Below are 51,437 nucleotides of genomic sequence, written 5' to 3'. Positions count from 1 at the left end.
GATAGATTTCTATAGATTGTTGCCACTAGCTGTGCTTACTTTCAGGGAGCGTGATGCTAGCCGGTAGAAGTTGGGTGAACTTGCAGACCACCTATGCATCTCACACATGTTGTTCCTTCCGCAAAGCCTGCTGACTGTGCAACTCTACTTACTTTTATGCTAAACCTCGGGTTATAACTCTTAATCCAAAGTTTACCTTCCATACTTTTACGCTTTCAACAATTTGTTACTTTATGATGTATAATTTGTGAATGTAATTTTTTTTCATAATTTTTCATCAACAAAAAGTTTTTCCAGGCTATAAGGAACCTTCTACTGATGGGAGGAATACAACTGCTAAAAAATTAGCAAGACCACAGTTTAAATTAAATACCACCACAATATTAAATTTTATAAAAATTATTTAATTTTTAGGTTTATAAAAAAATATATATATAAATATAAAAATACACACAGTGTACAAACTTATAATTAATTTTCAAAAATTAAATATGCCTTATAAATAAACAAGTTATATGAACTTACTGTGTAGTTCAAGAATGATCATGTAGAACAGTAATTTAAAATATCAATCCATTAGAAGACACTTCTATGACAATAAATTTTCATACATAAAAAACTGGATTTATTAAAAATCAAATTTAATTCACATGTTAATTATTTACTTTTACAAAGTCTAAACTACAATGATCATTATAATAGTTTAATGCATTAACATCCTTTTAATATTTCATAAACATTAAGGTGAATTTACTCCCATTTAATATTTACTTTGTTCCTTGTAAAAATGTACATAAATAAAAGATGTGATGCGGGATTATAACATAACATTAAAAGGATTTTCTCCTTTTTATCAAAACAAAGAAAACAATGACATATAAAATGAATACTACAAAGTACATACCATACCCTGAAGAGTAAAAAGTAGATTTAACAAAATGTTCTACTTATTGATAATACCAGTCTGATAAAATATATACATTCTTCAAATGAAAACACAGAATTAGCAAAACCTGCTGGTTGATAAGATAGTTATTAATCAGCATACAGATTGTTGTACTTTTGTAAAAAATAAAATTCAATATTACTTCTTTTTTCTAATACAAATGTGTTTGTTCTTCCCTTCATAAATGTATAGTGTTCACTTTTAAAAATATTTCATTTTTTTACCTCGCTGACTGTTTTAAAAACTATTTATATAGCAATATGATTTATTTTACTGAACAAATAAGATTTACTTTAATTACAACTTTTTTTCAATTTACTTTAAGAAGAATCAACTTATAAACTTATCTTTAAGTTGTAGGCATCTTGTCTTATCTTTTACTATATTATAATTATTGTAACGGTAGAAACTATATACCTTAAGTTTTGTATTTTTTCCAAATAAACTAATAAAATCCAGTCAGTACAACAGTGGCTTTTAACATCCCTATGACCAAAGAAGTTTAAACAAGAATGTTCTCCAAAAAAACTTTATAGCAATCAGTTCCTGGGAATGAAAGTTTTCTTATCAAATCTTTTTATTGTGGAATCAATCACCATCATCAATTAAAACTTTGAAACACACAGCAGATAAAAACACATGGAATTATATTTAATCACAGTAATGCTAAACACTTCACCTAGCAAATCAAAAGTTGAAGAATTTTAGTAAAATGAAAATTGAACATTTTCAACAATCCTAGCCACGCACCAAATGATTATCACATTTTCTGCAACTTAATCAATGACTCACTTTGAACTGTTATAATTTTAGAATTGTTAAAGAATTGAAAAACAACATGAATATATCACTGAAATCACTGCATTTATGTTCTCAAAGGCATCTTAATATCTGGTAAAACAATATGAAATGAAATATGCGACTAATTATTATTAGTCAATGGTGAGTACATAGAAAATTGAAATTATATATGTAAGTACAAAGAGCACTAGGAAAGTTCTACAATATGACAGAAAGGATGGATTACCACAGGTAGTTACAAGTTAGCGAATGTTTACACCAGTCACAACCTGCACTGCAGCCGCTCTAGTTACTGTCTCAGTGTCATTTGCTTTTTAGTTGTAAGTGAAAAGTAGTAGTGGTCATCTTGGTCAAAAACTGAATACCGGATAACTTTGCACTCAGGTTAAGTGTTGATCAGTATTTAGAGGAAAAGACTTTTGTTTGAAGTTTGTCCTCACTGTACAACAATATTTCAGTGGTACCAAGAGTTTGAAAGAGGAAATTTTTGCCTTGAGGATGCTCCAAGATCAGGTTGACCATCTTCATTTATAACTAAGGGAAACCTTGCTGCAGTAGGAAAAATGCTTGAGATAGACAGACATGTGACCTACCACTAAATAGAGGTGTCCTTGGGCATTAATGGACTAGCAGTTCATGCTATTCTGCGAGATTACTTTCTAGTTAGAAAGCTTTGTACCCTTTCGGAACTGCACATCATGACTGATGATCAGATGGCACAATGCGTTTCATGGTACCTTGAAATACTGAAAATAAGTAATTTCCATATGTGAACAGTAGTCCAACAGGTGATGAAACTTGGTTGTACTATTATGATGTTCCAACCAAGGCTCAGAACAAAGTGTGGGCATTCAAAAATGAAGAGATCTCCATGGCTGTTCAAAAATCCAGATGAGTTAAGAAGAGAATTACAAGGAAATGGTATACCAAGGAAATTCTATCTAAAATTATTAAAAGTCTAAGAAGTTGCGCCTAGACTTAGGGATGGACACATGTTTTCTTCACCACAATAACACTCCAGCACACCATCCCACAGTTTGCTATGAGTATTTGGACAACACTGGGATAAAACTGTTACAGCATCCTGACCTTGCTCCATGTGACTTCATGCAGTTCCCTCAGATGAATAACAAACTGAAAGGGAGCCATTTTACAAGTGATGATGATTTCCTAAGGGCTTGGGATGATGAATATGCCCTAATCTCTGATGAAACATGGCAGGGTTTCTTTAAAGACTGGTTTTAGAGGATGAAGTGTTTGAAGATGGAAATTATTTTGAAAAATTATAATAAATGAAGTCATGTTGCAAAACTTTCCTAGCAACCTTTATATGTATATGCATATATATATATATATATACACTATGTGTATGTAAATATATACACAATATACATATAAACCAAACTGAAAAACAATAAAAATGAAACTATGTTAAAAATGAAGTAAATTAAAAAAATATATAAATATACAAAAAAATAACAAGTGTGTATGTGTGTGAATGTTACTGCTTATATCTTGAGAAAAATTAATTTTTCCAAAAAATTATAATGCAAAAAGTGTTTTTTAATAGTTTTATGAAGAACCATCTTTAAAATAAAAACCAAGAGCCATGTATAAAAAAAAAATATTTTTTTAATTTTGACCCAGCAGAGTAGCACCCCCCTTTTTGTTTGACAATTTAAGATAGCCTATGTTACCTCCAGACCAAATACCTGTACCGAAAATTGGTTGAAATCGGTTGGATCTGTGAAGCTACAGAGGGAACAAACACACAGCAGTTAAACACATTACTATTCCTCCTATGAATGTAGTCGAGTAAAAATGACCTTACATACGGTTTCATTTTTATAAGCTTTCAGCTTATGAGTTTGTGGTATTCCAATAACTTGAGTGTACAATATCTGTTAGACTTTTATAAATACTATTTTATTAATAAAAATTAAATTATTAAGATCATAACCCATCATCAACTGTTATATAACATAAATCCAACCTAAATACTTAAATTTTAATTACTGATTTAATTACATCATTGGTATTGATTAACAGTATTGCTCATCTCTGCCCAGCCTAAATCATTGCATAAAGCCATAGTGATGTAGTATAATGAAAGAAAAATTACACACCAATCTTTATTACAGATAATTTTGATAGGGGGGAAAAAAAGGAGAATTTCTTTAATTAAAACAAGAAATTTCCACAGAAATGTCATACTTTAAAATCGAATGGCACGTAATTATAAAAACTTGTTTAATTAAATTAAAACTAGTAACAATAAATAAACTATATATTTATATATACAACAAATAATTTTAAAATAAAGTAATAATTTAAAAGGTTAAAAATATAATCACAACATATTTATTCATATATATATATATATATATATATATATATATATATATATATATATATATATACCTACCTGTAAGAAAATAGATAAGAACATGATATTTAATGATAAAGTGATTCCAATTTCACACTGTGAAAATGAGTTCATTGCTCCAAACTCAAAAGTTGAATTATTAACCAGTGAGAATGTGAATGAACTTGAATGCTCTATAAACGATAAAGTGAAAAAATTGTCAATAAAAAAAAAGCTGCTTTGTCTAATCTTCAACAGAAAGCTAAAAAATAGGATGCGGCTTTCAAATGCAAATTTTCACCTGCTACTGTAAATGACACCATCAGAATATGCAAACCAGATGTTGATAGAACACGGAGTATGAAAACAATGTTTGATTTAGGAAAAAACAAGGGTCTATCTACACAAATTAGGTAACCGATGTGGTGTGCTGAATTAAATGAACTCCAGAAACCAAATTACAGTTTTTAAAGAAAATTTTCTAAAACCTATAAAGTGATCATCATTGTGAATTTATAACTAGATAATAATAATTACATTTTCTAGATAGTAACAGTGACAATATAATCTAAGGATAAACTTTTCAGAGCATATTTAATCATTTACTGACTGCAAATAATGAAATTGAAACAATAATTTGTAACATTAACTTATAAATAAGCAAAAATATTATAAATAATTCTTATAAATAATATTTATAGTTATAAATATTATAAATAAGCATATTTACAAATAGTAGGGTCCCCCTTCTATTACACATATAAGCACTACGCAATAATTACATCATCCAGGCAAAGTTATTAAAGCTTTGCGCTTATTAATCATATTGTCCAAATACTGTTGAGCATTATGTATATTGCCTGGGCAAAGTAAAATTAATTTTAATTTGTTGATCTCATTATCCAAACGTGCTTGGCCATTAATCACATTGATTTATCATTTAAAGTACATAAATGAAAAATTAACTTAGAAAAAACAATTCTTTTGTTATCGTATTTGTCTATTATTCCCCTCTGTACTAATATCTCAAAGAGAAAAGTATAAAAATCATTTACCACCAAGAATACAGAATTCAATAAGCTTCTTACCTTATGCTTATTATTTTTTTCTAGTAGCATTTTCCTTCATCATCAGTTATAATTTTTCTTCCAGATCACACATGAAATTCAAACCATTAAAATTATAACGTATAAAAATATGTAGTTATAAATATAAAAAAATATAAAATAAAATATTTTTTTATTATGTGGTTAGCCATACATACAGTACTGAATTCAAGTACAGTAGTACTGTATGTATGGCTAGCCACACAAAAAAAAATTTATTTTTTAATATTTATGACTACATATTTTTAATGTTATAAATTTAATAGTTTGAATTTCATGAGTGATTTGGAAGAAAAAGTTTAACTGATGAGGAGAAACCTCAAAATTGCTATTAGAAAAAAATAGTAAGCTTAAGGTAAGAAGCATTATTAAATTCTGTACTCTTGATGGTAAACAGTTTTTATACTTTTCTTTTTGAGATATTAGTACAGAGGGGAATATAGGCAAATACAATAACAAAAGTATTGTTTTTGCTAAGTTAATTATAAATGCCGACCAGGCAAAAATGTCCTATTATTTTTACAAAATGCACATTAGGTTACAAAATGTTATACATTTAATAAATTTCAATAAAACATGTTTAAAAATAAATATAATACCTACTATGCTAAAATAAATATAAAAAAATCCCAATATAAAACCTTAAAAAAAAACAAAAATGTCACAGAGAGATATAGAATAAAACAAACGAAACTGGGATATTATAAAAGAAACAATATAAATATTAAATTGTACAATACACAACTTTATTTATTAAAAATTCTAGGTAATGTCATGTTTAATTATATAATGGATATAATTAGGGTTAATATTAATATATATAAATAAGAGTTAAAATCCTCTCATAAAAAGAAAATAGGTAATTTGATTAAAATAAAAAATGATAATAATAGAAAAAGAGTTTCATAATAATAATAATCTATATAACAATAATTTTAACAAAAAGTATAATATTGAAGATATAGGAAAACAGGATAATTTGAATTTAATGTGTGATTCGGAAGAAAAAGTTTAACTGATGATGAGGGAAAACCTCGAAAGCGCTATTAGAAAAAAATAATAAGCATAAGGTAAGAAGCATTATCGAATTCTGTACTCTTGGTAGTAAACGGTTTTTACACTTTTGTCTTTAAATGAAAAATTATATTTCAATAATAAATTATATTATTATTAATAATTATAATATTGAAACCACCAAATTCAGTCAATTAATAATAACAATCTACTGGAATAATAACATCTCTACTGGAATGCTTAAGCTTTCACTTCATCATCAGCAGTTTAAAATTACAAATTACACATCTACTATACCAGCTTATCATGCTTTAACATTTAAAATTAAAACCTCCTTTGTATACTATGGTATGACAGTGAGTTACCGTCATACCACACCTATGATGTGGAAGCTTCAAAAGCATTCCCGTAGGTAAGTGTTCTTACTATTTAATTGATTTATCTGGGGGTTTCAATATTAAAATTAATTATTAATTTAATAATTAATATTAATTTATAAATATAATATATATATTAATATTATAACATATATATTATTAAATTATATATATATATAAATTAATAATATACTTCAATATATTTGGCAGTGCATTTAAATAAAGTGACCTCCAAGCACAGTAGTCAGCACATTTGCTTTTCATCCAGAAGAAAAGGTTTTTCTCCTAAAGGGCATTTGAAAAACATTTTAAAGTAGAAACAATATTTTTCTTCTGCAGTCATGTGTTTTTCTTCATTTTATAATCAAATTCTTCTTATGATTGACATTTTTCATAACCTATAAATATCCCCACACCATAATTGGTAAATTTGTCATCTAATTAAAAAAAAAGAATAACCACCAACAATATTTAAATAAATAAATAAAATTTCTTTATTGAAATGAGTTTTTCTCTAGATTTCTATTGAAGAGATCAGAGAACAATGGGAGTACTCGGTAGTGTAGAAGAAAAGAAGAAAGTAGTGGTAAAGATGAAATGAAGTAATGTTATTGTACTGTTATGTAACACTGATATTTAATATATGCATCAGATTAAAAAAAAATCATCATCCAAATCCATCTATGGGTCATCCACTACTTCTTTCTAAAAAAAATGTGTTTGTAGAATCAGCCATGAAGTAAAATAAAATTATATCTTATGTATACATAAAGGTCACATATTTTTAACAGTCTTAGCTGTTAATTGTACGAAATTTTTGCAATATAATAAAGAATTTTTAGAGTAGGGAATAAAACATTCTTCTTATTCATGTACATGTCTTCTTCTCATATATATCACTTATTTCCAATGTTTAAGTGTTTTCATCTTGAAAAACCACGCCTCTTTAAACACTGATCTATGGTGGGATATTATAAGAAGTATAATATCCTGTATTGAGAGGGATATTATAAGAAGCTAGCTGACAAGATACATAATATGTATACCATCAACCACAATGAGAATGGATTTCTTGTTTTTCCAAAGAGATAAGAATCAACATTACACAGAAATTTATAGATATAGATCTATACATCTTATACATCTTCAAAAACATTGAACTTCTAAAAACCAACACATTAACGATTGCATATATAAATATATTGGTTTTTTTATCAATTTCACTACATCCATTTTTTACTATAAATGGACCAAATCTGAAAGAGGCAGAATTCAAAATTAAAAGTTATCATATTTATTCGCATAAACCCCATAGCATGTCATGATTTCCTATTTAAAATTTTGGCTCTTATTCGAATCATTATAATGATTGAGTTTATTACTACATAAATAATTTATTATATTTATTACTTTACAAACCAGTGTAGTATATGACTGTAGCTATGAAAGGTTATACAATAATACATACAACAGATAAACAAACATGAATTTTATTATAATACCCACCTCAGACATTAAAGGAAGAGAAGAAGGGTTAATACTATTATGTTTCTATTATTAGTTCTCTCTTCTGTTAACAAAAAACGAACAATGAAACAAGTTTTTGGAAATAACACACTCCAGTTTTTAGTTTTATTCATTTCAAGTGAACTTCCTTCATACTTTTCATTTACCTTTCAGTAAACAGTTAATTTCAAATGTGTAAATGTGTCTCATGTTGGTCACATTCCTGTTCTTTTTTCAAAAAATATCTTTTGATTTTAAGTTATGTGTTCAAACAAAAAAAGATTTGTTCATTTACTGTGGCCGAAAAATCAGAAGTTGTCAGATAAAAATATGACATTGATGAGTCGTCTATTTGAGACTGGCGAAAGAAAAAGGATTTATTGCTTGGCGCTTCTTCAAAAAAATAATTTTGTGGACCAAAATCCGGAAAATTCTTCAGATTAGAGCAAGAACCATCTTTGTTTATTAAAGAAAAAAGGAAAAAGTACTTTGCAGTTTCTATAGATGTGGTATTATAAAGGCGAAATAAATAGCTTTAGCAACTATTGTTGAGAATTTTACAGCTAGAGGAAACTAGTTTCAAAAATTTATATTTAGGTTTGACTATTTATCTGGTTTGACTATAAGATGGGCAACTGTTTGGCAGATTGCCAGATGCATACGAAGAAAAACTTATAAAATCGCAGCGATACCTTTTGGCATATGCAAAATAATTTATAGTGTACATTAAACAGGCAAACACACAGTATAAATGGTTTTGTCAATCAGAAGAATATTTCAGAAAACAAAATGTAGAAAAACTACAATCTCCTAAGCATGCACCAAACATTTGAAAACTGGTACGATATTTTAAGAAGAAGGATATATGGGTGATGCAGATACCCCAATGACTGGAGAATCTGTTCAACTTAAAGAATATAAAGTAAAATATGTGTAAAGGCCAAAAGGTATTTGCTTTTTTATCAACTTTTCAGCAGCTTTTGATGCAATAGATTGGCATTCATTCTTCTATAAACTGACAGAAAAATATGTCTTTCAAAAATGATAACTATTTAAAAAATTTTTTATACTAATGCTTGTGAATCAGTTTTCAGCAATAAAGGTTTTTATAAGAATTTCAAAACTTTCTCTGGTGTTAAGCAAGGATGCGTATTAGGTCCACTCCTTTTAGCCATATTTCTTAATGATTTGGATGATGATAATGTTGATAGTGAGATCAGTTTGAATGGCATACACTGATGATGCGATACTATTAGTATCAGATCACCTTAAACTTTAAAAGATGATTGTATAACTTAAAAATACTGCTATTAATAATTAGAACTTAGATGTTAATCTGTCTTAATAAATGTGGCTTTCAGAAATGATGGTGGGCCAGCTAAACATTGTAAAACATTGATATGGTCCTATAGTTTTTCATTAAGATGGTTTTTTGTTTTTGGTCTATGCTGAACAAATACATAAACTTTTTCTGAAAGAATTAATCAAATGGCTCTTTGTCATGAAAAACTGGGAAGTTTTATAATCACATGACACATAACTTGATAATTCTGGGTTAATAGTCTTTATAATACTAACATAATTCAACAAGTCACTACTAAACTACATTAATATTTTATGGATGCTTCACTAGTTTTAAATTCATGGAAAGAGTACATTGTTAATGGGACAAACAATACATGGATAAAATGGTTTTTAAGGCTACAACAGAGACAAAACAATCAAATAATATTTTTTTTTACATCTGGTAGTAAAATTTGTTTGTTATGTAACATGAAGGAAGAGGAAACTGTAATTCACAATTTTATTTCTGTTTGTTCACTGAGAAATAAAGTGAAGTACTTCAAGAAAAATAAATTATCTCTTCGTGAAGTTATACAATGCAAAAGACTGGAGAAGTTAAACATCTATTGAAGACATTTAAGCCAGTACAAGTATACAATTTAATTATTGCTAGGTATTAGTTTTAGAGTTCATTATGATTTAAGAATATTACATATTTAATAAGTATACTGTTCTTTCCTTCTTTTCATAAAATAATTAAAAATAAATTACATAAATTCAAACAAATAAAAAACTTATTATTATTATTGGGATATTACTTAGATAAAGCTACTGGATTACAGCTAGCATTATAGTAATGTGGTGTTGGTGGACATTGGTCAGTAACAAACTAGTTTGTCAATAATTAACTATAGTTATACTCTTGGTATTGTTGTCATTCTTTTATATTTGTATCTTTTTTTATGGATTAATAATAGTTTTTTATTATTATTAAACAAAGAACAACCCTAGATATGAAAGTAATAAAGCATTGTAAAAAAAAAATGTAATATAAACAAACTAAAATCTGGAACAACAAATGTCAAACATTTTGAATTCCAAGAATAATAATTCTGAGAGAACTTCATGAATATAATAGGGCAGCTGCTTTATAAAAAATTAATTACAAAAATACATTAAGATAAACACTACATCATCTTTCACTAAGGAACAGGGATAAAAAAAAGAGACAGCTAAAACTTATAAAAGTCAAGAATGTGCGAATACATGATATTTTTAAACACGAAACAGTTAGAGTAACAGAAAGTTTTACAACATTAGGTCACATGATTATTTAATAATCAATTCATGTTCCTACAACAGAAAAGGTTGATGATACAGAAAAAACCTTCTGTGAAATGACTGATGGAGCAAATGACAGTATTTTTGTTGCTACGTTTTTGAGAAATTTTGTCAGTTTTGTTTTTTATTAACGAATAAATAAAATATACAAATGCAAAAAAAAAACTGCTTATCTTATTATTCATAATGGTTAAAGGACAATACACCTCTCATGATAAAATTTGCAAGCAGAGGCACTTATTATAACAAGGATATGAGATGATTAAACACAATAAGCAAAAAAATACCAGACCCATCAGGAATCAAACCAACTTATCTAAAAACCACCGAGCTAAAACCAGTACACCAACTTGCCACTCCTTTCAGTTATAAAATAAGTTAAGTTTAAAAATACTAGTAGTACCTAATTCATTTTTGAAAACTACTGCACACATATGGCAATTTTTATCAGATTAACTAAACTTGTTATGACACCCCTAAAAATTATGTTAAATAAATCTGGGTAGTTAAAAGGAATTTTTTTTTAACATTTAAATAAAATAAATAATTTTATTATTAATTTATATAAAAAATAATAACAAATCAGACAGTGTAATGCAAGCTGACTGTAGAATTGGATGGATGCACATATAATACTTTTAGATAAGACATTTTTATCTGGGATGAATTGCCTCTATTTCCACCCAACCTATTGCTGTAGAAAATGTTTAAGAAGAGTTGTATTTAAAAGTAAACTGAACAAAATATCATAATATTCACTTGAAGTTTTCTAACAATTAACCACTTTAAAAATTATTTAGATGAGCACTAAAATATCTGTTTTATACAGTCTTAACCAGAACATTAAGTTTTCAAAGCACTGATTTTTAATTTGAAGACTTACTTAACTTTAAAAGTAACTCATACTATTACAATTAGTTAAATGTGATGTTTGTTTACAAACACTGGACTTGAATACACAAAACAAAAATTATGAGAACAGCTGTTTTAAAATATATATTAGCAATCTGACATTCTATTGGAAAGGTTTTGCTCTAAAAATATAATAAGAATAAAACAAACAAAAAATACTTGTAAATTAATAACTAACCAATCTCAAAATTATATTTTGTAACAGGCCAAAATTTTAAATCTCAATAATCAGCCACTAACTGATAATTTAAATATGTACTTAGTAGAATATATTAATTCACTGAAATGATAAGTTACCGATTACGATGAATTTTGTGTTTACACAAAAATCATAAGAGCAGTTTTGTCAGAATCCTTTAGAAATATACTTTCAAAGTACAAACATTTTATGAGCTAAATTCTAACTCGTGCATTAAATATTCATTTACATCTAAAACTTTATTATTTGTTATACAATTGAATAACCATAACTCTTTAACACGTGGTGCTTTATCCATTATTGAAGGCTTTCCACCGATTAAAATACTAGCTGCCCTAGCTACTCCCACAGTCCTACCACCACACAGTGAAATAAGTTCTTTCAAGTCATCAGCTTTTGGTTTACAAGAAGAATAAACAAATATTGGACCACAGTCTTTTAATAATTCATATGAGTATTCAGGACCAAATGAAGAGCGATCACGTCTATTTAACTGCAAAAAAAAAAATACAAAAAAATCATAAAACGCACTGTAGAAATAAAATATTAAAAATGAAAATTTAATGTCACTCCATACAAACCAAACTTGAAAAAAGTATCTGAATGGAATGACATAATACAACTATATTATAAAAACTATGTATGGAATTTTTAAACAATTAACAACCACCCACAAAATACTATTTTTATTTTATATTTCATGATAACTTGAATGAAGTTATATTTAATTTTCATGATCATTTTACTGACAAAAGATTAAAAATATTCAAGAACAACTGTATATTAAATGTTTTAATTTGGGAAAAACTTTCAAATAACTTTAAAAAACATTACAACAAAATTACGGGAAGGAATCTCATAGATGGTTTAAGTATTTCAAATCATGTTTCTGTTTACAAATTACTGATCATTTAATTTACATTTTTATAAACAAAAACTGTAGTTTTATTATTCCCTTCTACCCACAACATTCAATGTTCATACTGATTTAACACATTCCCTGTAGTAAATATAAAACGGCATTTCATAAAACTATGAAGAACTAAGGAATGGGTTTTGAGAGATTAATAAGTCATTCTGTTTTAATTTATATGAAATCCATGTTATAGGAAAGTACACTGTTTTATTTATTTATAAGAACATACGATGCCTTAATTATCATAATCCAGTTTTTTCACTGTGCTTTTTATTCAGTAGGTTTTTGATACTACTACCATAGACAGATATCAATTTACAATTATTAATATAATACACAAAAACTGTCTTCCTACAGGTAAAAAAAAAACAATAGGCTAAAAATTAAGGTAAATATTATAAGTTTCATTCATGAGAACCTGATTCCTAATCTAAATGCTGATTCTCAAATCAAATTTCAGCATGTAGTGTACATGCCCTGGCAAAAATCAAGCTACTAAGACTGATGTTCATACACCTATTTCGGTGGAAGTTAAATCTACGACAACCCAGTTATAAGACCAAATATGTAATTATAATCAAATATATGATTGCATTCAGACACTATATTATTGATTATAACCTTCTCTCTGATACTAAACATTTCCTAACATGTTGTCTAATGTGTCATAATTAGTAGGCAATAAAAGCCATCTGTGTACACACTAATGTAGAATCTTACAATTTATACAAGCTTTTCGAATCCACAAATTCATCATCAGTTGTAAAATATAGTATCAGATTGAAAATTATAGTATCAAGAAGCATTATTAGATATAAAACAATTAAAATTTAAATAGTATTAAAATGAGTGGTGCAACATAAATAGTTCACCTTGCATTTATTAATAACTACTGAATAACTTTCTTATGAAATAAATGGTGCATATCATGAGAAATAGGTATATATATATTTGATAAACTATTTATTATAGACCACTCATTTTAATACAATTTACAAAAATTTAAAAAGTCTTTAAAAAAATATGAAATTTATCAAAAATTTCATATAATTTAACAAATTTATGAGAAATTTATCAGTATGTGTGATATGTGAGGATTTCCAAATTAAGACCTGTCTGTCTGTATCTGTATTTTATTACACATGATGACATAGCAAAGTCATACAGGCTGATTAAACAACCAATGCACAGGCAATTTCTTTTGATTTAAAATCAGTCAAAAATTATGAGTCACATGCACTATTAATACCACAATTGCCTGTTCAGTCTGCCATCCTGTGAGAAACTCTAGATCATTACCTACAGTTATCTACTTTGTCAAAAATTCATCCTTTTCCTTTATTTATTTAGTCAAGTGAAACAGTATTTTTTTTTCATTTTAGTGAAGTAAAGATTTGAATGCATGTTCAGTTTATACTTTTAGTTTTTTTTGTTTTGGTTTTTCTGTGTGAAAAACACTTTCGCATTATCATCGCCCGGACATGGTATATTTGTATCTAAACAAAGATATATCAAAATTAAAGTAATAAAATAACCATCTGCTTTACGGCAATTGGCATGAACAGCTGAAATCACTTCAGTAATTCAAATACTGGAATATAAATGGATGGCCCTAAAAAACTGTAAAACAGGATAACAACATTTCATTATCACCCTATAATAGTTCGCATGTTAGCTCCTGGGTTAAACTTGCAAAATAATGCTGCATAACAGTTACAATCCACCAGGATGTGGTGCACATCCACCAGGATGTGGATGTTGTTAGATGGCAGCCACAGAGAGCACAAAGTTATGAAAAAAATCTATTTGCATCATCAGATATCCATGAGTGAGACTAGAGTGCTCTATTTGTAAATGGCAAAAAATAACCTCCTCTTGATGGTTATTTTTGCATCAGGAGCTCCACAGTGACATAAGAGTGCTTAACTGGATGAAGTTCATTGTTAATAGTAGTGGCATCTCATTCACTTTGCCACTCATCATGAACTACCCTCTTCAAGAAACATACAAGATCATTAGAAGTACAAGATCAATTGGTAAAAGTGTACTGAAAACAAGCTTCTTTTATCGCAATATCTGCAGGCTCATTGCATGAAATTTCTATATGACTGGGGATCCAGCAGAAGCTTGTTGTATTACATCTAGCCATTTGCGAAATAAAACACTGAATCTCACAAACAACAAGATATTTGGAGTACATCCTGCTGTCATCACTAATCTCCTGTAAAGCAGTCATGGAATCTGAGCAAACAAATAAATATTGAAATGTTGGGGTAATTATACTTAAGGCCTTATTAACAGAAAAAGCTCCACAACAAAAACACTGGAAATACTGTAGAGGCCGAACATGTATGATGTTCTGTTGCCTATACCAAAAGCACGGCCAACAGAATTAATGTTTTTAGGGCCATCCATATAAACTGTAACATCAGGATTCATGCTATTTATATTATAAAATTTGTTTTGCAAAATAACTGAAATTGTGTTCTTTTCATTATACTGTCAAAGATCAAAACAGTAGTTAATGAGAGAAGGCCGCCAAGGGGGATAACATGGAGCAACAGTAAGGACTGGAAGTAATTGTATATTTAGAGCTGAGAAAAGGCACTGAGCTCTGATATCTAGCTGAGCAGTAGATCTCAGCTTTTCCTGGTATCAATTAACATGCTGGTTGGAGAATACTGCATCAAAGGTTAGACAAGTTGGTTGCACTTTAATCCAAGCCACACAGGAGCATATTAATTGCTTCCACCTATTCCAAAAAGATGGCTCATCACTGTCCACCAACAGACTTACCACCTGTGGCTAGGTAGATAAATGAATGATGGACTGCATTGAGCATCTTTAGAGTGGTGGCCTGCGCTGACAAATAAGCTATGCAGCCATAGTCTGAACAGGAACGGACCAGAGCTCGGTAGAAGCACAACATGCATATACAATTGGCTCCCCAACAGGTATTAAGACAGAACTCTCAACACGTCTAACATTTTACCTTCAGTTCCTTCAAATGTGTTAGTCATTGATCAAAACACATACCTAGAAATCTAACCTGCTTGCATGTCTCAACTGGTTCACCATGTAAATATAGTTGAGGGTCAAGCAAATGCACTTCGTTTTTTCCAGGGAAAATGTGAATCCAGTATTTACACCACGACTCTAAACGGGTTAATATTGTGTTTTGAAGCAGCCTCTCACCGATAGCTAACATTCTACATGCAACATAAACAGAAAAATAATCTACAAATAAAGAACACAAAACAGGTTTTCGCAAATAGTTTGTTATACTATTTAAAATGGCTACGGCAAACAAAGTAACACTAAGGACACTTCACTGGGGTATTCCGTTTTCCAGTGAGAAACTTTCAGACACAGTCGTTCTGCTTGACCTCAGAAGGACCGACTACTGAGAAAACCCGTGATAAATGTGAGGAGGTTAACTTGTATACCACAATCATTAAGTGTATTTAGGATACATCTACTCCATGCCGTGTTGTATGCCTTTTTTACGAGTCAAAAAATACAGTAACCAGGTGTTGGCAAAGTAAAAATGCATTTTGAATTGCAGCTTCCAGAACAGCTACATGATTAATAAACAATCTGCCCTGACGGAAACCACATTATTCTGGAGTGATTACAGCATTTCTCTCATGGTACCACATTAGACAATGGTTTACCATTCGTTCCATCACCTTGCACCAGGTACTGTTCAAGGAGATAGGAGGATAACTTGTGGAGCATGATTTAACTTTACCAGGTTTCAGTATGGGGATCACCAGTGCCTCTGAACAAGAATCTGAAAACACCTGGTCAGAGAATATCCCATTACAAATACACAAAAGATGTCATAGTGCAGTATCTGGGTGGTGTGATAACATTTTGAGCCTAATATTATCATTTCCAGGGGAAATGTACCGTGAATTATTCAAGGCATCTTAGCTCATTATAAGAGTAAGGTATATTAATTCATTTTGTGAATTTCTAATCACCAAAGGAATATTTTCTACCAGCAACTCAGGTCAGTATGATGTTAGTGAAACTACCCTGAATGATCTTCCGAATGTTTTCACCACATCAACTGTCGTGGTAACAAGGTCTTTCCACCTCTTTGCAGTCCAACTGGTTGCTGTGAATATACCAATCAACACATGGTTCAAACTTTTCTCCATACAACAGATGATGGTGTTGTCTGAGAAAAGGATTCGACATAATTCAACCAAGATTTTTATTTAGCACATCAAAACACTCGAAGACAAACTGCCTTGCGTTGCGGAAGGTGCAGAGCAATTTATTCGTCAGTCTTTGATTAAAATTATGTAAAGCCCTGTGCCAATCTCTTGGTGCATGCCTGCATTCTTCATCCCATCAAGGAACAGCAGGCTGCCACGGCTTTCTCGATGTTAAAGGGATGAATTCATTCATTCTATCAAAAACCTGGTATGTAAACTTGGCAAGACGGTAGATCGTGTTACCACTCTTGTCATATTGGCCAAAGGAATCCTTGAACCCGATCTTGTCCGCTTTCTGAACCACCCAACTGCATGGCTGACTCTGAGACAAATTAATAATACCGTCTGAGATTATAACTAGTCTATGATCGCTTCCAAATAAGTTTTAGAAAACACATCAAGTAAGACGGGAGAATAAGGTTGCTGAACATAAGAAGAGATCTATGTACAAAAATGTACCTGAAGATGACATAAATGTACATGATCCATCATTCAATAAACAGCTGATCAACTTTATTGCCTCTGGAAGAACATAACGATGAGCTCCAAGAATGGTGATTGGGACTGAAATCCTCAGTAGTTACGCAGGGCATAGAAATATGGGAAAACAGACTGGATAGATCATCCTTACTGATATCAGAATTTGGAGGAAGGTATAAGTTGCAGATATTCATTCTGAATGGCTCCAATATCTCCATTGAGACTGCAGGGATGTTTGTCACTTCCTTTACTCCTTTAAGATTTCCATATCTTCACGGCAAGAATGGAGACAGAAAACATCCACTGAATAAATATAGCAACAAAAAAAAAACTTTTTCCTGTTACATAAAAACTCTGTAGGCAGTTTACTTATCATATGCTATCTAGTTTTTCTTTTTACTAATAATAACTTTTAAAAAATGCTTCACTGCTTTGGGTACTTCATCTGTCTCCATATCCTTGAAGTGTCCCCGAGATGGTGGTGGGAACTTGGAAACCTGGAAGGTCGGAGGCACTGAACCAGGCAACGAGGTTTTAGTAGATCCCTTCAAAGGGATCTTGGTAGTTTGCTGCATTGTTGGTGCAGTGGGAATTTTCTCTGGTGGTGGATTGTTTGAAGTGGTTTTCAGTAAACCACTTTCAGACTTTCTAGCAGAAGTTACCTTCTTGGCAGTATTTAATGCAATAATAGCAACCATGAGGGACTTTACTTGGTCTGATAATGTTTTTACCAATTTAGTCAGTTGTTTGCAAGATCTGCATTCTTTCTCTTTTTGTATAGTTTGATGAGAGCGCCTGAACAAAACTTAATCCAGGTTGTACAGGATTCCTCATGCTGAGGGATTTTCTATATTCCTGTCGAGCCACAGGAAAGGGAATTTTTGGTTCAGTACAGATCTTCAAAATAGCTTTCTCTACTTTGTAAATGGGGTATTCTTAAGATCTTTGTTTGTTAATTACAACTCAAGAAAGAACTAGGAGAATATCAGGGAGGTTTCAGACCCTGGAGAGCTGTCTAGACCAGATCATGAGTCTCAAGCTAATAACAGTTTACAACAGGAAAAAAACAGAGACATGGTGATAACATTTGTAGATTTCAAGAAAACTTATGACTGCATCCACAGAGAATCCCTACTAAAAATTCCAAGACATCTTAAACTACATACCAAATTAATAAACATGATAAAACTGACCCTCACAAATACTAAATCAAAGGTAAAATTCAGAGGTGAACTCTCGAAACCATTTGAGATCAAAACAGGACTGCGCCAAAGCATTGGGCTCCCACTGCTATAATTATATAACTACCGCTGTAGAAATGGTAATAAGGGAATGACTCAAAAAATGCTCCCCAAAAATAAAAAATGCTAGGCCAACAAAATCAGATATTAGAACTTCAAAACATTGTAAATAACATTGACCTTAAAAAAAAAGCTTGAAAAAGCAAAAATAAGCCACAAACACCAACACGATTAAAAATAGTAAACATAAACGGTAATAAAATCAGAATAGTAATCCAATTTAAATACCTCAGAGAAATAATAACGAACAACCTAAACAAAAATACCTTGATCCAGATAAGAAGAAACAAACTAGCCAAAGCTCAAAAACTAACTTGGTACAACAAAAAATGTCTATCAATAAATGTAAAAAAAAAAGACATAACACAGTTATAACCAAAAGTCACTTATGCAACAGAAACACTCTTCCACCTGAACAAACAATCGAAGGCCAACAGCCTCCAGAAAATTGAAAAAAGGATTGGAAAAACTGGTACAATAAAAAGTACCAGAAAGACAGGCAGTGGTGGATTATGCAGAATGTACCTAGTGTATGGTGAAAACCTTATGAATGATGGTAGTGTATGGGAATGGTGTAAGAAATTTAGACAAGGGCAAAAGGATGTCCATGATGAAGGTGGCCAAGGTTGCAGGTCAGTCACTACTGTACGCCTGGTTGAGCATGTTAATGACTTTGTCCACGATAAACAGAGCTTTACAGTAAGTGGACTTTCTGCAGAAATCCCAGAAATTTTAAGGTCTTCTCTATACACAATTGTGACTAAAGACCTAGGACACCAGAAACTGTATGCACTTGGGTCCCAAAAATGTTAAGTGACGATCACAAAATGCAGCAAATGGCATCAGCCTTATGTATCTCACACATTATGACAATAAGGAGGAAGAGTTTTTAAAGTCTAATGTTATTGGCGATAAGACTTGGATCAGTATAACAATCCAGAAACCAAACAGTCTAAGCAGTGGATGCACACTTCTCTAAGCAAGCCAAAAATGTTCAAACAGACACTGAGCAACAGGAATACAATGGTTAGTTTTTTGGGACCATAAAGGTATCTTGTTGATAGACTTTATGCAGAGAGCAACAATAACAAAGGAAGTTTATTGTGAATCTTTACAACGCCTCCGCACAGCGATCCAGAACAAAAAAAGAGGTATACTCTTGTCCAGCACGTGATTTTGATCCACGACAATGCAAGACTGCACTGTGCCCCAACTTGACACAAGATCTTCTCAAACAATTCAAGTGAAAAGTTTTCAACCATCCAACATACAGTCCAGACCTAGCACCAAGCAAGATTTTCACCTCTTTTGAGAATTGAAGACATGGTTGGGCAAACGACACTTCGCCACCAATGAAAAACTTCAGGAGGCTGTCAAGACGTACCCAAACTTCTTTGAAGAGGGCATCAGAAAACTGGTGTCATGATACAACAAATGCCTCAACTGTTTTGGTGATTATGTAAAAAAATAAGTTACATATCACTCAACTTTTAGTAATAAAATCATTTTGTTATGTCAATATATCTTTTTTTTATAGCCCATCAGAAGTTGAAAAAAAACAGCCCTCATATAATCTACTTCTGGTTGTATCAAATGATATTCATAAATCAGAGGTGTTTAAATGCAAATTATATATTTCCAAATTAATTCTTTTTTTGTACATCCCTAATTTCCAATCTTATGCTGTATTTTTCGGCATCTTATTTGTTAATAAAGTGATAATTTCTGTTATTATTCCTACATCTAAGCTTGCAATAATTTTGTATAATCTTACATATTAACAAGTTAAATTTAATTTTGATATAAACTTTATTAGTTTTCCCTTGAATTATAGTATGTATATAAAACTTTGTTTTCTGACACAAGTATAATTTTGTTGAAGGTCCTATCTAATGTCTGTAAATAATAGTTAATAAAATCTATTAGTGAAAACTGATACAAATAGCAAGCTTAAAGTTAAACTCAATTTTATATACGTTTTCTGATATTGAATTCATGGATTCATCATCAGTTATAAAATTTTAAATTGGTACACCTACTTTAATAGCTAAACTGTTACTAATAGTAAACCACTATTTGAACCATTTGGTCAACATACAACTATCAGATTTTACATGTAATGACAGTAATGCATTACCTGACATAGTATTTTATAACTGATATGATGAATTCGTATTTGAAAAACTTTTATATAAAGTGGTAAGTTTATTAAGCTTGCTGCTTTATATGTTCAGAGGTGGTTTTTATTAACTCTACACACATACATACATATATATATATATATATATAAAGATAGATAGAGATAGATAAAAATCTTAAAAAGAAGAACATGATCAGTTTAACTCACTTCTACTGCAGGTGAAAAACTTGTAACTTCAAATTTTCCCTCATGAACCCATTTATTAGCTTCATACGATGAATGAATCTGCAACAATAAAAGCTATTTATTTTTAACATACGTCCAATCAACATCACCCACTTATAATAATGAGATGTGACCTGTAATATATATCAGAACCACCAAAAAAACAAATCTATTGTAAAAGTGTTGGTGACTATCCTTACCACCCCCTCAAAAAAAATTAGTTGAAAAGAGGTCCAAAAAACAATTGTTTGTCCTGAATACCAACAAAAAAACAGAATGATATAAAAAAATGGTTATAATACAAACCCCTGACAAACACGTACAATGTGAAGGTATCCCTCAAAAAACACTTGTTTGCCCTGAATCTGAAAAAATTTATATACAAAGAAATTGAATACTATTTGCTATTCTTAACAATTGAGTAGCTTGCTTGTTTTTTCTTTTTTTCTAAACCAGTTGTTTGTTATGCTTCTCTCTGTCTTAGAAAGTTTTTTTAATACAAAAGGCTCAAAAGTGTCCCACCCTCTTGAGTCAAACTGACATGCCTACTAACGTAATTTTTTCTTAGCTTCAGACAATATTATTTACACCCTTATATGAGTCTTCTTTCTTTATGCAACAGTAAATGAGAAAAAATCGAACACGTTTTTATTAATATTATAAATCTCTTTGACCTTTGTTGCACAGTTACTTACCTCCTTTAATTGAAAATGATTTACTTACAGTTCTATGTGATCTCCTAGTATCATTTATTTATAAAAACTTTATTTTCTATTTCAGTAAATTCATGATCTTCATTTATATGCAATAGAAATCTTATACTTTCACAAAAGAGAAACCTAATGAAGCACTTGTTTAATAAAAGTATTGGCATCCATATTTTACAGACCTAAAATTTATGAACAAACAGAATAACCTGTATTTGGGTTCTTACACCCAAAGAAGATGGATGGGTTATTCTAATGGTTAGAATATGCGTTATTCTAACGTATAGAACAAAAAGAAAAGGCATAGAAAAACAGCCCAGTGGTAAGTGATTTTTCTAATTTTTTAAAGTTTTTGCACAGCTTAATTTATTAAATATACTTTCTTTACGTTTGGCACAAAGAATTGTGTTTTGGAGAGTTTGAGAGTAATAAATAGTATTCGCTTTCTTTGCACATCAATTTTTTTTTGGATTTGGGGCAAACAATTGTTTTTTGAGGAATACTTTTTCACACTGTTAAGTGTTTGTTGGAGTTTGTATTAATCATCATTTTTTGATATCATGCTGTATTCGTTGGTAATAAAGACACACAATTATTTTTTGGGCCTCTTTTCAATTAAAGGTTTTTTTGGGTGGGGTAGTTTATTTTGGGGGAGTGATAAGGAGATTCACTAACAATTTTACAATGAAACTGTTTTTTTGGTGGGTGTGATATCAGTTAGTTTTGTTACATCTTGTTAAAGAAAAACAAAATAATTAAAATTAGTTTTAACAAATAAAAAAAATTCTTTTAATATGCAATGTTAATCAATGATAGTTCATAAATATAAACCATTTGCTCATGTAAGCTATCCGTGCATTTTCCAAAATTCAAGCACAAATAATTACAAACAATGAAAAATTAGATATGCGGTTTAGTTGAGTTGTAATAGCTTCTACTTGTTGAGTACAGCCAGTTCCGATAAGGAAGATATGTAATTATTGTGAAAATCAATAGGTATTACTTTCTTCATTTAAATTTAAATAGTAATCATTCACTACAAGGTGTGTGCAACATAAATATGTATAATTTAAATACAATGATTTTTAATTGCCGTTGAGATAGTTTTCTCAACAGATGAATGGCATTTAGTTTCAGCAGTAGCTTTAATAGGAAACTGATGTATATGATGAAAAAGTAAATAAAAAACAAGTTTTTAGATCAGTTTAGTAAAACAAGCAATACAATTATATAAAAATTATCTTTAGATTATTTTTAATAATTAAGATAATAGTGTCAATTTTCGTACACTCCCAACAATCACTGTTGTCCATTGATATCAACAAAAAAACCATTGCTTCAAAGCTGAAAACCATTTTCCCAGCAAAAACACTTCTTTCATTTTCCCCTATACTACACTCACTACTACCACACTGCGATACTTTCAATTCGTAAATACAAAATATGCACAATTCAAAAATGTGCTGAAATACATGTAATCATAGTGTGGTTTGTTTGAAAATTTACTTTGTTGTAAATTTAGAAAAATATACAAAAACTATAATCTTTTAATTTTAAATGTATCTCTATTTTGCTTAATCTGTCCACTTTTAATATAATTAATCAAAACAAAAATTATTTCAATGTAACCTAAACATATTATTTCCATTTAACATTAAATTACCTTATCATAGACCAGTTGATTTTGTTCAGTTGTAATTTTACTGTGAAATCATCAAAATAATAAACAAACAAAAATATAATTACCTTTATTATTATTGTTAATAATTAATAATTATTAGTAATCATTATTATATTGTATTATATATATATAAAATTTATTAAACAGCATTTTCTGAACTCTGATGGCTTGTGCCATCAGACAAAATATAGATGGAAAAATGGCAGTTTCATTTTATAATGAAAAATGTTTTATTTTTTTCAAAAATTTAACCAAGTGAACTCCCAGTGCACAGGTCTCTCACTGAGCACCTCCCACCAGCACCAAGTACAATGATCACAACAATCAAGACTGTACTCAACTATTTTATTCATACTCGCACAAACTCAATCCAGTTGATCCTGAGTGTACCTGATGCATGCAACAATTAACCCTCAAACTACTAGGATATACTCCGTTTGAATCATGAAAATCAGACAAATGGTTGTGGGTAAATTATAAGAGCATCCCACTGCATCCTCAACAACAACACCCTAGGAGCACCCTGATGACCCATCAAGTTGGTCTAGTGGTGAACTTGTCATCACAGATCAGCTGATTTTGAAGTTGAGAGTTCTAAGGTTCAAATCCTAATAAAGGCAATTACTTTTATATGGATTTGAATGCTAGATTGTGGATACCGGTGTTCTTTGGGGTTGGGTTTCAATTAACCACACATCTCAGGAATAATCGACCTGAGACTGTACAAGACTACACTTCATTTACATTCATACACATCATCCTCATTCATCCTCTGATGTAATACCTTACAGTAGTTTTGGAGGCTAAACAGAAAAAGAGGAGCACCCCGATGTTATCACTTGATGGCAGGTAAGGATATCGGTTGTATATCGGTTGTATAGACATATCGGTTATTATGACATTTTAATGACAGAAAGCATATTATGTTACATAAGAAGCAGCTGGAACATTTTGCAGGGTGAACTAGAAGTTTCACATTCTTTTTTTCTTCTTTTGACAGTTTATTCACATGTTCATGCAAAAGACATTCCCACAATTAGAAGGTTTTATGGGTAAAATCAGACATGCTTTGATAAAGCTAAGTAATTTAGACATATCAATAATAACAGGCAATAACAAGATTAATTTGGTTTATAACAAATGGAGTATGGTAATTAAATTAAGTTCAACTTCTAAGGTGTGATTACCTAACCTCATTTGTAATAACCAAAAATATCAGTAAAATATGTAATATTAATTTAAGATAAAAATTGCCAATACTTAAAAAATCTTCCCTACAAGCTCAAGCTTATTATAGCTCATATTTTTAATGAACTTATATATTGATTAGATAATTGATTTTATACAGTAAAACATTACCAAAACTAAGAGATAACTATTAAAGCATAACAGAAGAAAGTTGTCTACAGTGCTGTAATCACTACTTCATATAGAATGGATGATTAACAATATGAAAAATATGAATCGTTTTTAGAAAAAAATTTCACAGGTTTTTTTTATACATTAAAACTTATTAGACGCACAGTGATAGGAAAGCTGTGGCAGTAGTAATAGTAAAAGTTGTATTCATTTGTTAAATTACAAAAATATAATCACCCATTCAGAATTCACAATCCAGCAGCCACGAGCTATGCCTTTTAGTAAATTTATAGTTCTAAAATTCCCTCTATTAACAATTACATGAGTTGTTTGAGGTGAAACTTCTTTTTCAAATTCATACTTCCCGAGATGTTGAATGATACTAATAAATTGTTCAATTTCACTGTAACGAAAAATCAACAATACAAAATTAAATATAAACCAAGCAAAAAGTAAGTTATTTTAACAAAGACAATATATAAATATCCATATTGAAAACAAGGTACACAGAAAATACAGATGATTTGTTAGATGTTTATCACAAAAATTGTTTATATTAATGTAAATCTTTCTTACAAAAATTATATAATTTACAAAGTCTGTTTATGTAATGAAAAACTAAATCACCACACTTGCAACAGAAGTCCCTCTCTCTGTAGATCAACTGATTCCTTCCACTACTTCCTTTTTTTCCTTGGTGGATATGACCCATGACTTTGATTTAAAATTTTATAAGAAAAACAACGGTAAAACCCGTTTTTGTTAATGCTTTCATTATAAAGTTATAAGCATTCAAAGTTGCAGTGACGGAAAAGTCATATTAACAACAAAACGAGGTAAAATGAACAATTTTATTGCATTAAAAAATAAATATAATTAAATAATAAACAAGCAGTATAACTTGAGTGTGACTTAGAAGTTTTTAATGATATATGCATTTATCTTACAATTTTGGTAATGTTTTACTGTATAAAATCAATTATCTAATCAATATATAAGTTCATTAAAAATACGAGCCATAATAAGTGGGCTTGTAGGGAAGATTTTTAAGTTTTAAAGTTAATAGTATAACTTGATATTACTTGAGGTTATATATAGTTTAATAATAAATATCGTATATAATATCGTTTTTATTGCATTTTTTTTATTTTATTGCATTTTTTTCTTAATATATACAATAAAAAACTTTAAACAGTGCTATAATATTGATAATAATAAACAATAACTAATAATTAACAACATAACAACAAATTAAACTTGTTGAAGACCCTCATTCATTGATTTGGAAAGCTGTGGTCCAATATGACATCAGTTATTTTTCTAATTCAATAATATTTACTGATGAAGTGACTTTTATGTTAAATGGCCATGTGAATAAGCAAAACTGTCAATATTGGAGCGATAATAATCCCAGATTGACGTTGGAAGCTCATACACAGCACCCTCAGAAAGTGAATGTTTCAGCAGGAGTTGTTGGTTATTGAATTGTAGGAGCTTTTATTTTAGATGACAATCTTATAGGAGATGCTTGCTGCAACTTGTTAGCTAACAGGATTTAACCAAATGTTGAACAAGAATTAAATAATAATGCACGGTTTTAGCAGGATATGGTTTCATTTCAAGGTTTTACTATTTAAGGGCATGACAAATTTTAAATGAACAATTTCATAATCGCTGGATAAGTCGTAAAGGAGCCATAGAGTGGCCTGTCAGGTTTCCAGACCTGTCTCTTCTGGGTTACTTTTTTGGGGGTACCTGAAGCATAATGTTTATAAAAAAAAAAGCTTGCAGACATTGATGAACTGGAAAGAAGAATTAATGAATCTGCTCATGTACCACCAGACGTGATACAAATTATAAATGGATATTACTTGAGGTTAGCAAACTGCCAAGCTGTAGAGGAGAAGCATTTTGAACATTTATTGCAAAACGTTATGCTTTCAAAATTTATTTCATTAATAATTTACAATTGAAAACATATATTAAAATTTTAAAATAAATATTGTAATATTTAAAGTAAATAATACCAGTTGATATAGCCATTTAATTTGTATAAAATTTGTCACAGTATGCATTATGAACAGAAAATGCAATAAAATTGTTCATGCAGTGCATTTTACCTCATTTTAATGTTAACACAATTTTTCCATCATTGAAAATTTGCAACGAGCTTATAACTCAATAACGAAGTCATTAACAGAAAATGTGTTTCACCATGGTTTTTCTTGCTCATTTTTAAATCAAAATCATGTCATATGTGCACCTCATTTAAAAAAAATTAAATTTGATCCAATATGGTGGGATACAAAATGCAGACAAAAATTAAAAAAAACCACCACAATGCAGTTTTTTTTTTAACTATGTAGAATTCCATTTCTTTCTGCAACCAAATACCTCTCAGATATGTAGTATACAGCTGTTTCCATATTTAAATATCACCCAGTATATAAAACTATATATTTTAAAGTTTTATAGTTTACAGCAACAACATAACTAAAAAATATGACATTATCAGTTTACATTGCTGTAACACTAAAAACTGCAAGATAAGTAGTGTTAAAAATGCAGCCTACGTAAACTCATCTCTAAGTCAAGTGCAAATTGAAAGCAGATCGTACCCTAACAAAGTATACTATTAGCGAAGGAAGTATATGCACTTGAGTTTGAGCCTTTATAGAAATAAAGTCTGTTTGATTTCAAAATAAATTTCATCATTTTTAGATTACTCTCTACTGTGATATTAAATTTTTATTTTATTGCTACATTTTTAAGATAATTTATCATGGAAAGAACAAAAAAGGGTATAATTTTTTAAGCTTTTATAAGAAAGCTTATAACCTAATAAGAAACTAGCCCTTTCATATTACACCTATTGTCACCTATGAAATATCAATATCACTTACAAAATTTTTTCCACCTTTCGAAGTACTGTGTTGAAATTGAGCTGCTAATCAATTTATGAAACCACATTATTTTTGGATATACAAATGTAAAACAAAGTTTGTTAATCATTACTTTAAACTGATGAATATAATTGATAAAACAAATTGCTAAGCAAACATTTGTTACAGATTTCTATTTATAGGAATTTCTATTTCTATATTTAGGACCCCTACCTCTGCCAAAATAACCTGATCTTCTGTAAACAATAAATTGTAAATATAGTTTTCCACCATCAGAACTCCCATTTGACCACATTTACAAGCCCAATATTTCACAGCCTTTTGCAAATAAATTTTAAACAATGTTGGAGAATACAACAACCCTGCCGTAAACCCTTTGTGAGAACGAAGTTATCAAACAAATGTGCACCAACCTTTATCCTCCTTTTAGCCCCAGTAAAAATGTTTAACTACATATATGTAAATTTCTTTAACTCCACAGTCTTTCATAGTTGTCCAAAAATACCTAATAGGAACACTCTCATAAGTTTTTCAAGTTAATAAATATTACATTCAGCTATCTATTAGGGGCTAATGACTTTTCAATAAACTGTTTTATACAGAAAACATTATCTATATGAGAACAGCCAGGTCACTCTGTTCCTCCAATTCCTACATCTGACCTTCAATACGCTGTTTTAATACCTGCCCGTACAGTCTAACCCACTGAACTTGTCACACTGATACCACTGTAATTTCTACAGTACAATTTATCACCTTTTTTAAATACAGATATATTTCCTAACTTCCATTCATGCAGAATGTTGTCACCCTTACGACATGCACAGAACAAATCAGCAATTGCTTCCAGCACCACTAGTAGAGCATTCTTAAGCCACTAGTTGAGCATTCTTGAGTGAGTATCTCTCCAGAGCCCATTGACCTGTTTTGCATACCACTCAAAGCATTTTACACCTCCTCCACTGATACATTAGTGGAACTAGAATCCACCATGTTTTGCACTCTTCAATGCTGATAGATTCTATCCTTAAAGTTTGTTTGACATCTATTTTCATCAAATTCAACACCCTCCATACCTCTCTTGACTGAAAGCTTCCCAACAAAGCATTATTTCATTACGTGTTCCTTCCTAAAAACTGTTTTTCACCTTTTTAACTTCATAGTTACATCAGATAAGTTTTTTATCTTCAAGGTTCAAAGAGAGCCTTATTTTTGATAAGCACTTTTCTTTTGTTCCACCAAGCCAGACAATTCTTCAGACCACCAATCATTTTTCTTCCTCTCACTTTGAACTTTTTCTTCCGATGCTTCTTTGGCGGCATTATGAATAATGTCCTTTACCTTTCCATGCTGCAGCTGCTTTGCATCTCATTTTCTCTACTAAGTGTAACTTGTATAAGAAGACTGTAGAATCATCTCTCAAAGAATCTATACTGTACTTAATACCATCTCCCAAATTTCAATGTAATATAATTACTATAATATAATATTTTAATATTCAACTTTCATGTATGACCATGGAGTCCTGTAAAGTTAACAAACAAAACTGAAGGAAGAGGAAGAATACATAGGGAATGGTGCCATAATAAACCACACTTACACCATAAACCGTACTTTTACTGATAAAATCTTAAAAATAGTATTTTACTTACTCTTTATTATTAATTCCTGTACATACAATAGAAGGTGATAGATATGAAGATTTGGTTTTTGTATTTCTTCTTCCAGTAAAAAACACTGATGAGCTTCTTCTAGAAATATTTAAATTATTTTTTATCTCCTTGTTATGATTTTCTTTCTCTTTACCACTTGATCGTAAATTGCGTTTTAAACTTACACAGTCAATTTGATTTCGTTGTACTTTTTTCATTTCAGAAGTATCCTTATGCAATACTTTGCGAATTTTTGGTTTGGGTGAGTCATATGGATTTCTCAAGGGCATTTGTTCATGGCTTACATTTAGTATATCACTGACAAGTAAATCACCAAGTGATTCTGCTAATGGTAACAACTGTCGTTTTCTTGTTTGGGTATCAGAATTACTATTACAACTACTGTCTAAATTATTAGCTCTATCATTTCTCGAGGTATATTCTTTTTTACTAATTTTTTCTTTCGATTTACCATAATTTTTCTTTTTATCAACTATTTTCAAAGTAACTAAATCATTAATTTTTTCTTTTGATTTATCCGATTTTTTCTTTTTATCAATTGTTTTAAAAGTAACTAACTCACTAGGTGCACTTCTGCGTTCTGACAACTGTTCTTCTCTACTGTTTTCTTTATTGATATCATTTTCAACTGACACAAAATTATTATTATTACTTGTTTTAGTACGTAATAATGGATCTAAATTTCTTCTTCTTTCTGTAATTTTAGAATCAATATTAACTGATTTCATATGTAATCCCTTCATATCAGTTTTAGCTTTTCTAGGAGAAATACACCTAAAAAATAATAATTTAAACAATTAATATATCACATTTAGTCAGTTTTTTCATTTAAAAAACATATATATATAAAGTAAAAAATAATTTAAACAATTAACACATCACATTAAGTTTCATTTCTCATTTTAAAGAAATAATAAAAAATAAAATTACTAACAATTAATTTAATAAATAAGTAGGCAGACTACAAAGACTTTATAATTATTCAAAGAGATTTACTAAATAAGGATAGATAATACTTGATGTAAGTTCCATACACCTTGTGATAAAATTATATTTGTATATAAATATTAATTTTTTCAAACTTCATCAAAATACACTGTTTAGAATAAAAGAAAATTATACAGCCAAATGACAATACAGATTGTATGATGTTTTTGGAGAGAGATTTATCCCTTGCCGTTGTTGGCTTGATTCAGGTGTCTACTAAAACACAGTTGCTTGTCCTGAAACTCAAATTGGTCCTAGACTAGCTTTATCCTCAATCAGAATGTTCTTGAGAAAATGTTACTGGATGTATGGTTGAACAGAAATAAGATAATGTGGTGCTCAGATTAGAATATTAGACTTCAACTTAAAACTAAAACATTGGCACATGAATAGTACATTATCTTATCATAAGTTTGCATTGACAGTTTATGGTAAGAAAGCTAAGCCAATGGTCTAATCAAGAGAATGGTTGATGTTGTGAACATGAGGTGGACAAGTTGACCACTTCTAAAATACTACATTTTTGTAAGTAAAAAAAAATGTTACATATAAAAAATATTTACATGCTTCACATATAAAAAATTTGTTTTAATCTGAAACCTAATTATAGTTTGTAATGAACAGCAGTTCTACATCTGTAAACAAAATTTAGCATCCTAATTATAATTTTATTCTCTTCTAAGTCAGAAAAACTAGGCCTTTATACTTTATGAATTAATGAAAAAAAGATTGTTTTAATTGCACATTTTTTTATAATGAATTGCAGAAAATTTTGAATCTTTGTTTTTTTAATAAAATAAAAATCACAAGCGAATAATTTTATTTGGAAAAAAAATAAAAAATAAAATAAAATTTACATCTTTTCTAAAATGAATTCTTGGAGATAAAAAAAATTCAAGTAGACAACACAATAAATAGATAAAGTGACAATCTTTAAGTTTGATCAATACGAAAAAAATTATCAATTTTATCTTTTCATCTATTCTAAAAGGAATATAATATAGAAACAAATTTTTTAAGTTCTTTATAAAACTTTACCAAGAAACCATATGCAACCAATTAATTTTATTTTTGTAAAAAAAAAATCAAAAAAATAAAATATAGATTTAAATTCTATTAAATAATAAGGCACCAAAGAGTGAAAAAATGTACAAAAAAATTAATCAGTAATAATACCACTCTCAATATTCTGGACTAGTGGTTTACTGAATAGAATTCTCTCTCTCTCTCACACACACACACTTAAATGATTAATGACCTTATTTTAGACTAAAATATTGGGTCATCATAAAATAATGATAGCGATTCAGTAACTCTGATCAAGGCATTAGGGACATGTTAAGAAATTACAATTGGTAACACTGAAACACTTTATCCAAAAAATTTGTGTAAAAGTCGGTTTAATCACTACATCAGTCCCTGTACTGTTCCTGAGATGCACTTCTTTGTTTACTATTTTCTGTTCAAGAAAAAGGACAGGGGAGTTTTGTGGCATACCAAACTGAATTCAATAATTTTGATTTTATGCATTTCAATACATAAAAGAGCCACCACATGAAAACAATATATATGACACTGGTACAACTGGTTCAAAGGTACAGAATTTATTTTCAAGCAGAAATTGCCTGGAAGGCAATACAAATTTCAAAAACAACCATTCATAAAGCTCTACAAAAAAGATAGCATTTGTATGCAATCTTTTGTGACAGAAAATAAAAATTTTGTTATAAGAAATAAAACCATCTGGTACAAAAAAATGTTTCCAGTTCATTGTTGAAATTTTAGACAAAATTAGAGAAACAAATCATTTCTATTTGTAATTTTTATGGATGATGCTACTTTTCACCTTACCTTACTATTATATGTTAATAGACACAATTCATGAAAATGATGATCTTAAAACTGATATGTAATTTATTAGATGCAAAATAAATTTAATGACTGGTGTGGTTTAATGAAAATCATGTAACTGGGCCTTTTCTTTTCTGAAAAAAGCAATTAATGGAAATGTTTTTATCTTGATATGTTATATACGACTATTGCCTTTCCTCAACTGTACAACTTGAAAATATAAAAATTATTTCCAAAAAGATGGTACATCCCTACACTTTTAACACATTTGTTAGCCAGGCTTTAAATGAATAATTTCAAAGCAGATGGACAGGCTGAGAAGATTGTATATTCTAGCCCCCAAGAAGTTGAGATGGAACTAATCCCTTGAGATTTTTTTCTTGTGAGGATAGATTACATTGTTTACTTGCAAAAATTCAGATGATCTGAATTACTTAAAGGAAAGAATTAAGCAAACAATTTTAACATAACAAAAAATATGTTATCATATATAGGCAAAAATTGAATCAATTTGACATTTGCCAAGCAACAAAGGGTATTATGCTTATTGAAATTTACTGAAAATATAAAAGTATTTGAAATGGAAAATTTGAAAAACAAAACAATTGGATTAACTGTAAATACAACTGGATATAAAGGACTAACTGTAAATATTTTTGTTTTTATTTAATTCACACCTTAAACTCATCATTCTTTTATAAAGACCCAGTTTAATGGTAATAATAAATACAAAGATAATATATACTTTGAGAATTCTTATAAAATACTCCATACTAAGAGTTAAAAGATTTTGTCTTACTCAATCCCTGTTGAACCCTTATTTAACCATTTAAAAACTCACACTTTAAATTTTATTTCTTTTTTTTAATACCTTAAATCACTTACGGACATTAATCTTATAATTCGAATGCGAGTCTTTTGTTTTTCTGCAGTTCTATTAAGGAGTTTTGCTGATGCTGTAGATCAACAGCAACAAGTGATCTTGATGATCACCGCTGTCACTGGAGCTGGTGGTGATGTACCACCCATAATCATGGGCTAGAATACCAGGGACTTCGACCATGGTGATTTTATCGAATGGCTCGACCTACATGAAGTACATCAGGTCTCCATGGTGGAGGGGAAGGCCTCATGTCTTGAAGAAGCCTACAAAGTCCTCCCACGTAATCACATTAGCAGGGGTTGTCTGCCTGCATATTGGTGGACTGCAAATATAGTCAGCAAGTGAGAGGGAAACCCAGGGGGCTGTTAAGGGCATACTTGCATTTGGTGAAAGTCATATACGCTGAGATGTATAAGAAATTCAGGAGAGAGCTTGCAACACTAATAACACAGTCTAAGAGAAAATATTGAGCACAACTAATTAAGGTGGAGTCGGACATGTGGGAGAGATCCTGTGTGGTACTAGTGAAGAAAGCAGTAAGATCCAGAGCTATAGATATGAGGTGTCCACAAGAAGTGAACATAATGGGCTCTACCCCCTAGGGAAGCTCAAACTCCACTGTTGTTTACTGATGCAGAACTGGAGGCGGCAATCACACAAATACTGTCGGCCAGGGTGCCTGGACCAGACCTCCTGCTTAATATGGTTAATCAAGATGCCGGCATGAGCCGAGCCAGAAGCGTTTTTAGAGACATACAATGTCTGTCTTGAAGAGGCAGTATTCCCTGGCAGATGGAAGCATCAATGGCTGGTACTGGTTCCTAAACCGGGAAGGGATCTGGCACTTCCCTCCTCATACCGGCCCCTAGCGATGATTGATGCGCTAGCGAAAGTGCTGGAGCGTATGATCCAACAAAGGAAAGTTGGTGTACTGGAAGAACAGGGCGGGCTCTCTGCGAATGTAGTTTGAATTTTGCAGGGGCAAGTTTGCCCTTGATGCCATGGCTGCGGTCTGCGATCTGACAGGAAGAGTCTTGAGGAGAGGTGACGGTAAAATCTGCATTCTAGTCATTTTGGACATACAAAATGTATTTGATTGCATCATTATACAGTAATAATGGGAGCACTGAAGGAACTACGTGTCCCTTCCTACCTGCAACGGATGGTGCGAAATTACCTCATTAGATGTCAGATGATCTAGACTGAATGAAAGGTACGTTGAGAATCTCAATAGAGGGGTGCCACAGGGGGTCAGCCTTGGATCAACCCTCTGGAACGCGGCATATGAAAGGAGGATTCAGGTTGTTCTCACACAATCGGTTACATTATTTGGCTACACTGATGACAAAGCGTTGCTAGTGGAGGTGGAAACAATGTATGAGGCTGCTGACAAGATAACTAAGTCGTATATAAGGATTAGTGAGTGGATGGCTGGGGTAGGACTGGAGTTAGCTCCTGAAAAGATGAAGATGGTGGTGATCTCTGCCACTAGAGGAGGCCAACTCTATATCTGATCCTTGATAACAGAGAAATTGTGTTCCAGGCGGCCATAAAATGCCTGGGAGTCTGGGTCAACTCCAGACTAACGTTTAGCACTCATGTACTCTGGGCTTGTGAGAAAGCCAAGAAAATGAGGAGGCTTATTGCTAGCCTACTCCCAAATACAAGAGGGCCCACCCAACAAAGAAGAAAACTGCTTACTGGTGTGGTCTATTCAACCCTGCTATATGGTGCTGAGTTATGGGCAGGTGTTGTAAGAATTGCCAAGTGGGTAAATTGGAATCTATCCACAGGAGGTGTAAACTCAGAGTAGCGGCCACCTATAGAACGGTGTCCAGAAAGGTAGTTGGGGTGATTGCTGGACTCCCACCTGTAGACTTTATGATTATGCGGCATAGCAGAACTAGGGAACTGCAAACACTTCCACAAGAAGAAAGGAAGCACTCTGCTGAAGTACTAGAAAAGATTGTATAAACATGGCAGGAATGGTGGGACCAGGCTCTCTGAAGGATAGATCATTGTCTTATTGGGGACATCAGGGGGTAGTGCCGGAAGACCCATGGCACGCTGGGTTTTGAATTAACACAATTCCTGGCTAGTCAAGGGGGATTCAGGTCACATTTGTACAGATTCGGGCTCGACCAGTCTGAAAATTGCCCGGAGTGCAAGGTAGAAGAGACCCCCCAACATGTATTCTTTCTGTGCTCACAACTCGCCATAGAGCGTAGAGAGATGCTGGGCAACCTGAGATGTGAGCACATGTTCCACCTGAGGACACCATACGGATCCTATTACAAGGTGAGACAGTGGAAGAGTGTGGAAAGATTCATCAGGATGATCACTTATGAATGACTCAGGAAGCTGCATTTATGAATGCAGCTTCCTGAGTCAGTAGCTGCAGAGTCCTACACAGGAGAATGGTGCTAGAGGGTGTGGGGGCGGACAGGTTCTCAGCTGAGTACCTAGGGTTCCCCCGTATATATGGGGGAATGCCTGGGTGCAATGAGGCCAAGGACACTCTGCATTCTGCTCGTGCATCTGATGGTGGCCACCAGTACGTGGTATGGCTGATTGTAGTATTAGTGTGACTGTATGAGATTTCTGTCTTGATTGCTGTGTGGTGCGTATCGCATAGGTGTTATGGTTGTGAGAAACTATATCCTCTTCCTTGCATGGATCTCCTGTGATATGTTGTTATCGGTGTGTGTATCTGATGTATTGTATGTGTGCGATATTATGTTGGTTTGTTATGACTGTGAGGGGCAATTGCCCTTTCCTGGTAAAATGCTTTCCTAGCGATACTGAGAAAGTGGGAAGCCAGGGGTGGAGGTTTAGTCAGTAGTGTACAGATGTAGATACACCCTTGGCTATAACTGGTGGGACCTGTTAGCGAGCCTGACAGTGATTAGGCACCCGTAAATGGAGTCCCCCCACCTCTTTAACAAAAAAAATCCATAGCAACAAAACATAATTGAAATTTCAAATTACTAAATATCAATAACTATGGAATCCTAGAAAACAATTAATAAGAAATAATCTAAACACAAGCATCAAAATATGTTATCAAAAGTAACTTACTTGCGAATGATACTAATTGGAACTGGAACGTGGAAATCTTCACTTGAAGACGGACTGTCTGAACGATTTATCATTTCCTGAATTTCTTCTCCAAGATTATTAACAAATGCCTCAAAAAGGTTAAACTGTAGCAAGAAAAATCATTCAAAATAACAATAGTAATGTCTATCAGAAATTAAAATTTAACTGCAATTAACCCTTTAGTTGTCTTACACTACTGGCTTTACTAATTCCAGAGTAAAACTGACCCTCTTTCATTTCAATCAAAAAGAATATTCAGATTAGAATACTAACTGTTAACAACAAAAATGATCTACATTACTTTCTTACACTCTTTAACAATTTAATCATTAAACAAACATAACCAAGGAAAAGGCAGGATAGTGAGGTACAGATGATTTAGCCCACAGAAATCATAAAATCTAACAAACATCAGTCAGCAGTGTGCCTCAGGCCTCCTTCCAAGCAGTGCGTGCCCATCCTACATACATCTACATATTCCTGGACAAATTAGTTTACCTTTATCAGAGTGGGAATAGAACATTACTTTAGCTAGAATGATGTGGACCATTACTCCATTTATATCAGAACCTGTATCAAAAGGTATGTATGTTGTGATTTCACTATGGATGCAACAGGAAGACAGACAGATAGATAGAACAGAAAGGTATATTAGATTATCATACTAAGGAAATCCATGACTGAAAATGAAATGAACCGGTAATTGAACTTGATGAAACAATGAGCCAAGCATGGTGTTTTGTGTGACACTTCAATAAACATAAAGAGATGTAAGGGCCAACCTTCCACTTCTTTTTTACCATGAGTTCAACTCTCAGGGTAATAGACTATCAACATCAAGTTCTATTATAATGTTCTGAGGGAGGTCATTCAGGGTAAAAGAACTGAACTGTTGCAAGACGGTAATCGAATGCTTCATTAGGAACATTTATTTACCAGCTTCAACAATATGATCACTGCTCCATTCACCCTTAAGCACCAGATTTGGCACATTGCAATTTCTTCCTCTTCTCAAAGACAAATACTGAAAGGTCTGCATTTTGATACTATGTAGATCTAGTGTAGGTTGCAAAAAGTGTTTGATATGGTTGTATAATTCAAGCTGCCCTCTCATACTCACACACTTCTTACTCAAAGTTTTTTTAAGGCCAGTGTCCAGATAAGGGGATGATTATTAGTCACATTATTAATAAACAAAAATAATTTAATAATCTAACATACCTTTTCATATTCTTGATTTGATGGATTCACAGGAGTTTTTAAGACAGAAGATGGTTCATTAGGAACAGCAGTAACTCGTTCTTTGTTACTTACTGCAGCTTCAATTCTCTTTTTCACTTCAGTCTGTAATTTTTTTAGCCGGGCAGAAGTACTTTGTCTTTTTCTATTTATATTAAATAAATCATTATCCTAAGAATAAAAAAAAAGAAATCATCCACATTTTAAAAAAATAAACTTACTATCTTGAAACAAACATCACAAAATAAGATTTAAAAAAGATACATAAATATTAATTTCTAAGAATGGTGTTGGGAAATGCATTGGATATTATTAATATATATTTAAAGAAAAGTAAATAAATAATACAGTTAGATCTTTCTGTCACGTAGCTGTCTACCTTTATATCATTAATGTATTCATGTGATCCTCATTTAACACACATAATGTGAGACTCCTCATGTGTCTCTTTTTCATTTTTCTATCTATATGCCTATCTCAGGGGTCAAACTTCACACTTCAAAAAAAATACTAAATACTAAATACTTGGCTGGTGGGAGTGAAAAGCTTGACAACTATCAATGTAGAAATCATAAAAATAAAACAAAGCTGTAAAATTAAACAACTGGATTATAATAAATTACTAAAATATACAATTCTTATGCAAGCATAAGCATAGAATAGAACAAAAAAAAGTAGTATAGCAATTACAAAATAAATGTATGAGAAGCATAAAACTGTAAGGATAGCAAGAAATAAAAATTTCTACATGAAAAAAGGCAAAATGGGGGAAATTAGGTAAAAACTTCACATCATTGGACCTTTAACTCTACCATCAAAAAACTAAATGTCTCAAATTGCTACATACTGAGAATGGCAGCACAGTCAACAGTCTAATGCTCCTTATCTGACAACGTAAAATATTCCATAATTATAATAAGATAAAATATTACTTATGATAGAAAAGGAAAGAAAAGAATTTCCCTAGAAAGGGGATGAAACAAATAATGCCAAATGTTGGAATAATGTGGACATCCTCCTAAGGTTCCAGTTAGGAATTACGAAAAGAAATCACAATGAGCCATCATTTTCTTTATCACATGAACGAACATGAAGTAATTTTAAATAAATTAAATTTGTATCACAAAACATTAAAATTTACATATGAAATGGAAGATAATGGAAAAATAAATTATTTAGACGTAAATATTAAAATAAAAACAATTAAATAACAACTGGAGTATATAAAAAAATGAAATCATTATAAACAAGAATTCTAATCATCCTTGGTCCCAAAAAATTAATATTTTTTTTTAAAAACATGATAAATAGAGCAATAAAATACATAAACAATAAACAGGAATCGTATATTGAAATAAATAATACAAAAAATATAGCTATAAAAAATGGATGTCGTACATCATTGATTTAAAATACATATAAAAGAAATAATCCAGAATTTCTCAGTAACACAAACATTACTACATTAATACCCATAATAAAAATTTAAAAAAATAGTGAAAATATTTATATAAAATACTCTTATAAAAATAAAATTATAGAATACTTGATTGACGCATATAACAATAAAAAATATAAACCTGACAATATCATATAATAAAACTTTTAAAATATTATAATAAAAAAGTAAAAAATATAATTCATCTGGTATTTATAGAATAAAATGCAACAATTGCAAAAAAATATATATTGGTAAAACAAATAGATCCTAAAGATAAAAAATAGGTTTCTCAAATGTAGCTGACCATTTAATAATCATAATATAACTGGTTTAGAAAATAATTTAGAAATAATCGAAAGATTGAACATGAAAATAGTAATAAAAAATTATAAATTTTAGAAAAATTGTATATATATATCAACCTCCTAAGATTGTATTTATTTATATATATATATAAACGTAAATTCAACCTTATAAATCTGCAAACAGAATTTGATGGGACATTCTTATTTACAAAAATTATTTAAGTTGGCATACAAAGATAAGATATTGATAAATTAATAGTTAATGTAATACTTTTTCATTCTCTTTCTTGACAGAACAAATATTTGTTCTGAATTTAAAACTGTTTTTTAATGTTTTAAATTTTTTTATCAATAAACAATTTTTACAAAATAAAAGTAAAAGGCTATAATTTAATGTGTAAATGTAAAAAATAAGAATTATTAAAAAAACATCACTGAAGATGGATTTAGGCCTGAAAAAATTTTGAACATGAAAAGGTAAAGATTAAGACTGTTCACTAATTCTATACTTTGTAGAGGCTGAAAAAATATTATATTACATATAGTTATTTATGTACAGAGAAAAAAGAAAGAAAAAATGGACTATAAAAAATTTAATCTCTATATATATATATTAAACAATGTATTTAATGTGTTGTAATTAATAATTAAAAATTATTGTAAAAAAAAAAGAAGAAATTGTTGTAATTAAAAATCACCTGTGAACATGCCAAAATAGTTTAATATAAACTTATAAATTTATACGAGTATTGTTGAATAATTAAACAGATTAGAGGCAACAGTAGAAAAATTATTTAATATTATAAATTGAAATTGTCTAATGTTCAAGTTCACATCCCTGAAATAGATATTATCAGTTGTTTGAAAAAAATTAAAATTATTATAACCTCTTTTATTTCAAAATGTCACCTCTTCTTGAAATGTGTGGAACAACAGCTTGATAAGATATGATTTTTAATTTCTGAAGGGTAAAACCAGCCAAAATTTACTCGTGAATGTTAAAAACAATATGGTAATAAGTGTATTAATCATGTAAATTTTTATAAGTGGATTGAACTGTTCAAATTGGACAGAACAAGTGTCACCAATTTTTATCGAAGCAAAAGACTGGGGGAAGATTTGACTGATGCTTTCAAAACCACATTATGATCTTAATCGCAAGGACAGATGCAAAAAACTGATAAATTGCTGAAATCTGTAGTGCAAGTATTGGCACTATCCATTTCAATATTCATAAGCTGAATTACCATCTAGTGTGTTCAAGGAGGGTTGTGAGACAGTTGACTCAAAATCACAGGGAAGTCTGAATTAATATTTATATTGAACTTAAACAACAGTTTTTGGCTAAAGAAATTACTTCTTTAGACTGCATAATAACTTGTGATGAATTACGAGTCAGAATCCAAACATCAGAGTACGGAATGGATTCATACAAGTTCACCTGCAGACAATAATTCAAAATCTACAGTAATGGTGTAGAGGCTAATTCAAGAGATGCTAGTGATATTTTGGGACTACAATGGTTCAATTTATGATTATTTGGAAGAACAGCATAAACCCAACAACGAGTACTATTATGATATGCGAGAAAATAAAGTGAAACTCACAATAAAAAGGAAACATTCTGGTTTCCATTAAAAAAAAAATGTTATTCTTATGCATGAAAAAACAGTATGGAAGTGCATTCTGCACACCAACTTACAGTTTCAACCTTCTACCATCAGATTTTTTTTGAACTCTCTCAGTGTTTACATGGTACCAAGTTCAGCAACAATAAGCAGGTCAAGAATGGTTCTGACACTAAGGTGAATAATTCTCTACTAATAAATAAAAGAAAGTTCACAGAGAGATAAGACAAGTGCCTAAATATAGCCAGAGATTGTGTGGAAAAGTATTGTTAGTTTCATCACCATTGAATAAATAATAATCTTTCTACAATTGTCTGATTACTGAATGACCCTCATATAAAAAGCTTTTCAAATCCATGCTCATCATCATTATTAAAATATTATATCAGGCAAATATATTACCTATATTAATGTAAAGCCTGATAGTTGTCATGATTGACTGAATTAAATATTGTTACAATTTACCTGTTAAAACAAGTGTGTGTATGTTTATATTTATAAAAAAACATTTTTCTACAAGTTAATTATTTATTTCTAGACTATTTTCTATATTTTTAATAACAGATAACAACATAGACATATATTTAAAATATCAATCATAGTCGAGTGTCTTTATGTAATGAGGTAATAAGGAACAATTGAAAAATTTTTTCTTTTATTTTAGTACATTCTTATTGTTTGAAAAATCCTTGTTTAAAACAACAGTTTTACATTTTATATTTGTTTACAATCATACTAAAACGGTATGGTTCATAAAGTATCAAATTATACATCCAATAACAAAACCGAATTAAGCAATGACTTCATATAAATTAAACTTATAGCACACCAAAATTAATATGTATTTTTATGGAGTATTTTAATGAAAAATGCATTAAAAACTATATAAGAAAATAAAAAACATAAACCCAGGGAATATGTCACACTTTATTACATTAATAAAAATACAAATAAAATAATTAATGTCTACAATAATGAATGTTGTACTGCATAATTTAAAGCATTAAACAAATCATAATAAAATGATATCAACAGTAAATTTAACAATAGACAAATGTGTCTATTGTTAAATTCTATAAATGTATAGAATTAACAGTGATGTCTAATATACAGTACAATTAATTCATGATAATAATATGCATATAATTAAAAATTATTAATATTAAAATGTCAAAACTACAGTTATACTATAACCAATCTGTTAAACCTTAGCCAAATTGGATTAATTTTTTTTTTTAGAAAAGTATGTCCATTTAAACAAAATTAACATGAAAATTATTTTAAAAATGCAACAAAAAAAATTCACAAACATACAAATTTTTCCACTTGCATATACAATATAACACACATGTAAAGAGTTTCTTACCATGTTTTTACTAACTTTAGCTTCATAAGTTTCTAAGCCAGCAGGTTCATACCCAGCAACAGGCAAACAAGCTAATGAAGTTTTGCATGCATTTATCCAAATTATACTGACAAGAGGTATTTTCCATTTCTTTGCCTTTCTATATGTGGACAACAAACCATCTCTAAAAATAACATGAGTTACCTGGAATGAGAAAAAAATAATCCAGTCACAATATATATTGGATTTTTGTATAAAAATTTCTTACAAAAGTTTTTCCAACATCTAACAATTACAGTCCAATATCAAAAGTACAGTTCAATAAGAAGAAAAATAACACTTCATTAAAATGTGTAAAACAAATTCTCAAATTATATGATTTCAATATGTAATTAACAGTTCAGAAAACAAACTGTACTCAAAAGCATTTGTACAAATACAATGAAGTACCAAAACTTGGGTTGAATTAAATACACAAAGAACAGAAGCAAAAGGTAAAAAAATATAAATAAAAAATTATTAAACTTAATAATAATGAATTAAAAATTATTAAAATAAATAGATTTTAAATTATAAAAATTCCTTACATGAATTTGTGCTTAATGAAAATAATTTTATGTATAAATGGTACAACACTTGAATAGCATGAAATCACAGCAGGCAAAATCTTTGAAAATAGACTTTTAAGTTCTTAATGCTATTTCAATTAAAATTAATTAATTCTAATTTACTAAACATAAATCATATTAACTACAAGTAATGGAATCTACATGATTTAAACAAACCTTCTTAGAAAATCTATTTTCAACTTCAGCACCCATTGATTCCAATTCATGCTTTACATTATCATAAACAAAGTGCAATCCACACACTTTTACATCAATAAATGCAATGACACCTGTAAAAATAAATAATTCTCAATATAAACAATTACAAAGATGAAAGACTATAACAGAGTATGCGAGAGATCATGTAATGTCAGTAAAGTTAGAAATTAATATTTAGAAACCAAGGAAAATAAACAAAATTGAACTTTTTTTAAATTAAAATTCAATGAATTCTCTATTGATAGGTAAATTAGCTACCAAGGATACTTAAAACTGAATATAATAGCTGTTGAAACATATATATTAAAGGAAAGTGGCAAAATATGTTTTCATGCAGGCAGCATCTGTGCCAATTTTTTTCTATTAAATACATTTACATTAAAAAAATGTATTTATTATAATATATTTATATTTTTAAAAAAAGTAAAAAATATATTTATATTAATATTATATTATATATTATATTCTTCTTACAATATAAATACAAAGTGAATACTAAATGAATGATTTTTAAAACTTAGTATTTAATACCTTTTAACTTATTGTTCTCTGTTGCTTCTTTTAATTACTTTCAAGGATTATTGGCTCCTAAGTTTTTTTTATTAATATAAACATGTTTTAAACATTAAAAATTTATAGATTTGTGTTTGGAATTTGTCATTAAAAACTGATAATAGAGAAGAAAATTGTATTTCAATAGCTACAAAATTAAACCATACCATCTCTAAATTCTTATGTTTATAGTATATTTTCAATAATTTTTTATTTAAAAAAAAAATCTGTGATAGTTAACTTAAAGTAAAAATGAGAGTTAGCATAAACTCTAAATAAGAGGCAGTAAGTGATATTGAATATTAATAATATAATTAAGGATAGACAATTTTTTTCTAAAAACATCAAGTAACCTTAATATGCAATAAAATACATGTAAATATTTAGTAATTAACCAGAATGAGACTACATGGTTATATAGAAGTAAATTTACTGTAAATGTCATTTAAATACTTTAGTTTACTCACCTCGAAGAAGTATGGATGTAACAGGCTGGGTACAAGGCAAATCATCTTCCTCCAAATCTTCTCTATTGGTATCCTTAACATTCAAGCAATTAGGTTCTGAAAGTATATGTTTAGACACTTCACACTGAATATTCACATCAGAACTGTTTAATTTTTTTACACCACTGATTTGTACATCCTTATTATTTACACTAGATCTGTTGACTGGAGTCCTAGAAAGTACATCTGTTCCACCAGCAAAAACTTTTGTTGATGAACAAACAGGATGAAATGATTCAATATCAGAATTAAATGAAAAATTGTTATTTTTCATACTTATTTTATTTCCTTTATTGTCACAATGAACATCAGCAGTAACAGTTTTAACATTTCTTTTATAAGATTGGCATTTTTCTGTGTTAGATAAACTATTGGCAAATGAACTTTTTGATGAATTTTTATACTTCGTTCCATTAACATTAAGTTTGCTACCCGAACAACTCAAAACTTTTGACAATGAATCCTGAAAGCTAGGCTTTTTAACCTTTGGTGTTGACTGTGATCTAGTGTTCAAATTAAATTCTAAAGCATTTTGATCACTTAATTTATTCCCTGAAATCGATATTTTTCTCTCTTTTTTATTCGAATCTTTAAAAGTATTTCGTGACGGAGATTTAGACAAAATATCCATAACATCAGTCTTATGAGAATGGTTAATTAATTTGAATGCTGCAGCCGAAAAATCACTGTCATCACTAAAAAAGGTACTCTCGGAATCGTTTTCCACATTATTTACCAGTAAATTATCGACGACATTTTTATTATTACGACATCGAGGTCGCAAATTAATATTCTTAAAACATACATCCCCAATAGGAACTCCGAGAGAACGTTCCACTGTTGGACTGCTACTGTCATCACTATTCGAATTTGCCATTTTATAAAAGATACATAAGTCAAAATCACAACAGGTTAATATACTGCAACAAACAAATGATTAAAAAGAGGATTCAAAACTTACAAAAAGCAGCAAATATTACACTGTTGCCGCCAATTTATTAAATTTAAGGTTACACTCCCAAAACAAAAGTTCAGTTCAAAACATTAAGACTAATCGACCTCGTTCTCAGCTGCTGTTCAGAACAAGACCTGAAAGCAGCGTTACCAATGTTTTTCGGTTTCTCATTAGAATCTATGTACGTACTTTAAAGCTCTATCATTATAAGTGTTTAATTATAAACTTAAAAAAGTAAAGTAATTGTAAAAGAACATAAATTAATGAAAAAGTTAATCATAAAAATTATTAAAAATAGAAATTACAGTTATATTCTTTCATTTAGGGAAAGAGCAACACCACCTTCCACGGATAAATGAGATCAGGATGATAAGTATGACATGTAAATGAGTATTGTACAGACTCAAGCCAACCATTGCTGAGACGTGTGATTAATTCAACTCCAACTACCAATTTACACCGGTATCCACTGTCTAGTATTCAAATAAAAGTAACTAATTTTTACAAGGATTTGAACGTCAGAATCTTCGAAATCAGCTGATTTGCGACGTGCGCAAAAAATGCACACATCGAATTCTGAATATTGTCTTTTTAAGTCTGTTAAAAAACGAATCAGTTTTTAAAGGAGGAAATCTAACGAAGTCTGATTTTTGTACTTAAGACGTTCTGAATTTCACTGATCTTTTTTTTTTAAATTATGAAATTTTACTCTTCACAACTGGTATTGAACTCTATGAATTATTTTGTTAAATTAGTTCATCTGACAGTCGCGTTGATATTTTTTCGTTTAATTTAAGCATTACATTTTTTAATGAAAAATTAAATCGTGAAGATCTAATTTTTGACATCATGGTTTTTTACAATTTGAATATTTTCATATCTTATCACTAGATTGTTATAGCCTGTCATTCTTAATTAAAAGATATCTTTTAAAAACTCAAAACTGGTTGGTCGATTTAGACCAAAAAAATTGCACATACTGATATGGAATTTTTTTTTTACCAAGATTCACATTTCTTATCTTTGCGCTTACTGTTTCTAACAAATGGCTTGTTTTTTAGGCATATTTTAAACAAAAATAAAATAGCTTCTTTCTTCCTAATTTTTAATAAAATCTAAAAAAAATTTTTTTTTTTTGGAAATATTAAATTTATGCTTGGAGTATTAATGTTCTCACAATAAAAAGTTGTAGGGGTTTTCTTTGTATAATTACCATTTCTATTGTGTAAATAATTTTTATTTGTTAAGATCCTCAATATTTATAAATTACATCATTAAATTTAACTTTTTTTAATGCAACTACATATAAAATAAGGTGAGCATATTGAATAAGAAATATAAGCTGTAAGTTAAGGCAACACATGACATATATGTTACTTAATGAGCTGGCTTTTAGTTCAATCCGGCTATGTTACAAGAATTAATAAGTTCTGAAGAATTATTGTGTTGAGAGTCTTTAAATATGGTTTTAAAGTTTTGCTGATTATCATAGATATAATATGGTCTAGAAAGTTGAACTGTTGTGCTTATATTGTACAGTGAAATGCAACTTGGTTTGCAAATGAATGTAATGATGACTTTGTATAATGACTCTGTATTGTGTAATGAGACTTTGTTTAAAGGTGTAATGGTATCAATACTAACATAGCATTGTCATTGTATTATTAATTGCTACTCATTGTGTAGCAAGAATATTTTGAACTAATTAATAGATCTGGATGAATGAGTTATATGAATAGTTTTGCTCTGTGCTAGGTTTATTATTTCAGGTAATTAGTTTTGATGTTTTTCAATATTTTTTGTAACATTCTGATAGATTCTTGAACAGGTATATTAGTGTAGAGGTTGATTATGCCAGACAAATGTAGTTATCTGGTATGGTAAAATATTTTATATTTTTTATGCATAAATTATTTTTGGGCATAGTGATTTCAGGATCTGGATTTAAACCTTTCTCAAAAACATCTTTCACACAAATCTATGATCTGAGCGAGATTCGTAATGGTGCGTCTGGATAACCGTAAAAACTAAAGAATTTTTACAATGAACTAAATCGAAATCAACCCTCTCAGATTCATAATCACCAATCTCGTACCTCACCATAATCTTTCTAACTCAAAGTTAGAATTGTAATATCCAAACAATTGGAACCAAATTCATCCTTCACGATTGACAATCAACCAATATGAAAAGATCAGTTAAGAGATAATGGCAAATTGGAGTAGCTGGAAGTCCCTACACAACAACAAACTGAACAATCAAAACGAAAAATTAAATTAAACAAATTTTCCACTTTGCTACTTTAAATATCAACTGGCAAACTGAAGCAGCTGACTGACATACTAGATAAACAAAAAAATTCTAATCAATGCTCTTCAAGAATTAAACACAGATCCAGAATCCATGGAATTTGGAGGATATTGTCCTTGCAAAAAACCACCATGGAAGAGAGTAATGAAGTCAGTTTTACAATTCAGAGTTGGATTTTAATACACAACAATAAAATATGACTCTATAGAAGACTTTCCATCTACATCATCCCACGCATCAGCTCTCTTAACAATTAAAACCATGAATAAAGTATACATCCTAATTAATGTACATGCATCCACTAACAATACAGAAAAGATACAAAGCCTGGCCTAATGATCACCCTGACCCCATAGGGGAAGGCACTTGCCATGTGACTATTATGATCACCACAACACCCCCTCCATACCTGATGGGCTTTATCGAAGGTCATCTTCAAAACCTCAGGCAAAAGACATCTCTCAGCCTTGTTCTTACCTCTCAGGATGCCACCATGCAAATGACACATGTGACATTTTCATTGGTGTACTATAAATACCTACTATTAATCAAACTAAACATGAATAACCCTACAGTCAAGTCTTAAACAAGACTGAACAACCTAAATTGTGCTGAAAACCTTAAAATTCACACCAATCAGCCTGATTCTTTCAATTTTCTCGTAAATCTAATATAGACCCAATAATATTGAGCCTACATATAACTTCAGTTTGCTTTAGGTCATATCTTGCACATTCATAAAATACATGGTATGAATCATCCAGTACAATGAGGACACACATCTGAGTCAACCAAGCCAATATGTCCCTAAAAGCACCATGCCCTGAAAGAAATTATGTTACGTATTTATTCGGGTATACCCAAGAGGCACCTCACAATTCGAAACCACACTGACCAATCTCTTTCACTTTTCTGAAGTCAACTCCCCAGATTTCTTAGCAACATAACATTGCTGTCTCTCAGACATCTATTGGCTTGACACTAGCAATCACCAAGATTGCTTCTTGAGATATTGTACGATAACCACTGGTAACTGTTAACAGCAAAAGCTGTTAAGTCCTCAATAATATAACCTGGTAACTTTTAAATTTCATCCTACCCACCCATACAGGCACAGCATACAATATAATTGCCTCGCATATGCCTTTGTAAAGAATACTCATGGTCTTAAAATTAAGATCCCAATGAGGATTGACCACTCATCGAATTCCAAAAAAGGCATTACAAGTCTTTTTCACGACGTATACTTCATCTGCTGCTTGAATAAAAAATTCTCAATCAAGGATCACCCGAGGTACTCTGAGCCTGAACATATTTAATTCGATGGCCTGAAATTGAATCACAAGGTGGCCTCCTCACAGCCAAACGGCCCTTAAGGAACATCATAGTGGTCTCTGGGCTGAATGTCATCTTATGTTGACCCCACAGCTCAACTATCCTACAGGCCTCAGTGGCCCTGAATTCAATCTCATTCTGCAGACGTCTTTCAACCAGCAGAACCCATCATCAGATTAGCCACGACAAAGCACTCGCTGGGTAACCTCAGCCACAGAAGAGAATCAGACTCTACAACCCATACACTGTCCTGAGAATAACCCTTAGACCTCACCTACCTCACCCTTTGTGGAGCAGCACATTTCGATGACTGAAGTAACTTTACAATACTTGCAATTCACTTTCAGTTCATCTCTTTTTTACAATTGATAAATCGTAGAAGGCCACCATAGATTGTTAAAGACACCAGAAATGTTGAGGAAAATCCCAAAAACATATTCCTCCTCACTGTCCGACACGAAACTCATTACCCTCAGTATAGCCTCTTTCGTTTCCCTACCGGGATGGAAACCATATTGGTTATCCAATAATAGCTGGTGTGAAGTTAATCTCTCTTTTATGCAGAGATACAATACCTTTTCAAATACTTTACCAAGCACCAGCAGCAACATCAAAGGACTCCTTATCCTTATCACCTCCTTTGAACAATAGTTTTACTATTCCTTTTTTCCAATACTGTGGAAAAAATCCCTTAAACATAAACCTATTAAACACACAGTTAATCTTTCTTACACACACCCCAACTGAGCGAATATGGATATCTACCGTTATCTCATCAAGGCCTTGCCCCATGTGAAACCATAGATCACCCGATGCACATCGACCTCGGCAATGTATCCCCGTGAAACAAGGCAACATCACACCACACCCGCAGATGGTATGCGGTTTCTCCCAACACGTCATAGACTGGCAATAAGTTATCTAACAGTTTCGTAAGATTTAAGCTTTGTGTGAAATCCAGACCAAGTCGAGAGGGCGGACAGAAGAACACTCTTCTTCTTTGTTTATGTCCTAAACCCCCCCAAAGATCCTTATTCCCTTGCTCATGTACTAACGAACATCAGGAACCGCACTTCACAATCCTAACCTTGTGAAAGTAGTTAACATCTACATTCCCTGCAGTTACTTACCAGCTCTGCCTACTGTTCAGGATTTCCCTCTCTTTGAGCTGGTCTCCGCAAACGACAGACTGTCTGCTTCAATGTTTTTAACTCCTTATTCCACCACAGCACAAGCCTCTCTGGACCAGTACTTCGTGGAATCAAACAGTCGGCAGCATAATGAAAGCTGCTGGCAGTTTCACTGCCAGGTTCTATAAATCCAAAACAGGGGTCCTATAAATTCAGACTCCTGTCCAACACATGGAGTCTTACCTCCATGTGCCTATCCAAAAACTTTTTCCAATCCGCAAGTGTGTACAGAGAACTACCCTGCTAAACTGAAATATTACATCGGTAGCTCTCACTCAAGCCACCAACGACCTCAAAAAAAAATTAATCGATCACTTGAGGAGTCATCAACTACCTTCCAATCACATACATTGACAGGAATAAACCTCCCAACGGTAACACTGAAATTTGTTCCATCAAACAGCCGATGCCTGTCCACTATATAGCTATGTGGACAACTCTGCAGAAACATTAAACACTTGAAGATTGTATTTAGTAAGAAAACTCTCAATCAATTTGCCGCCATCAGTGTATCTGCTCTGCCACTACATCATTCACATCCGCACTGATAATAATAGGACTTCAACCACAAAATCTGAGAATCTTATACCAGATCTTGAAATGACGATCAGTAGGATTACGATACTGAAAATATGAACATGCAACATAAAGATGCAAGTTCCAAACATCTATTCGGACAACTACATGATGACTATTAGAGAACTGACGCAAAAAGACACAATCGAATTCCCTTCTGTACAAAATGGCGGACATTCTATCTGAACCAGTACAGAACCTCTTCCAACCAAGAAAACCTGGTAGATCAAAAACACAATGTAAGAATGTTAAAGAAGAACATCCAAACCCCTCCGCAACGCAACCTCGCCCAGTTCAATCTGCAGAATGTAAGCAACTTGAGCATTCAGTTGCCCAATCCTAAACATCTAATGAATTTAAGTAGATATCGATAGCCCTCAGATAACAACCACAGATCTTGCTATCTACTGAATGCTACAATCCTTTACAATTGACATAGGTTGGACCCTCTGACTTTTTCAAACAGTCCTCCCGCTTGTGCCCTTCCTCACCACAATATGCACAGACTGCTGGCAAATCACAGAATTTGGCCTGACCATATCAACAGCACCTAAAACATCATTGGACGTCCAAGTACTTCTTCATCCGACAAGACGTGAATCTATAAATACCCTTCCCTCAGATGTCAAACTCTTAAGAAGAAATGGACTCACGTCGATCATTCCATGGTAGCGCTCTGCTTCAAGCCTACTCGTTTTAAATAGAAACCGACATTCAGATTTTAAAAGTCCCTTTGTCCATCTTGGTGTTCTGTTCTCGCAAGACAGACATTAACTCACACTGTCAGATGCCAGTTAATGTCATATATAATTACTCTAGAGCACATCTTTCTTTTAGGATTAACCCTCATGTCAGATTGAGCAACCTTTAGAGAATTAGAGTTCACTGGTGTCTTTGATGTCTGCTATTATGACTAACCCCTTCATTTCTTTTATATTTTGAATTC

The 51,437-nt window shown here is 30.9% G+C and overlaps 1 protein-coding gene across 4 annotated transcripts; it reads right to left on the bottom strand.

Moving 5' to 3' along the window:
* Nucleotides 1–8,084: 8,084 nt before the first annotated feature.
* On the bottom strand, nt 8,085–45,535 carry LOC142328761 (uncharacterized). Of its 4 annotated transcripts, XR_012757355.1 has the most exons (10): nt 44,087–45,534; nt 43,026–43,138; nt 42,262–42,444; nt 37,504–37,692; nt 36,262–36,386; nt 29,442–30,236; nt 25,124–25,289; nt 21,122–21,199; nt 15,804–15,976; nt 12,208–12,344 (listed from the first exon to the last, which is right to left on the bottom strand). XR_012757355.1 is itself a non-coding variant. In XM_075372782.1 (9 exons), the coding sequence occupies exons 1-9, from the start codon at nt 45,000–45,002 to the stop codon at nt 12,039–12,041; spliced, it is 2,871 nt and encodes a 956-aa protein (XP_075228897.1). In that variant the 5' UTR covers nt 45,003–45,534; the 3' UTR covers nt 8,085–12,038. The 4 variants fall into 4 exon arrangements, 2 of the variants coding, with proteins under 2 accessions (XP_075228897.1, XP_075228898.1); XM_075372782.1 differs by lacking the exon at nt 15,804–15,976 and having other exon boundaries at nt 8,085–12,344; XR_012757356.1 differs by lacking the exon at nt 25,124–25,289 and having other exon boundaries at nt 44,087–45,535.
* Between the last annotated feature and the right edge of the window lie 5,902 nt (nt 45,536–51,437).

The sequence above is a fragment of the Lycorma delicatula genome, chromosome 8 (assembly GCF_047948215.1).
Source record: "Lycorma delicatula isolate Av1 chromosome 8, ASM4794821v1, whole genome shotgun sequence".
In the NCBI taxonomy this organism is placed as follows: Eukaryota; Metazoa; Arthropoda; class Insecta; order Hemiptera; family Fulgoridae; genus Lycorma; species Lycorma delicatula.
Note: the sequence above shows the minus strand (reverse complement) of the source record. Positions and strands in the feature narration are given on the sequence as shown.

Bases quoted from the DNA above. Each gene is read 5' to 3' on its own strand.
- LOC142328761 (XM_075372782.1), bottom strand. From the start codon at position 45,002: ATGGCAAATTCGAATAGTGATGACAGTAGCAGTCCAACAGTGGAACGT. The intron at 42,445-43,025 runs GTTTGTTTAAAT...TTCTCATTCCAG, and splicing joins AAAATAGATTTTCTAAGAAG to GTAACTCATGTTATTTTTAG. The intron at 21,200-25,123 runs GTGATTATATTT...TTATTGTTGCAG, and splicing joins GGATTGTGAATTCTGAATGG to ATTCATTCATCGTATGAAGC.